This window comes from Lycium barbarum, chromosome 8 (assembly GCF_019175385.1).
Source record: "Lycium barbarum isolate Lr01 chromosome 8, ASM1917538v2, whole genome shotgun sequence".
Classification (NCBI taxonomy): Eukaryota; Viridiplantae; Streptophyta; class Magnoliopsida; order Solanales; family Solanaceae; genus Lycium; species Lycium barbarum.
Genome location: NC_083344.1, coordinates 12,978,608 through 13,050,696, shown reverse-complemented (window position 1 = coordinate 13,050,696; position 72,089 = coordinate 12,978,608). Strand labels below are relative to the sequence as shown.

The window sequence follows — 72,089 nt, the reverse complement described above, 5'->3', positions numbered from 1 at the left end:
TCCGTTTTTACAGAGATGAACAAAAAATATTTTTGATTCTGATAGGTAAGATAGAGATCAAGATCAAAGACCACTATTATCCTAACCCCACGGTGGGCGCCAAAATGTTTACCCCAAATTTGGATAATCAATTAAATTTATGAGTGAGGTATAGGATATGTGGTTGAACTTTAATCTATTTTTGATTGAGAGAAAATGGTATAGGATTAACTGTAAATAATCTAAATAGAAATTGATGATATACACTAAACGTATTTGCCAATATATTGAATATCGTTTGATTGAACAAATCTAAAGATGAACACAATGAATCCGGACCAAAATCAGATATTGAGAGGGAGAGATTTATATATTTTTGCTATTACAAATGTTCTAGAACTCAAGAAGTCAACCCTTAAAAGTAGGATAATGGTCTCTATTTATAGTTTTTGCCTCATGGGCCTTTTGAATAAAGAAAAACCCTAAAAAGGATAAGGTTGGGTCGTACGGTCTGACACCCGTACGATTGTTAGTACAATATGGCAGAAAGGTATTGACGCATGGCAATTGTGTAACGGATCATCCGGACCAACGGCCACGATCAACCGGACCAACGGCCACGATCTACCGGGCCAACGGCCACGATCAGCTCGGCTATGGAGAAATCGGACCAAACAATGTCCTTCGCTTTCTTCGGATCAAGTACTCCTCCGGTCCTGAAAGGAAGTCTTCATGCTCGTGCTTGTCTCTTTTTTCCCTCGGTCTCCGGTCTCACTGGTCTAGCATATATCCGATTTTTACCGTATACAGTATTGACAATCTTTTTAAGCTAAGTACATTTTAACTTGTGATGAAAAGTTAATTACCATTTGTATCAGATTACGTATTACTAATGTTTATCATAGGGATTTACTTTAATTTTACACTGTGAGTGCGTAAAACTAAACTCAATAAATAAGCATTATTGTGCAGGTTTAATTATGACAGCCAAAAAGGGGTCAGCTAAAGGAATTACAGCAGGGTAAAGTTATGCTCTGAAGCCATACTTCCTAGTTTTTCCACCATGCACTCTTTAGGTTCAGTACAAGAGGTAACACATTACACTAACCCCTGCTTTTTTCCCTCCATTAGCCAAGAATTTACAGAGCTGTGGATCTTATTTTTAATGGCAAACTGAACCAACATTTTGTAAATATTTAAACCTGATGAACACAGATAGTAGTAATAAAAGTGTAACAGTGTGATCCCCGAAATTTGACATAAAATGAGGAAGTTCATCGATTCATCTTCCAAAACTACAACTACACTGCCATATATAATTGCCAAATTCACATTCCTATAACTAAAACTTGCTGAAACACTGATAAGATCTATACTTATCAAACAGTTTACTGTCGAGGTGGATCCTAATAGCTTCACCAGCAATTTTTTATCCCTCGGCTACCTATCAAACACGTATATGATAATTAGGTTAATATTAGCAGGAATAACAACTACAAATGTCAAAATTAATTGCATGCAATCCAAATATCAAACAAAGCAGCGAAAATTAAAGCAAATATCAAACCAATTGAACTGAAAAATAACAAAAACTAGACCAAAACTAAAAGAAAGAAAGAAAAAATAGAAGCGTTAGAACAGGAATTGGGGAAAATAGCTACGATCCCAAACATGCATGACCTTAGTGGCGGTTCAAACCGCGGTAATTTAAGCCTGAACCCCGATACTAGAATACTTAATATGGCGTATCAAAAGCCGCCGTATTATGTTTCATATTGTGGGGGGTCTTTAAAACCGCTGCGATAAGATCGCCGCAATAACTCCGTTTTTTTGTAGTGGTCTCAGATGTATTGCAGCTTTGGTTGAGAGGTCACTGTGTAATATTTCTGTTTCCACATCAATCTTGATGATATTATCTACTACACTTATATCTTCAATTTCTAAAAAAACCTTCAAGGTGCTTTCTGTAGGGACAAATAGCGGATATCTCTCCTTTTGGTCTTTTCAAACATCAACTTTATTTCTCTTGTATGTCCTCCTACATAATGTGACTATTCATTCTAAACTTTACCATTTTTCTCCTAGCGCCCTCATTATCTGAACTCCTTACAAGAAAGCCCCAATCAGAAATCTAGCTTCAAGCAAACTAGGCATTTGGGAGATCTCTTCATAGAAATATTCAAAGCCACACAAACAATATACGCAAGGAGAAGAAATTTGAACTTAGAATGAGCAGAAGTATAGGTCAATTTGGTAGAATGGTTTAGGGGAAAAAAGATGGATACAGGAGAGGGATGAAGCAGATGACAATAGAATTTGAAGGATTAAAGTAATCCGGTCCTTATTTTTTGAACAGTTAAGCAGTGAATATATTGATAGAAAAAAAAAATCTAGCACTAAGATGGTGCTAGTACATTTACATAGTCAGAAGTCAGAACCATCCTTTACAAAAACGAAAAAGAAAGGGTTCTTTCTGTATAATTCCGATCCATGTAGTTAGTCAATGAAATATACCAAGCTATTTTCATTTATGACATCCTGAAGATTACACCAAAAAGCCAAAAGACATAAGCATCTAAACTTAATCTTCCGTATAGAATCTGCTTTTCCCTCAAAACATCTTGCGTTTCTCTCCTTCCATGTACTAATTTCCAAATCTTTCTCGCATGTTTCCTTAAAACATACGGGACTATTTCAGTCATTTTCTAATCTTAACCACTATGAATTTTCTTTGTAGAGTGGAAAAGCCGAACAGAATTGAGTCAACAAGCCAAACATACAATCTTTAAAATCCAACTATAAAGCATCTCTTTTGAAAATCGTCAATAGAAGAAAAAACGCTGTGCACTTCAAGCGAGAAGAGTGTACCATGTGCCAGGATTAATCATATGATGTGAAAAAGGAACAGTAAAGTGAGAGTAAGCTAGAAGTCACAAATTTTAGTTTGTTAGATATCAAACCTAAGAAAGAAAAACTGTCACAAATCACTTAAATCTGCAAAATAATGAGATATTCTGTTTCATGATTTCATCTAGTCCTCTCTTCTCTTTGCCTTACAATATTAAAAGAATATGCATATTTTGCTTTAGAGGAGAAAGAGAACTGCAGACAGCAGAAAGAAGCTTGTGGTTGGAGCATCAAAATTGAATAAGCTAGAAGTTAACATTTCATTTAGGAACATAAAATGGAAAAAAGAAATTGACTCCTAAAGCCAGCGTCTTCTAAAATCAAGGTTCTAAGGTACATGCAACTAAGAAAAGGCTTACCCAATCAGGAACTAGAATACAGTTGCTGCCAATTGGACAATTCAATCATCTTTGACTTTCACCTGTGGCCAAATAAAAGGAAGTAAATATTTTAGGAAAGCTAATGATGACAATGAGCAAAATAACCTAGACAAAATGTAGGTAATACTTATTCATACATGACAAAATGAACTGAAAACTAGGTAAGCATGAGTGCCAAATAACTGAGGAAGAACTCTAACGATGAACTGGTTGATTGTACATGGAAAAAATGCCCTCCCCTCATTAATAAGAACGAATGTGAAGTTGAAAAGTGTGTTGATTTCTGTAATTCTAGCCCCAACATAATTAGATGGATTTATGCACGTGTTAACTATATTATTATTTTATATATAATAAAGAACAAACTTCACATTGATTGTGCAACAATGCAATTGCAAGTGGAAGGGGGAGAAACTTACATAATTTGTTGAATGTAAGCTTGGATCCACTCTATATGCGGGGAGTTGTGGGAAATGCGTTTGGCAATGAATGATTCAGTAGAACTCTTTCTCCTGGAACTTGGTGTCAGGTCAAACGTGCATGAACTTAAATGATCTATATGAACTTAGTCTGGTTTAGAACAAGTCTGACAAGTGTATATGATAGCCAAAAAAAACCTTAGACGTGAATTCCTCTTTCCTAGATAAACTAGATAACCAACAGCCTAGGGATCCTTAAGCACGAGTGGGTCGACAATGTTGGAGATATCAACTTGACACTGTCCAGTGATGGGTGGATCATCATCAGAATGAATATCATCCACATAATCGTGCTCTACTGAATAAGAGTACAGCCGCTCTATTTGTGCTCCAAATCACGACGGACTAAAATAGATCGGGGTGGTCCATTAGAGTACTGGAACACCTGAAATCAATACAAGTGATCTTCTACAATCACACAATGTTCCGACCAGCTGGCTTTGAATAAATTACGTGAGCGATAAGGCAAACTTTGCATGTCATGCGCAGACGTGTGCCACTCCTTATGATCCACACCGTAACCATAAATATCTGCTGTGCCATCGCTATCAGTTTTCACGTACAACATCTTGTTGGAGTAGTCAATAATCTTAGCATGGTGACAGGCGAGCAAGTTTTCATAAACAAGAGAGTTCGGTTCAGAGAGAGAAACCCATCCTTGAGAAAGATGATTGATATCAAATATCTCAAAGTGTGATAGTGGTATATATGGGGTACCACTAGAAAGCACATAAAGCTTCTCATCAAGGAAAAACACAAACGGAGCATGCTTTTGATATTTCAACTTTGGGAAGTCTTGTATCCATCGCCTAGAGGGAATATCATAAACTTGGACATCACAAGGGTAAGATAGCTCCTCAGTCTCCTCATCAATTATGAGGTGACCAACAAAGTAGAGTTTACAATCACCAGCAATATATCCCAATTGCCTATAAAGAAACTGCATCCGTTTGTGGGACACAACATAGTACATTATGCAGTGGTCACTGTCAAAAGCATACACCGTTACCTCATCAGGATTTTCCCTAAAAAAGATTACAGTGAATGATCAATTGTTGTAATCAGAGGGCAATTTTGCAGTCTCATTATCAGTCTCCATTCTTGTTTATCTACCTCCTAAAACAACAATTTTCATATCATCATTCACCATAGAATCAAAAAAAGAAAGATCGAATGGCTGTGAAGGAAGAACGAAATTACATATTAAGACCCGTTTGGCCATGAGAATTTTTCACTTCTTTCGGGAATTTTTGTTTCACTGTATTTGAAAATCAGTGTTTGGCATGCAAACTCTAAATACAACTTGAAATTGTATTTGGAAAACACCAAAATCCTATTTTCACTTTTTTCACTTTCACTTCATTCAAACAACCAAATATTCTTTGCAAAAACTATAGCCAAACACAACTCTATCTTCAACTCCAACTTCAAAAATTCCAATTAAAGTGAAAATATTTGGTTTTCATGGCCAAAGGCCTACTTAATCTGGAACAGGAAAAAAAGGGGGAAATTACTTGATGTCTATTTTTGAAAATATTTAGACCATGTAGCCCATATTTTGTGTATAAACACCGGATTTAGCCCATATTTATGTGTATAAATGTCTTTTATACACACTATTACACACTTTATACATGATTGATACATTATGTATAATGTTACTCCTTCTGTCCCAATTTATGTGACACAATTTGAATTTCGAGAGTCAAACTTATTAATTTCGACATATCATCTTTCGGTCTTAAAATAAAATGTATATATTTGAAAACTACGTAAAAATTACTATAAGTCACAGTGATTGAAAATTCAAAACTTTAAGAGGCATATGAAAAAATTATGATCAAAGAAAAACTAGTTTGAATCTCGATTTCTGATAGGTGCCACACAATTTGAGACGGGGGAGTATATAATATTGTATATTAGACTACATGGCCTAAATATTTTCAGAAGCGGTATATTTTTTAAAATATCCCTTTCAAATTCATCTTCAATATCCATTCCAGAATTACAATTATAGTCAGCATCAGAAATAGCCAACAAAAAAAAAAAATTATAAAAAACAATAGGGGAAAGAGATGCTCACTTAAATTAACAGAGAACAGAACAGGAGTTGTAGACTTGGTACTTGGTCGTTCTATGTGAGGCACTGAGGGGACATTTGGTACACGGTATTAGCTGGGATATCCCAGAACTAACTGTGGGATTAATTTTGTACTATGTTTGGTAGAAGTTATACATTTATCCTGCAATAAATTTATACCTTGTACCAAACAAAGTATAAACTGCATCCCAAACTTAAAAGATGGGATATCCATTAATCCTGGAATTATTTTATCTGATCTCCTAGATGGGATAAATTAGTTCCAGGATTATAATTCTGGAATAATTTTGTCTACGTACCAAACGACCACCGAGGGTTTTAACTTTTGGCTCAAATATTGAACAATAATGTGTTCCAAAAAACAATTTTTAAAAAAAAAAAAAAAAAAGGAACTCACCTATATAGGGCCAAATTTTGCACTCTTCTCCTACATATAATGGGATTTGAATTCGAGTTTAACTAATATCCACGACGGTGTTGACGTATTTTTGTTTAAACTTACTCACTTCAAGCGTTTACATTAAATCAATACAACTTACCATGATTAAGTATTTTAATGAAGTAAAAATAACTAATCATGATTAGCAAATATTCTATATTAAAAAACACATGCATGTATTGACTTGATGTAAACCCCTAATTTTAGTTTTTGTCTCTTTTCTTATTTTTAATTGCATAAACACTCCCTCCCTAATTTTTAGCTTTTGTCTCTTTTCTTATTTTTAATTTCATAAACACTCCCTCCCTAACTCCCCTTCTGTATGCTATTCTAAGGTGTCGTTTGGCCATAAAAATTATTCATTTTTTTTACTTTTAGGCGTTTGGCCATAAATATTTCGAATACAACTTGAAGTTGTATTCCGAAATATCAAAAACTCAAAAAACTTATTTTTTAAAAAAAAATCACTTTTTTCACTTTTTTACAACTACATTTCACCAAAAACTATAATTTCAAAAACTATGGTCAAACACAACTCCAACTCCAACTTCAAAAATTTCCAATGAATTTGTTTTTGGTATCTATGGCCAAACGCCTACTAAACCTTCGGTGTTGCTTCTCCTCTTCCCAAACTTCAAATCATCAACTAACATATAAGTTTGAAATATAAATTGCTCGTTAGGCATTATTATACATCTGTTCTATAAGTTTGACATGTGTCAATCCGTTGAAATTAAAGTCAAATTTGTGTCAAAGTATAATAGAAGGGATATATTTGGACTGAAAGTATAATAAAAGGAATATATTTGGACTGAAAGTATAATGACAGAAGTATATTTAGACGTAAAGTATAACGATGGACATATTTGAAACTTTTCTAATAATTATTAGGAGTATATTTCACCCTTTTCCGTATACTAAATAAGAATACTAGTTATAAATAAGAATATAGTGCGATAATAAAGTGATATAAATCTTTGAATCATGAGTTGGTGGATAATTACTTGGTCTTCAGGAGTTACAGAAGAAAATATAGCTACTTTCTCAGCTTTATAGCCACTCAAATAAAATTCATGCAAAGTAATATTATTATTTTTAAAATTAATATGCACTTTTTTCAATACTTATCCAAAACAACACAGTAAAATGTGGGTTATTTTATACTTTTATTTGAAAATAATAGTGCAATAAATAATATACGAGAAGCAATGTAATGGGTCAAAGTAGTGCGAATTGAAATTAGGGAAATTTATGTGGTGTAGAGAACATATAAGAGATATTTAATTTAATAACTACACTTTACTTTAATTGCATTTGGTAGCTAAATGTTGTATTGCAATTACACAAGGTAACTAATACACCAACATACAGTTCCTTTCCTTGCTTCAAAATTCAAAACCCATCTTCCCCAATTCCTCCATTCCTCCTCAACTGTCGCAGGCGCTTCCGCCTCTTCCTCCTCAACTGTTGCAGGCGCTTCCGCCTCTGCGCCACCACAGCCGCAGGCGCTTTCGCCACTTCAAATCTGAGTGTATGTCTCAGATCTGAGGGTATTTCTCAGATTTGAGGGTATCCTACGGTGATCTGTTTGCCATATATCAAAAGTTTGGGAGTTGTCGGCTTGAGATTTATCATTGTTGTTGCTTAAGATGTATTTGTATTTGTATTTGTGTTGAATCTATATATAGAAAGAAATGGTTTCTGGTTGGATTCTTACCGAACAACAGAGATGACGGCAAGTAGGGGCAGACACGACGACATAGGTGTAGAAGATTGTCGTCGTTGCCAGCGGTGGAAAAATCTCTTGCGGTGTATTTTAGATCTGAGTGTATTTTGTTTCTTGTATTTCAGATCTGAGCGTACTTTATTTCTTATATCTCAGATCTAAGTGTATCTTATTTCTTGTATATCAGATCTGAATGTATTCGTTATTTTTTTAGTGTAAAATTCAATGTTTCTTTATGTATTTTTCGTCTATATTTCGAAGGAGATTTTTTTTTTTGTATACAAATAAATACAGTGAATTTGAATACAGCTGAACACGTTCAATTCAATAAAAAAAGAAATCTTTTTTTCATTTTTTTTCTTACGACACGATACTCAAATCTAGATTTGAGTATCTCCCTATATCTTTTTTTGCACTTATATTGTTTGAGTACAACTGAATTTAAATACAACAAGTTAAACACAGTGTAAAAGTAGCTACGAATGAGTACATCCGAATTGAATACACCGAAATATAGCCGAATTTGAATACATGTTACTGCATCTACGAAAAGCAATTAGCAAAAGTGTAGCTATGCGGAAAAAAAATGAAACTATGCCTAAAAAAACCAAAGTATAGTCATTTGTGAAAATTGCCCAAATTAGGGAAAAGGACACGCAGTGGCCATTAAAAATTTGTTCGGCCCACTTTTGGGCTTAATACCCCGAGTTAGTCGTCCAGCCCAAAGTATTGTCAAGCGCTAGCCCAACAGTCCACTCACTACCAAAAAATCAGACTTTTTGTGGTGACTTTAGTCTAGATCGAAAAGTCGTCACTAAAAGGTTCATTACAAAAGAATAGGACTATTTGTGGCGACTAATAAGTCGGCACTAAAGATCGACGAAAAAATTCTTATTGAGCTTTCAAAAAATATCTCAAAACATGTATAATATGTGTATAATTAGTAAGTATACGTTAATTGAGTCTTCAAGAAATATCTCAAAACATGTCTAATGTGCGTATAATACGTGGTATAATTAGTCAGTATACACTAATTATATTTATTAAACAACAATTATACACCAATGATACATTTTTTAATTATACGTTGAATATACATTTATTATATACAAATTATACAATAATGATATATTTTCTATACATATACTTTAGGGATACATATTTTATACGATAATGATACAATTTCTATATGTGTCATACATTTTTTCTATGCATATACAATAGTGATACATATCTATACAACAATGATATTGTTTCTATACGTATGATATATTTTCTATACATAGACAATAGTGATACATATACAACAATGATACATTTTATATACATGTGCTGGAATTAGTTGAAAAGAAACTGTAATTATTTTGAAAAGGCTAAAAAATGACATTTAATATTCTTGGGTCATCGGGTGTCAATAATTTTACCCGAATGGTCATTTATGTCCTTTTCCCTTGAAATTAAAAAGTGCGGCGATTTGATTCTTTTTGTTTTATGTTAATTAGCAAAGTATGACTCCCTTTATGTATTATGTTTTATTACATTTGACTGAATATTATATGATCAGTGTCAAAAGTCAAATTTAGAGATCGAGTGATCGACACTCGACAATCAGAATTCATTGAGTGAATCAATATATTACATCTAAAATATACACTTGCGAGGATTCAGGCATCCCCGTACCACCGCCAAAGGATTATAGACGGTATATATCATCATGCAACTATTATACTCAAAAGCAGTAAATATATATTTGTGCATAAGGCATGATCTTAACATAAACATAAATTCCCGAATATCTAAGGACGACAGTGTATATGCTACCCAAAATAATAATCAACTAATTTAATCACGAGCCGCTATAATAACAAACGAATACATCGACACATATCTGGCGCAAAATAATTAGAGATTAACTTGGTCACCAACGCAATATGTGAGAGGCTCACCAAAGCATCTGTAGAGGGATGTAAATCTCTAACTGATAGTCTCTGAAACATAATGAGAACATGTGGTAGAGGTCCGTATACATCACTCTCAGTAAGTATCATGAGAGTCCGGAACTAAAATAGCTCAAAAAAAAAAAACATTTTGAACCAAAATGTCCCAATAAAAAAAAAAGTTACTAAAGTACCTATAGCACAGTATTTTACTGCGCTATAGTACTAACGGAGACGGACCCGTTATGTCCTATAACGCAGTAAAATAATGCGCTATACGGAATACGAAGCACCGTATAACGCGTGATTTTACTGCGTTATAGGATTTTGCCTCTCTCCTATAACGCAGTAAAATCATGCGTTATAATCTACCACTATAACCCGATCGGGTTCCACCACTGCCCCCTCCAGTGGCAATTTTTTTTCAAAAACGCCATTGGAGGGCAGGTTTTCATGGTCCCCACCCATTAAAAACGTCGTTTTCTAGTAAATTTCATCCGGAAAGTTTAGATTCTCGGTATATTCAAGTCAAGGAGCAAGAGTCTAAGTTTGAATTTTGAGAAAAAGCGGCGTACAACTCGATTAAAATATCTACAAAAAATCTTCGATTAAGGTTTTCTACTATGAACTTTTGTTATTATTTTGTTATATACATTATATTGCATGCATGTTTAACATTTAATCATCATTAATAAAAAATAAAAAATAAATCATTTTTTTTTTTGGGTTTGATCGGCCGGGGGCAGTGGCTTAGGCCACTGTTCCGTTTTTTTTTTTTTTTTTTTGGTTTAATTCATTATTTGTTAAATGTTTATGAATTGTTAATTGTTAAATGTTTATGCATTGTTAATTCGTTATATGTTTATGAGTTGTTAATTTGGTTAATTATTTATGAATTGTTAACATTGTTAATTTGTTATATGTTTATGAGTTGAATTTGGTTAATTATTTATGAATTGTTAATGAATTATTATTTTGTTAATTGAGTATTTATTAAATATTCTTTATGAATTGAAAGAAGTTGATTGGTAATGAATTATTATATTGTTAACATTTTGTTTGGATGATTGTTATGTATTGTTTTGACATTTATCGTATTATGTTGTATTATATAGGACCAAATCAGTGGTTACATAAAATAGAATCTCTCGTCGTTACATAACAATAAAATTAAAGTAGCAATCAAAGCAAACATTTTATTTATACTAATAACATAATATAATACAATAGGTAACAACCATCCAAACAAGTTGTAAACGATTATGAAATGTTAATCTATACAATTTTAAAAGCATGAATATATATGTTAAATAAAAAAAAATTATCTTAAAAAGAATAGTTAAAGTTCTTCTTTTCATAAATACATAAGCTAACGAAAAAAATATAAAGTTTATAGGAAAATATGTGGTCGACGAATATGAACTCTTATATCGTAGTTGTGTTAGCTATTTGGTCAACTAAAAATATATCACATATTCAAAATATAGTTCCAAACAAATATTACTGCTAAATTTCGATTAGTTAATATAATTTATCTTTCATTTCAAGAATAATGACTAATTTAGTTTGTACAGACCGGGCTCTTTCATAGATCCGAATGTTCCCCCTGGGGCTGATGATCACCCGGGGCCCGCTGTTCACCCGGGGCCCGTTGTTCACCCGGGGCCCGCTGATAGATCAGTATTGTCTTTGTAAGACAATCATAGGTCAGAGTTATTATGGGCCGGTAGTATAGGGATATCTACTAGGCTCCGTCCCCGTAGGCTGCAGAGAGCGTGGACTCTTTTACGCGAGCACCCCCCACATCCTCGCATGTTGGAGATATTATTTTGGGGCGGCATCTACCGTTGCGTGTCCGTTGGTCGGGTACAGCATGATTGGGCGCTCATCACGGCCATGGTTGAGCGGTGGAGGCCAGAGACACATACCTTCCATCTTCGCACTGGTGAGGCCACAATTACACTTAAGGATGTAGAGGTCCTCTTTGGATTGCGGGTTGATGGAGAGCCACTGTACACTCGGTACGAGCCTCCTCCTGGTCGGACGTGGGTGACAGAGTTGACTAGGCTCACCCACTTCGTGCTTGATGCCGCGGCCCAGATATCCGAACAGAGTCGGGTTCAGCTTAGTGCACTCTGCACTTATTTGGAGGGTCTGGATCCGGTTGGCGACGGCACCCCGCAGGACGATGTTGATCGTCATGCCCGTTTGTACCTGCTTATTATATTCGGGGGCATCTTGTTCCCGAATTCATCGGGTGCCTTTGTCAGTTTACGTTACTTGGTTGTTTTGGAGCATCTGGACCGCTTGGGAGACTACAGCTGGGGCGGTGCTGTTTTGGCGTATCTTTACAGATGCCTGTGCCGAGCATCTATTGGTGCTGTCAGAGATGTGTGTGGATTTTTTGCTCTTCTCCGGGTAATATTTAAGTTGCGTTCCTGTAATGTCAACAAACCTCTTGAAAGGAAGGGCGACTAAAAAATCGTATTTTCTACTATCGCTTACAGTTATGGGCGTGGGAGAGGATGCTGCCTTTTCAGCCCGTACCTAGACATCACCTCGAGATTGACATGCCTTATGCGAGGAGGTGGACAGCGGGTTTTGACCGGGATGTCGATACGCACCACAGTATTCTTCCATTCCGGGACCAGCTTGATCACATGACGGATGATGCGGTAAAACTATTTAAATTTACATTAATAATTTAATTAAACGTCTTTTCTACATGGTGATCACTGATTTGTATTTATATGTTATGCAACTATTTATATGGACGTCGTACGCTGCTATATTAGATGGTTTGCCCCCCTTCTGTAGGGCAGGTCAGGGGGTTTGGAGGTCGCGGTGTCCATTGATACACCTGGACATCGTAGAGGATCACATGCCCGAGTGTGTCTTACGACAGTTTGGGCATACACAGAGCATACCCCCTTATGTCCGTCATGAGCTCCGACACTACCAGCGGGACGATCGGGCTGCCATTGATGATAATTTTTTGGCTTTCATGGATGTCCAGCTCCACCGTTGGGAGAACAGGTTGGGCACTTTAGCGGTGGTCGGCCATTTGACTCCCGTTGAGCATTACATGCGCTGGTACCATCAGATCACACGCCGATTGATTGGCAACCCAGCTTTGCGTCCCCCTAGGGATGTAGGATATTCAGCACTCGCGGGGTGACGGAGACGATGGCGAGGGCGGTGGGGATGGTATGAGCCTTAGGCCTAGGGATAGTCTCCGTCATACTACATGTGGGACCCATCCTCAATAGTGTATATACATTAGTGTTGTACAATTTATCGTAAATATTATACATTTTTTGCATATTTATAAATATTATCATTAGTCTTTATTATTGATAATAAAAAAAAACATGACACATTCGAAATAAAGTTAAGCATTAATTTAAAAATAAGACGAAACCCTAAAAGATAAATAACTTAAAGCTAATGACTACAAGTTTTCAAACAAAAAAGGATTTTGAGCACTTTTCAACTATTAAAACGACAATTTAAAGTATCACGTATTCTTGATGTGTTGAGCCTATTTTATTAATTGTACAAATATAACTAGAGTTCTATATAAAATATTGAAGTTTCGGAGTCTTAAAGCATGATTAATATACAGCTAAACTACGTAAAAAAAGATAAAATTACGTAATAAGGGAAGAATGGAAAGGGGGACTTGTGATTTTATGGTCTCCTATAACGCAGTAAAATCATGCGTTATACGTTGGATCGTATTCCGTATAGCGCATTATTTTACTGCGTTATAGGAGTTAACGGGACCGTCTCTGTTAGTGCTATAGCGCATTATTTTACTGCGCTATAGGTACTTTAGTAACTTTTTTTTTTGTTGGGGCATTTTGGTTCAAAATGTTTTTTTTTTTTTTTGAGCCATTTTGGTTCCGGACCCATATCATGACTAGATATAGGACAAGTCTTGTCAAACATGAGATGCAATGCATAATATAGTAAAACATTCCTAAGCCAAATACAAGGCAAGATAAAAGAATTCACTTAAGCACGTCATAATATATGTAAAGTATATCCATGTCACAGTCAAATTGATTACTTTGCACGTAGTATTAAACATATGGTTCGACCTTTCTGATCTAATTATCACAAAGCTTTTGAGCATTTAAGTATTATCAATATTGGCTCGACCTTCCTCTTCAATCTCAATTCTTTTGGGCGTCAATGTCACTTTGAACCTATCATCCTTTTGGATCTCCACAAGGCTTTTGGAATTTGCATGACATGGTCCAACAACAACATACCTAGTATAATCTCAGGATCTGGGAATGATAAAATGTACGAAGGTCCAAAAAAAATATTTTAAAACATGTGTCTACATGTCAAATAATAATCACCGTCGTTAAGGAAATCAAATGGCATCATAAACTTTCTGAAAGCCACAAAAGGCATAAATAAAGTCATAAGGTATCAAACATTTGAAAGTCTTTATATATTTCAAAATGTACGACATACAACATTACACCGGAATAAAAGTTACAAGATTGTCAAAGATAACATCTAACACTGTAACATCAAGTTGATGGTCAACGTTCAAGTCGTTCGGCAAACATGCATGGTGAACCAATCACCCGCTCGTTTTCCAGAAGTACTTGATCACAAAATATTCACTAGGCTTAATGAATATGTAGCCTCCTAATAAACTTGTCATTTTTTTTTTCATTTTGGCACCTCAACTAAGTGTTGTTCCTATTGAACCTCTAAACTCGTCCTCAACCTCAAGTGTATCAAATCCTCTAAATCTGATTTTTATTGGAAGCAAAAATTAAATTGGGGCAATGAAGGTGGAGAATATTTTAGACATGTAGTAAGCTATTCTTTAGGTCATGGATGTGTCGGTTTCTACTAGTTCTGCTCTTCCACGGCCAGCTTAATTAAGAGTTTTTTTTCTCTTTCAATTGATGCTAATCTTAGCTAAAAATGGCATAGTTAAATTAGAATATATATTTGCATGTTGCTACATTGAAGATGGAATATTATGTAAGTTGGATTGTGTTTGATAGATACACTTGAGAACGAGTTCAGGGGTTCAATAGGAACAACACTTAGTTGAGGTGTCAAAATGAAAAAAATGGGCAAGTTTAGGGGGTCATATATGCATTAAGCCTATTCATTAAGACATTATATCACACATGTTGGAAGTATGTTTTTTGGGGTAAAATTATTCATATGGTGAAGTCTTAACTTGTCTTAGCCTTATGTATAAATTCCAATCATTTCTAGCTACTCAATGACATTCAAAGCTTCACACGCAATTTAATCTACACATGGATTCGAATTTCATCATTTCTTATCCAAAGAAATTCAATGCAACTCATATTAGTTTAACACATTGGCAACAAGCTAAGTATCCAAAACCTATCTCGTTTTTTAATCCTAATATACATTGAAAATATTAGGGTTCACGCACTCTATCAAACCAAAGGTTTTTCTAACTCATAAACATCTTAATAATACTTATTCTTTGGCAATATTCGAATGAGAAGTCATGAATTTATCTTTAAGAAAGTCCAAGAAATCCAGCTTCTGAGTTTGAGTTGAAATTCAATATAATTTTCACATATTTTGATGTTAGGAGTAGCATTTAATGAATAAAATCTATCCAAAATATGATTTAATACTTATCTTTAATGTGTAATTGTGGCTAGGTTGTGTATACACTCCTCCATGCTCTTAAACCTCGTTAAATTTTCTAACATTTTATCTCTTCCCAACTTATATTGCCTTATATAGACCTAGGGTCTGACAGCTTGGCTTGCTATGAGAGCATATCTCGAGTCCCCTTTATATGATATATATCCTTCTCACAACGTCAAGCCATCGACAAGAAGGGTTGGCTCGCCCAGGCCCCTCTTGTGATAGTGGGACTGAGCATATCGTAAGACAACTCGCCCTCCTAATATCATGTTGTGCTATAGCTCACAACATGAGCCCCTATTCTTGCCTTAAAGCTTTGGCTCGCGATAGACACAATATGGAAGAGACCTCATTGCCTCATTCCTCAATTGGCCTCCTTGCCTTGGTAACCTCTTTTGCAACGCATGATCAACCTGAGAGGCACCTCACAATTTGTGATCTCTTGTTCAACTTTGGTTTTTGATTTTTTAATAAATTTTGCCACATGAAATTACTTTCAATCATATCATGGATATGTAAATTTAATCCAGAACCCTATGCACCTCATCTTTTGTATGGGTTTGTCCAATTAGGACTACTTTAATCACGTCATTAGGATTATAATTAGTCTAAACAAATGTTATTTAGCAGGGGTGTACAAAGAAAACCGACATACCGCACCAAATCGATAATCCGAATCAAACCGAGAAAAAACCCGACTAGTGGTTTGGTTTGACTTGGTTTGGTTTTAAAAAGAAAAACCCGACCACTATTTTTTTGGTTTGGTTTTAACTAAAAAAAAAGTCAAACCCAATCAAACCAACTCGACATTTAAATTTCAAAAATATTTTATACATAAAAATATTTATTTAAAATGTAATTTATAAATATTTCTTAAATATTTTCATAGTTTTTTGTCTTTTAACATATTATTTCACTTGGAATTAGAATTTTGATCCAATAAGTTTTATTGCCATAGATAATAACTCAAATAAAACTCAACAAAAATCAAATCAATACTAATGCTAACAAAAGAAATTCAATTCTAACACTAGGAATGACAAACGTTGTATATCTATTCTTTAGTTTTATATTAGATTAGAAAGTGAAAATACATAACTTATTTTATTTTTTTCTTTAATATTTAGTCACATAATTAATACTTATTAGCCGTACATGACTTAGTACTTTTAGATTATGATCATTTTCTATATGTCTTATAATTTAAACGTACTTATTATAGCATGACTTAGTACTTTTAAATTATGATCATTTTATTTTATGCAATTTCATTACCTTTTTTGTTGAATATTTTGGTACAATGTCATCTCTCATCTCACATTTTGTGTTATTTTCTTAAAAAATATCTTAATTAGATAGTCGTATCTTACTAGGACTAAAAAAGTATTTGAAGTACAAGTTATATGTTTAGTATGAAGATTTCACCGGAAAAAACCCGTAAAATCCAAGCAACCTGAAAAAATCTGGAAAATCCGAGATTGAAAAACCTGACTTTTGTTGGGTTAATTTGGTTTGGTTTATAGATTTAAAAACCCGATACAATTAGTAGGTTGGTCTTTAAAAAACCCGAACCAACCCGATTCATGTACACCCCTAGTTATGAGGCTTTACAATTAGTTTGGTGAACAAAATAAAGTATTAAACTGAAAAAATGAATGATAAATTTGACTTCAGGAAAATTATGAGGGGTAAACAATAATATGGTACAGGTGTCAAACATTTTAGATATCTCAAAATTCCAAAAATATCATATAAATTAAAATAAAAGGAGTATTGAATTTGTCGAAAAAGGATTTAACATTAAAAAATCATTAAGATATTGATTAAAAATTTGAGGGGACTATCATTCAAAATATAAATTTGATATAAGATATTTTTGTCTATTTTATAAATCGGATTAACCCAAAAAAAAAAAAAGAGGGATTAAGGTCTAGTTTATTCGGTGAGCTCCCTTTCTGATATGATCCTACTTGGCACACCTCATTTCAAGACTTACATCTAAGGCCTAGATATGGAACTTCAAGCTCTACAAGCGGCATGGATGATAAGGATGGAGTTGAAGGCCTTTGGAGGCCCATACAAGCCCCACAATGAGGCATATGATGTGTAGGAGGTGGCTTGAGAGTTGATTGAAGAAGAAGCTACTAGAAAGGGGACCAAATGCACAAAGTGGCCAAACATGCAAATAGGGGCATTTCTGCAAATTGGCTACACTTGCTAACTTGGACAAGATCGGGAGTTGGTTATTTGTGCAAAGAAGGTCATGCTTGCAAGAAGGTCATGCATGCAAGGTTGATTAGAGGGCCATCTATGCAAGCAGGGGCATGTTTGGCCATTGAAGGCCAATTCTTGAATTGAAGACTACACTAAGAAGACTAGCCAAATAAGGCCCTTACTTCATTAAGGGTAACATTGTAATTGCCTATTAGTCTTCTTTACTTATCTTGTATATATAGCTTGTCTTTCATTTCATTACTTAGATTATGTTGAATGATGAATTCAGAAACTCCTTTGGTGATAGATTGTTTAGCTTAGTAGCTTTAGGGTTAGTTAGTATAATGGTGGATTCCATTGTTGGTCTTTGAACCTTTAATTCCATTGATTTCATGAAGAGTTGTTCATTTGTGGATTCAATTGAATCACTCTTTCCTTGATTTCAAATAGTACAGGTTCTTTTAGGATTGAATTAGATTGGGAGGTGTTGGATTTAATATATCCAAGGTTGCCCATAAATTCACCCTAATCGGGTCTTGCTTTTATCCTCTTTTCTCATCCCCTTTTCTTCGAAATTCCGTGTTTTTGGATTGAATTGGTTCTTCCCCAATTCGATTCGTATCACTTTCAAATATCATCCGTCTTCTCCCTTCCCCTTACTTAATGTTATACTCCCTTCGTCCCAACTCAAGTGCCTTAGTTTGATTGGACACAAAATTTAAGAAACAAAAAGAAATTTTTGAATCTCGTGATCTTAGATTAAAGATGTGCGTAATCCTTTAAATCTTATGATTTTAAATTTGTCATGTAGAATATTAAAATTGAAAAACTTACTAAATATAAAAAGAAACACTCTTTTGGAAAATAAAAAAAAGAAAAACAAAACGCTTAATTGGGACGAACAAGTAATATATTTTCTTTAAAAGAAGAAAAAAGAAAAAGAAAATTAAGAGTATGATAGCTCAGTACACATCAGAGTATGGGATCCAAACCCGGATTCGTTTGCATGAAACAAACCATAATTGATAATGAACAATACGTCCGTAATATTTGGTAGCATAATCTGATTATAGATTAGAAAGTAATTAATTGTAAAAGAGAAGCTATATAATATGAATCAGCATTTTGTTGAAAAACCCTCTATGTGATATCAGTTTCATCTTTCAATCTCGCCGCCGTGGTAATTTTTTTCCTCAATTTTTTTGATTAATTTTTTCAATTCTAATTGTTAGTTTTTGTGAATTTTGACAATTTTATGATCTGTTTGTTATTTGAAACTTGTTAAAGAATTCCGTTTAAATTATTTTTTAGGGTTTTGATTATTTCTGATAGTAATTTGAGAATTGAATTGATTGTTTAGGTATCATCTGCGTTGTGTTTAACATCAGGAGGTGTGTCAAAATGGATTTGATAACTAGCTGCAAGGTAATTACTACTAGTTTTTATTGAATGTCATTGATATTTTTGTTCTTTCTCTTATAGTTGACATTTATATTAGTTGTACTAGTTATACGACAACGACATACCCAGTTTAATCCCACAAGTGAGGTCTGGGGAATGTTAGGATGTACCCCTACCTTTGTAGTGTAGAGAGGCTGTTTCCGATAGACCCTCGGCTCAAAAGGAGTGTAATCTGGATAGAAAGGAAAATAACGGCAAGTGAAATAACAAGATAAACAAAACAAACTAGGTAACAACAACAACATCCCAAAAGTGAGGTCTGGGTAGGTTAGGATGCGATGTATTCAGACCTTACCCCTACCTTTTGTGGGGGTAGAGAGGCTGTTTCCGTTAGGTCCTAGGCTCAAAACGAGTGTAATCAAAGCAGGGTAGAAAGAAAAATAGGATACCATAATAGCAAGATAAACAAAAAGCAAATTAGGTAACAACAACAAATCCAGTGTTATCCAAGTGTAGGGAGGGTAGGATATACGCAGACCTTATCCCTACCTTTGTGGGGTAGATAGGCTGTTTTCGATAGACCCTCGGCTCAAAATGAGTGTAATCAAAGCAGGGTAAAAAGGAAATAGCGATAGCATGATAGCAAGATAAACAAAGCAAACTAGGTAACAACAACAACAAACCCAGTGTAATCCCATAAATGGGGTTTGGGGAGGGTACCTTGAAATGATAAAGAGGTTGTTTCCAATAGACCCTCAGCTCAAAATGAGTGCAATCAAAGCAGGGTAGAAAAGAAAATAACGATAAGATAATAGCAAGATAAACAAAAAGCAAACTAGGTAACAACAACGACAAAAAACCCAGTGTAATCCCATAAGTGGGGTTTGGGGAGGGTACCTTGAAAAGATAGAGAGGTTGTTCCCGATAGACCCTCGGCTCAAAATGAGTGTAATCAAAGCAGGGTAGAAAGGAAAATAACGATAGCATAATAGCAAGATAAACAAAAAGCAAACTAGGTAACAACAACAACAACAACAACAAACCTAGTGTAATCCCATAAGTGGGGTTTGGGGAGGGTACCTTGAGAAGATAGAGAGACTGTTTTCGATAGACCCTTGGCTCAAAGAACGATAAAACGAGGCAGTAGCAACAATCAGAAACAACAAGTTAATAAGATAACCGAGGCTACATGAACAACATGTAGTAATAGAAATCTAAAAATAATAAAGAACATGAATAATACTAAAAAGCAGACTAGGTAACCGCTTTTGTTAATCAACGTAGAAAATATGCATGCTTGTTGGATAAGTGTGAGATTTAGAGAATTTTTAATTTCTAACTTTCTGGCAGATACTTATTTATATTTAACCGCCTTTCATTTGTCGTATGTCATTGAATTTGTTGCTTTCTTCTACAGTTGTTACTTAAAGAAGTTGTACTAGTATATATCTGTGGGATAAGTGTGAGTTAGAGAGTAATTTTCCTTAAAAAGGTGAAATTTTTAATGCAGGAACGAGATAGACCAGTAGATTCATATTAACCTTTGTGTAGTTTGGGTCACACTTATGGTAGTTGACGAGGGCAAAAACACCATATTAAAAATAAAGCCCGTGCTATTCAGATATAGTATTAGTTAGGGCTCGAACCCCCCACCCTCACCCTCCCTCTTCCCCAGAGAACCAAACCTTTGAAAGTATGCCCTGAAACAAATCAATTGAACCCATTTTCAAATAAGGAAGATAAAAAAGAAAAGTATTCCGCCTAGGAATAGGAAAGGAATGGATCTTTGCATGTTCATTTCGTCGTGCGCTGAATAATAAGAAAGAGATTATTCCCCTGGAGGACGTGTACAAGGTCTTTGCTGATTCCTAGCAACAAGGTGCATCTCTTAGTAAAGGGGCGTGAAAAGTGGAGACTTTGGGACTGAGTAAGCTGTCAATCGATTTATTCTTGGTAGTTGAAAGCAATTAAAATCAAATAACTTGTTCAAACGTCATAAGACAAATATTTTAAGTGATCTAAAGTTTTGAACTAAGATTAAAGAGATCTACCAAAAGAACAAACTCGGAAGCTCGACTTACGATTTAGATTCTCTCTTTGATTAATAATTCTTGAACATAAATAAGTATTGATTGGTTCTCGTGGATATAAATGCCTATTTCGGTCCCCTATATGCTAAGTTTTCTCTCGAATAACTTAAAGATACTAGAAACACATTAGGAGTTCAATTTATGTGTAAGTTTATAAATGATATATTTTAGATAAAAATGAAGCTTCTCTCAAATACTCCCAACTCAGAGAACACACTCCTACAACCAATTCGTTCTCTCAAATAATCGTATTATAGGAGAACCACTAGTGAAAATAATTCAAGCACACAGATTCCCTCTTAATTCCTCTCTTGAGTAAATTAAGATTCAATCCCAATGAATTCGCTGGAAAAAATACAAAATAGGTATTAAGTCAAGAAACTAAAATCTAAATTAATGCATCTTCAAGTTTCCATAAAGAAAAATTACTCTTTCGTATCATAAATCATAAAAAAGAAGAACTAGAAAATATTACAAACCAATTAGGAGAATGTAATCTCTCTCCCAAGTTTCTTGGCTCAAAACTTCAATAAACGGTCCGCAGTTAAGATCCCTAAGTTATGGGACGAATACATGTACCTGAGTATATGTCAAAAGGACCAAAATATCCTTAAAGTACAACCTGTAGGTCGGCCCGTCAGTAGAGTGCATGCAGATTTCTCTGCGCTGTATGTTTTGCATTGCAACACAATAGCACTTCTAGGTTGCAGCGCGAATCTGCACCGCGTTTGGCAATAGCTCCACACTCGCCCCGAACCTTGCATGTATCCAACCTCAAATTTTGACTTTCTTGGTATTTTTCTTCTTGTTTTGACTTGACTTAGATTAGTCCAATTATGCACCTTTAAATACCTATACCAAAATTACCAAAAGTTAATGTATTAACCATCCAAATCAAATAAATTTAATCAAAAGTCTGCTAAAATACATCCAAAATATTCCAAATGCATAGACACAGTTCCCTCAAGGCTCTTTGGTAATGAATGCTAATTTTGAGCTTTGCATCACTAGCTTATTTCCATATGTTATAGCAACTTGGGCTTTCTGGAGCAATGAAATTGTTAAGCATTTTAATACAGGTATACACTTGGGATCTTGGGGTTCTGATGCGTTAGTGTCTAATTAATCACCTACCATCAAACTGGTGAAAGTGAAACAAGAAGGAAAAAAATAGTAAGAAAAGATGCAGGCAAATGCATTCTCAAAAAAATAAAGATAAAAAGCATTCTAAAAAAGATGCAGGCAAATGTGAACTTAGTGAAAACCCATCCCCTGATGGTGAACTCAGTAAAGTTGGCCCATTGACCCTTCCTTATGGCGTACATTTCTCTGACATGCTTGTATTCGTGATCAAGATTAATGTCATATGACTGTTTTGTAAGTATATTGGTGCCAGAGTACTCAAAAGAGAGAAGCGCAAAAAAGCGACCAAATGGTTGAACTTTAAGTGCAAAGAGGAATTAAGATGTCCACTTTAACGAATAAATGTGCTAATGAAGAAAAAACAAAAATATGTATGTAACGCAAGGGAAAAGTAACTACATATACAAGCAATAAACATTCGATCGATGGAATTGAAATACCTATAATCGAAATATATGAAATGATGTCAATCAAATTTGCAAGCCATTTTAAGTATCTGATTTAAATGAAAAAAATATAGTTTCATGGTTTCTGAAGCTAGTTCTTTGTTTTTTTCCTTGTATAAACTTTTAGTTTTTTTCCTTAATCAATAAAAGCTCCTTCATAACATTTTTAAACAATTAATGTATCAATTCACCAGCTATATTTATTTTCTACTATTGCACTCTTTTAGACAGAGCCCGTAGCCCCATAGGTAACGAGGCGCACGACTTGGTGCTGTAGTGCCCACACTGAAGCTAGTGAAGCACACAATTTGGATTTAACTGAGTTTCGGGCTTAAGTGTGCCTCAAACGAGTCTTCAACAGTGCTGAAGGGTCCAACCTCTTCCCGTCTCTGAGGAGTGAGGACTATGGAGGCTTGGGATAGCTAATCTCACCTTCTCAAACAAGACATTCTCTTCATTGTAGTGTAATCAAAGTACTCTGTCATCAGTGTTTGTTATAGTCTAATAAAAAAGTACTGCATCATCAAGTAGGAAATTATTCTGGTCATTATCATGTAATGTACTTGTGTGGCACAACTCGGTGTTAGGGAACTGGATGCACCTGTCACTCTATTTTAAGTGACAATTAAATTTCTCTTATAGGATAAAGTGGCACATTTTCGGATAAAGGAGCTCAAAGATGTGCTTAGTCAGCTTGGTCTCTCAAAGCAAGGAAAGAAGCAGGTTTGAACATTTTGTTTATTTTTCATGGTTTTATACGTTGAACCTGACTTTAATTTTGTTCTCATATTTCCTGATGCGCCAAACAGTTTCCTGTATCTTACATTGTTACTTCTGTATTGGATGATGACCATATTGTTCTGTATGAGTCCTGAAACAATTCTTTTTTCCTCCTAAGTCATTTATATCATGATCATTTTAGGGTTTCTACACACTTTACTCAGTTGGTCCTTCTTATCAGTTGTTGCCAAGAGTGTGTCATAAGACTTTGGTGTTGTCTACTATTTCTTTTGAATAGGGATTTACTTTTGGAATCTTGTAATCAGTTTAAATATGAGTGCGAGCGTTTCTTTAATCTGTTTGGCTATTTTACTTTAATGATTCGTAGTATGTGTCTGACAGTCTTATTTGGCATGATGTAGGACCTTGTTGATCGCATATTAGCTATTCTTTCAGATGAACGAGGTGAGCAGCCACGTAGCTTGCTTGGAGAAATTTCAGGGGAACTGTTAGACCTATTTTACTTGTAGTTATTGTTTTTGTGTAGTTTTGTTATCTATGTTTATTCTTAAAATAACTATCTGTTCTTCATACCATTCCTACTAGTGGTATGCACACATTTTTTGGGCGACCTTGTTAAACTTTGTCTTTGTAGTGAATCCATATGATGTCACGAAATTCACATAAGTATGTCTGGAACTCCCCTTCCTCCAAAGGCCAAATCTTCCTGTTTCTTATGTGCTCTTTTTTTTTGTTTGACCTTGTCAAACTTTCTCTTTGTAGTTCATCCATGTACATCAAGAAATTTACTTTAGTACGTGTGGAACTCCCCTCCTCCCAAGGCCAAATCACCCTTTCCTATGCTTTTCGGGCAGTTATATATGATTTGCTCTCAGTGGATGACTGATGCTCATAAACAGTGCTCTTATTACCTTGCAACCTACATGATATCGCTGTTCCTACTGCTGCTCATGTTAAGAGGAAGTTGACATGGGTAGGATGGAGTTCTTATGGAATGGACAGAAGGAGAAGACATTCCATTTTACCAGTTTCAAAAAAAAAAAAAAAGGAAGAAGAAGAAGAAGAAATTCAGTGGAAATCAGTGAGAAAGAGTGAGGAGGGAGGATTAAGGATTAGAAAGATGAAATTTCGATATAAAATTTATTATTCAAGTGACCGTGGAGAGATAGCTAGGAAGTAGTTGTATTGCAGGAAAAAGTTGACCGTGCTAAATATGGTATGAAAGATTCGTAGTGAGCAGCAGCCATATCTCATGGGGTTGGTTTTTGGAAACAAATAAGAAAATACTGGGAGTTGTTTGGAAGAATATATTTCAATGTGACGATGGTTGAACACGTCTGAGTGGGTGAGCGTTTTATATATCTGCATGTTGCATGGTAGGGCATGCTACTCTAAAAAAAAAGACTGAGATACTACATTGATTGTGCTTATCACACTTCTTGCCTGGCTGGGTCCCTTTTTGTGTGCATAGAATCCGGGTTGAGAGTTCCTCTTATTTTGTTGAGTTATGTTCAACTCCACTTAGTATACTCGAATATCCTGCTTTTAATATAGGATTTATTTCCTTTCCTGTTCTAAGTGTAGCCTATTTAACACCTAATAGTACTAATTTTGTTGCTTCTTGGTTGCCTTGGTTACCCTTTGAGTGCACAATTAGAGTTAGGAGTTCCTCTTCCTCGCCTGTAACTTCTATATGAAATACTTGCTATTCTGCTCTTAGTTGTGGGATGTCTCTATCGGAAACATCCTCTCTACCTTCCAAGGTAGGGGTAAGGTCTTCATACACTCTACCCTCCCCAGACACCACTTTGTAGGATTACACTGGGTGTGTTGTTCTTGTTGTAGTTGTGGGATGTATTGACTTTCATGCTTGCGCTGAAAACAATGTTTCTAATTGTACTGTTCTTGATAGCTAATGCTAACATACTTATGTGAGTTTGAACAGTTTCAGGAGTGTCGGCAAAGACAAATAGCTCTCGAAAGGAAGAGGTTGCAAAACTTGTCGATGGAATTTACCGGTATAAAACAGCCCTGATCTTGAGTACACTTAAGTAACAGCGGAGGAGTCTCTTTTATAGGGATTTACGAGAAATAATCTTGTATTACGTCTTCGTTTCAGACTTTCATTTGCTTCAGTTGGACGTGATTCCGTTTAATTCATTTTGCCTTTGTAACTTAGATGAAGCAGACGTGATAATTTTTTACCTTGTAGATGTTACTCAGGCAGGAATTCTTTGTTTTTTGCCGTAGTGATGTTTGTTGCTTCTTCCAGAAAAATGCAAGTGTCTGGGGCAACTGATCTGGCATCTAAGTCACAAATTGTCTCAGATAGCAGCAATGTAAAGTTAAAAGAGGAAATTAAAGATCCTTACCAGATGAAGATTCGATGTCCCTGTGAATGCTCGCTACAAGTTGAAACGATGATTCAGGTTTTACTTCTGTGCTGATTCCCTTCGTCAGCCTTAATTATGAAAATATACTTGCACATGCAATGTAGAAAATATACTTCTGGGTATGTTGTTGTACCTGCACATGCAGAATATCCTGTGGATTGCCCTGATTGAGGAAAGGCTCCTCTAATGTTCAGATTCTCTTTCAAAGAAAATGTGTAGTAAATGTTGTCTGCCAAGCATCTTCAGTTTGTACAAGGTTTTCTTCCTCTAGTTTAGGCCTCTACCAATATTGAGATGTTTTCATTGTTGACCTTTGTTATATTCTGTGAGCATCATTGTGGTTTTAATATGGGGATATATTCATCATCTTCATCGCTGCATGGCTGTGATTTGACTAGAAATTATGTGTTTGTTATTCTGTTTCTGTTGCAGTGAGGGATATATGCGTTCCTTGTATGTGATGATGTATCAATAAATGGTGTTAGCCCTAGTATTTGAAACTTCTGTTTCTTTTTTTTTTTACGAATACGTCTGAAATGGAATTTTGCATGCAGTGCGAAGATACAAGATGCCATACATGGCAACATGCAAGCTGTGTCATCATTCCAGAAAAGCCCACGGAGAGGGGTTTTCCTCCAATTTTCCCTGAAACATTTTACTGTGAATTGTGCAGATTGAGTCGTGCAGACCCGTAAGTTGTCACTTATTCTTCTGTTTACCTTGCTTCATATGATTTTCTTAACCTCAGGATGTTATAATGCAAATATTCTATTTTCTTCTCAGTTGAACCCCATAGTCCGTCATGTATATTCAATAATACTGACTTCCTTTATTCCTTTTTGGGGTTTGATGGTTGCATTTTTGGGGAGAGGGGGTAAGAGAATTTGGCTTAAAGAGCTTGTGGATTTTTCTATTTGACAGAATGAGTTATTGGCACTTCATAGTTATATCCTTGTTGTAGGTCTGATATCTTTAAGCATAGGAATAAGATATTCAGGCTTTTTTAGAAGGGAGCTGTTCAGCTAATTTGGTTTCGTTAATTCATTGCTGTTACTGGATGTCATTAAGCTGTTTACACAAGAAGTGGGTGCTCACCTGGGATTGCCAGTGTGGGAGAAAAATGTTAAAGGAGAGGCTGGCGTTTGATGGACTCCTCAGAGCTGACGCTTCATTTTTTATGCATATAGATACTTAGGTGTTTCCTCGTTTCTTACATAGTAGTAAATGCTTTGGCCTTCACTAATGGAATAATCTATATGCAGGTTCTGTGTGACGATGGGAAACCCTTTATATCCTGCTAAGTTGTCCATCGCTAGTGTTCCTGTAGATAGGTGAGTTACTTGTATCCTATTAGTCTTGTGACGTGTTATGTCTAGAAATAGTTCTGCTGCTGTTGTTCCTTGTTGTTGGATTTAAGTTACATTGTTTATGTTGTTAAATTCCTTAAAAGCAAGTTTTTTTTAAAGCCAAAAGCGCAAAAACAGGTGACAAGGTCATGAAGCAAAAAGCAAGAAGTGACGCACATAGTTTTGGACAATTTAAAGTATGATATGTATATGAATTTAGTTCTATAATAATAAACTTTACAATAATGTCAATATTTATCTAACTTATCAAAGTTGAGATTCAAAGAATTTTACCGCTCCTTGTTGTGATCACTTTCCACGTCATTGTTTGAAACACAAACCTGTGTGAAGTGCATGACTTTTCCCATGAAGTGATGACCCCTCACTTCACATTGCTTGGTTGCTTTAATCGAAGAAGCTATGATTTTTAATAACTCTGCCTTGAACTATGTCAACTAAGTCAGAGCAGACAGTTTTTAATGCCTGTTTTGGTGGTTATTAAGAATGGAGATTTTTGTTTCTTTTCCCTCAGATAGATGGGATAGGATGGGGTTTGGTTCTAGCAAAACAGGGTGCCATTCCATTTCTGCCTCCCATTGTTTGATGCGAAAGAGATGCACAAAGATGGAAATAATAGGACAAGATCTAATCTTTATCTCATTTAATGATGGATTTGGTATTTGAGTGATTAATGCATTTTGAAATGGGTTCATGACATGAGTTTAATGTTGTATCTTGTGTGTGTGTGCAAAGTTAGTATATCATTAAATGACAGATCTTCTTTTTGCATTTGTGTCTACATCATGTTAGGTTTGAAGTACCAATTAAGCATGAAAATATCTGAAAATGTAAGATTGGCATCACATAGAAATAGGTTACTAATTTGAATCACATTCAGTTCCATCCAAGTTCTATTGAGCATTTAAAGTAGGGATAATACTTAAATACCCCCTCAACCTGTCCCGAATTATCAACTACATACCTAAACTTTGCAGGGGTCTTATTATCCCCTTAGACTTCTTTGAAGTAGAATAAATACTCGCTTTCTATGGAGAACCAGATTTCGTGTTAGAGTGTTGAAATAGGCGTGTCTCACACATGTATTTTACCAGCTTAATTTTTCCCACTTTTTTCTCTTCCATCAGACCTTCACTGTCAGAATGCCCATCTGCAAATACACAGGCCACCATCTTCATCCTTCCACTCTCGACACACCACTGCATCTCAACCACCGATTTTTCATATCTAAAGTCCCATTTTATTCTTCTTCCTATACACACCCATTGATAACCATGCACAATAAAGCACCCAGCAAAACACACATTGCTATATCCATCACAAATACCTTCACCGCACCTCAGCAACCCACCTCTCATTTCACTTCAAAGACCCACCTTCATATGTCTACACAGGCGCAAAAGCCATTCAGAGGAGGATTCTTGCCATTTCTGAGCTGGAGCTCCCTCTGTAGAGTTTTCTGACCAATTGATTTTCCATTTGACCAAGTTCTCAGGATCATTTTACATCCGATTTAAGGGCGTTATTTGAGAATAAAAAGAGAAGAAAAGGGCTCACCGGAGAAGATTTTTCCGGCCAAAGTTTTTGGTTCGATGGTTCTCTGTTACAGATCTGAGTTTAAGGGGTTTTATGAGGATTTTTTGAAAATGAAAAAAGAAAGGGACGGAGGAGATAAAAGAGCAGTTGCCAGAAAACATATTATAATAAGCTTTGTTTTCTTTTCTGGAAGCTTGTATCGCCGACAATGATTATTCCAGCAGAGAATGTGAAAGAAAAAAAGGTGAGCAAAAAATTTGATACTCTGTTGCCGGAAATTTCCTTTCCTTCACTTCTTTCCATCCTTTCTTTCTTAGCTACTTATTATGGAAAACAGATTATACTTCAGGTCAGGGGGGAAATCTTATGACATTACCATGCATAAGTCTCATTCAGAGTTTTGGTTCGATTGGGTGGAAAGCAGTAGATTATCCATTAGAAGACTGACCCTGAGTAAGGGAGCTCTTTTATGGACCTGCAGGAGGCTAAAGGAGGCTTCGGAAAACAGGGGGAAGAACTTCAAATCATGGAGGTGTAGAGATTTCTCTACCAATATCTACTGCTCTCAGAAGTTCAACAAATATGGGAGATTCCTTTCTGTCATTACAGTTAAAGGGCATAGCAGAATCGTCATTATCATTCCGGAGAATACATTTAATGAGGGATGGGGGCATTTAGCTACAAAAATAGAGGAATTTATTACAGCTACTACAGTGACAAAAGGAGCATTTATTACAAAGGGTGATGCTAATCCACCAGTCCTAAAGGGTGGAGGAAACTTTAAAGAAGCTTTACTCAAAAACAAATGGACAATAAATGAAGTTGAGGTCGAGGGGGCAAAGGAGCAGTTGACAGTGAAATCTCAGGTGGAGGACAATGATCTTCTCAGCAGGTGTCTCATTGGGCGTTTCGTTGGAGGTGATGAAATTCCTGTTTGTAATGAAGTGAGAAGATGGGCTCAGCATACCTGGAAAGGGACTCACAACATTCAAGTCTATGACGTGAATGGCTTTCAGTTCCTCTTCGAGTTTCAATCTAGAAAAGCTGCCGAACACATTTTTGCGGGTGAATGGAAGAGACAGGGGACCATCTTGAAGCTTGACTGGTGGTCCCCAACAAAAGGTGCTTTCCCAATCCAAACCAAGTTCGACTGGTTTTGGATTAGGGTACTTGGGTTGCCATTGCATCTATGGTCCAAAAACGTTATGAGGGAGATAGGTGATAGATGCGGAGGATGGCCGGAGAACGAAGAGGAAACAGAACTGAAAAACCATCTCAGATGGGCTCGCATTAGGGTCAGGGGACCGCCGGAGATGATTCCCCAATCAATTGATGTTGCTGACGGAGAGTTGATTTTTACTTTGCCGATATGGGTTGAGAAGCCGGTGATGTTTAGAAAGAAGAGCTTTGATGGTGACCTTACCTTGCAGACTTATGATCGAAAAAAGGAGGACAAGGTCACACTGGCACAAGGAAAGGACGAGACCTTTTTTCATGAGAATGGAAAAGAAATCACAGATCTTTGCTCAACAGATATCGATGGAACCAATATAGTGGATAAAGAGGAGGGGGTAAGGCACGTGGCCAGCAACAGTACTGATGGGGAATTTTTAATTAAAGTGGTGGGGTTGGCCTATTTAATTTCAAACCCTAATGAGGGCCCAAGCAATTTAAATGAATCTCTGGTTCTTATAAATGACCTTTCTGGGCCGGTGCAGTGCAAGCCCAATATCAAACTAATTCCTGAGCCTTTCATTAACTATATCAAAGTAGCCCAAGACTCTTCCATTATTCCATCTGAGTTTTCTTCGATACTTGGGGACGTGGAGACTTTCATGAAGATGACTAAGGAGCCAGTGGAAGGGGTAGATTTGGAGGTCAATGGCATGCATGAGGAAGGCCCAATTCAGAAACATCTCTCATTGACAACCAGGGATGAATCAGAGCCTCTGAATTTTAATGAGGAAGGAGATGAAGATGAGGAAAATTTTGATGAACATATGATGTTTCTCGCTGAACCTTATCCCTTGCAAATTGATGAGTCTAGCCACATAGAGGAAGTCAAAAAGAGGGCCACGCTATGGGTACATCTTAATGTTATTAGGGTTAGCAAGAAATTCGGAGCATACTTCAATGGATGTGAAAAGGAAGCTTTTCTTCTATATATGAAGATAGATCAAAAGAGAGAAAAGGGGGATCAAAGCACTGAGAATTCAAGCAGCTCTGGCAACACAGCAACAATTTCGAAAGAACTGAGGAACTTGATTTTTGACATGAAATTCCAAGATGGAGAACCTAGAACTAGAGGGAGGAGCCTGCAATTAACCAACCAATGAAAGCTAAGATTGTGGCAGGGAATGTTAGGGGGCTGAATGAAATAAATAAGAGGGGGTGATAAAAAATTTGATTCAACATTGGGGGCCAGATATCTATGTATTGGTTGAAACTAAATTAGAAGGGGAGGTTAGCTCTATTTTGCAACAGATATAGGGAAATCGATGGGTTGGTGAAGCTCATCTGGAGGCTATTGGGAGAAGTGGGGGAATTCTTATACTATGGGATAAGAGGGACTGGAGTGTTGAAGTGTTGGATGTGGGAAATCAGGTCCTAACCTGTAGGTTCTCTGGCATTAATCAGAATCTTTCATGGACACTTAGTGCAGTTTATGCAAGTTGCAACAGAATTGAAAGAAGGGAGTTATGGTGGGAGTTGGCAGCATTCAGAGGCCTATGTGATGGGCTTTGGGTTGTATGTGGTGACTTTAATGTCACTAGATACCCTGCAGAATGATCAGATTCTAGAATCTCAGGTGCAATGGCTGAGTTTTCTTCTTGTATCAATGACCTGGAATTAATAGACCCTCCTTTATTTGGAGGGTGTTTTACATGGAGAAGGGGGGATAATCACAAGAGTTCTTCTAGAATTGACAGATTTTTTTTTTGTACAGAATGGGAGGATAATTTTCTTCAAATCAAGCAATCCTTACTACCAAGAATGGGATCTAATCACAACCCAATTTTGCTGACTTATGGCAACTGGCAATTCAAAAACACTTATTTCAAGTTTGAAAATTGGTGGTTAGAGGTGGAAGGGTGCAAAGATAAAGTGAAAAAGCTGGTGGAGATCTTTTGCAACAACTGGCAGACCTTTTTTCGTTTTAGCTACTAAGCTAAAACTTCTCAAAGGAAAACTGAAAGAGTGGAGTAAGGTGAATGCAGGAAACTGGAAACTTAGAAAGGGGGATAAATCAGCTGAGCAACTTTGATTCTATCCAAGAGCAGAGACCATTGACAGATGATGAACACATTAAAAAAACTCACTTGGCAATGGAATTTGAAGAAGTTGCAAAGAGAGAAGAGATAGCATGGAGGCAGAAATCTAGAGTCCAGTGGCTGAAGAATGGAGATAAAAACACAAATTTTTTCCATAGAACTGCTACTGCACACAAGAGGCACAACACAATAGATTTTCTGGAAGTTAATGGTAACAACATAACTGATGCAGCAGAGATTAAGGAAGCAATCCTTAATTTTTATCAGCAACTGTATAAGTCTAACTGTATAAGGAGACTGAGGAATGGAGGCCTGATTTTCAAATACAAGGAGCTCCAAGTATAACTAATGAGGATCAGGAATGGTTGGAGAGACAATTTGACGAAGAAGAGATACTAGAGTGTGTCAGGCTTTGTGCTTCTGACAAGGCACCTGGCCCGGATGGCTTTCCTATGAGTTTCTTCCAAGTGTTCTGGGAGGTGATGAAGGAAGACATTGTAAATACCTTACAATATTTTCATTTTCAACAGGTTTTGTGAAAGGAGTTTTAATGCCACCTTTGTGGCACTCATTCCAAAGAAGGTAGGGGCATCTGAGCTGAGAGATTTCAGACCTATAAGCTTGATAACAGGAGTGTACAAGATCATAGCAAAGATTTTGGCAGAAAGATTGAAAATAGTGGTGAGCAGCTTGATCAATAAGCATCAAATGACTTTCATCAAAGGAAGACAGATTATGGATGCTGCCTTTATGGCTAGTGAATGTGTGGCTTCTAGATTGAGGGGAGGAGCACCTGGCATCATGTGTAAATTGGATGTGGAAAAGGCATATGATCATGTGAACTGGAATTTTCTACTGAACATACTCAGACAGATGGGTTTTGGGGAAAACTAGGTGAAATGGATCAGCTTTTGTATCAAGACTGTTAGATTTTCAGTTCTTGTAAATGGAGAACCTATGGGTTTTTTCCATTCCGAAAGGCGGCTTAGACAGGGGGACCCGTTATCCCCATTCCTGTTCATTCTAGTCATGGAAGGATTCAACAGTATGATGAGAATTGCACTTGAGAACAGATGGGTGACAGGTTTCAAATTGAGGAACAGGGAGGAGGAGAATCTAGAAATTTGTCACTTACTCTATGCTGATGACACAATCATCTTTTGTGAGCCTGAGGTTGACCAGATCAAGTATATCGGATTGATGCTAATAGTCTTTGAAGCTTCCTCTGGTTTAAGTGTTAACTGGAGAAAGAGCAATTTATTCTTTATAAATAGTCCCTCGTATACAAACTTTGGCGGACATTCTGAGGTGTAAGGTGGAGACCCTTCAAACTGTGTATCTTGGAATGCCTTTGGGCTACAAGCATAAAGCAATGGGGGTATGGGATGGCATCATAGAGAAGACAGAGAAGAAATTAGCAAAATGGAAAGCTCAGTATCTTTCTTTAGGGGGCAGGCTCACTCTAATAAATTCGGTCATAGATTCTTTGCCCACTTATGTGATGTCTTTGTTTCCTATCCCTACCAAGGTGATCAAGAGGCTAAACAAACTGAGAAGAGAGTTCTTGTGGCACGGTAACAAAGAAGGAAAAGGCTATAATTTGGTTAAATGGAAAGTAGTCGAAAAAAGCAAGAAACAGGGGGGGGGGGATAGGCATTAGGAACTTAAGGCTACACAACAATTGTCTTATGATGAAGTGGTTATGGAGGTTTAATGAGGAAGAACATTCACTATGGAGAGAGGTTGTTCAAAGTAAATATGAACAACACAATCATTGGTGTACAGATGAAGTCAACAACACTTATGGTGTGGGAGTTTGGAAAGCTATCAGAGCTTTGTGGAACATGCTGAAAGAAGATACATGTCCTAGAGTGGGCAATGGCTCTAAGATACTGTTCTGGAATGATGTTTGGATAAATGGAACTTCACTTAAAGGATGCTTTCCTTGATCTGTTCTCCATATGTTCAAATCCAAATGCTACAATTGGTGATTGCTGGACACCTCAAGGTTGGAACCTGCTTTTCAGGAGACATCTAAATGATTGGGAGGTAAAGAGTGGCAGAACTTTTGAAGGATATTGGTTTGTTCACTGTTCAGCTCGAACGAAGTGAGAGGGCGACTTGGTACAACCAATATACCTGATGTTATTGGATGGAGACACAACTCTGATGGAGCCTTTTATGTTAAGAGGTTGTACAAGAAAAGAAACATGGTTGCTAGTGAAGGGAGACCAGGTTTATGGAAGAATGTTTGGGAAAGTATAGCACCTACAAAGGTGAGATGCTTCACTTGGTTGGTTGTAAGAAGGGCATGCCTAACTCAAGAGGTGCTTCAGAGAAAATGCCGAACTGTTGTGCCCAGATGTTTTCTATGTATGCAGATAAGAGAAACAAACAACCATCTCTTTCTTCATTGTAGATTTACAGCACAATTATGGTCAATGTTCTTAAGTCTCGCAGAAGTTAAATGGACAATGCCTAAACATACTGCTGATTTATTGACCTGTTGGATCAGAAGAGGGGGAAGCAAGAGCCAGAAAAAATGGTGGAGGGTAATCCCCGCATGCATTTGGTGGACAGTATGGAAAGAAAGAAATGGGAGATGTTAAAGAAATGGGAGATGTTTTGAAGATACATCAAATTATATTCAGAAAGTGAAGGAGAATTAAACCCTCAGGGGTTGGCCTGGTGGTAATTGGCTTGAGCCTTGGGGTGCTCCCTTTCAAGGTCTCAAGTTTGAAACTCACTGGGTGCAAACAATTTCTGAGGGCCATCGGACTGGGGTAAACCTTGAATTACCCGTGGTGCACTTGCGGGAAACTCCTTGCCGAGGGCCTGTGACACCCCCGGGATTAGTCGGGGCTCAAAGAGACCCGGACACCCGGTGCTTAATAAAAAAAGTGAAGGAGAATTGTATTGTATCTTTCTATTTTTGGTGTAAAGAACAATGTATAGAGAATGTAGATGACCTTGTAGATTTACTAGGAGCACTGTAAGTTTATCTTTATCTTTAAAATCTTTGTCTTTACTGTCCGTTTTTGGAGGTCGCCAGCATACCCTTAATGCTGAGGAATACAACAGTACCAGTTTCTCAAAAAAAAAAAAAAGGTGAGCAAAACTAAAAGGAAAAGAAAAATTAAAAATACAACTAAGAAGTTAAGAATATCAACATCATTAAAAAAAGTTAAGAATATTAAATCTTAATTTGGTGTTGATAAATAACACAAATTAAGATGGATAGAAAAGAAAAAAGTGGGAAAATATATTTGATAAAAGGAATACTGTAAATAACATAATTTTAACCTAAGTTTACTTATTTGTACTATTTTGCCATGGCTCTTTTATTTTCATCAATTCTTGTCTTGACTTTTTTGCTCTGCTTTCTCTTGAGTCGAGGGTCTTTCGGAAACAACCTCCTCACCTCCCAATGTAGGGTTAAGGTCTGCGTACGCTCTACCCTCCCAGACCCCAGTTGTGGGGTATCTTGTTGTTGTTGTTGTTTAACCTAAGTTTGCTATTCACACACCTAAATGGAGTGAATACACTGTAATTTTAGCAAAAGATGGTGTAATTATTCCACATCAGAACCGTCTAGGGGGGTCATAGGACTGCCACAAACTTTAGGTGTGTAGTTGAAACTTGGGACAAGTTAAAGGGTTTATATGTATTATCCCTTTAAAGTATAATGACTTTCTTTGCTGCGTCCCCCTCACTGTGCTGGTTTGTGATATGTCTTTGTCTATTTTGTTAAGTTGTAATCTAGAACATAGGAAGATTCATTTGTTGGATGGTGCTCCTATCACAAGATATGCTGTTTTTTGGGAGTATGGGGATCAGTGCATCTAATTTTTGGCGTGAATTTGGATTGATTTCTTAGCTTTTTCGAAATAAGATTTACATTTTTTGTGAACCGCAAAAAATACAATAATTCACAACTTATTAAGTTATATGGTTAAAGCATCTAAAGTATATTTGACAATCACAGTCAAAGATAAATTTTTTGATTGCTCAAATAATAATAATGACGTTCTTTTGGGGTGAAGGAGTATTCCTTTAAAAATGATTGTAGACATATTGACTCATTAGGAGGGTTTAGTATGTGCTTTTTAGGCATGGTTTTAATGGCTCTTCTTTGTCCTCTACATGCTATAATTTGATTTTGCCTTTTTTAAACTGCTTGTTCTATTGTGACGTTATATTCTGGTGATGCCTATGGAATCCTTTTGTGAATCACTTTTTACCCTCTTTTGTTTTTGGAGGTAATTGCGATTTGCGAATCACTTTTTACATTTTAAAAATTTTCAGCTCAACCCCAATGCAAAGGATTGAAAAAACATTTCAGCTCACTAGAGCTGACAGGGAGTTATTGGCAAAGCAGGAGTGCGATATTCAGGTTGTTGGTTGATTAATGACTTGACCTTAAGTAGTTATTGTGTATTCATGGTGTTTGTTTTGTAAAATTTCAGGCTTGGTGCATGCTTCTGAACGACAAGGTACAATTTAGGATGCAGTGGCCTCAGTATGCTGATTTGCAGGTCAATGGTATGCTCTATTCTGTCTTGCTTCATTTGTATAATCTTGACCCGCGTGGAATTAAGTGCTGAAATTATATCTTTCTCCAGTAATTCGTTCTGGATCTGGCAATACATTAGGTGTTAGATATGTTTCTTTTCTCCAATGCAAAGGCCCGGTCAGCCTTGATATAGAATATGCAGTTGTAGAACTCACAGGCACAAGCAAACTTGGAACAGTGTTTTTGACTTTTATTTTGTACCCTTCTCAGGTTAAATATAATTTCTGTCTTTGTACTTGTTTGTTTTCTCCGAAAACAATTTCCATAAACATGTTAAAAAACTGATTCACACTTCTGATTTTTGTTAAAGATTTTCTTGCCAGTTCAGTAATTTTTATTATATTTGAACCAACAGGAGTTGCAGTACGTTGCTTAAATAGACCTGGCTCACAAATGTTGGGTGCAAATGGTCGAGATGATGGCCCAATAGTGAGTATTCATTTATGCACACCTTTTTATCTTCCTAGTATTTTTTTTTTTTTGGGGGTGGGGGAGAGGAGAGGGATTAGTTGTACATGTATGTGCTGGATTAGTTGTACATATATGTGCTGCTTGTGATTTCCTATGGCAAAACTGTCCGTGACTATACTTTAATGTAGGTGTATTTCATGTTTGCTACTTGCCATTTCTTGGTTTTTGTATTGACATACATACAGAACAACTTTTGTTTTGCTGGATGTTTCTCTCAAGTTTATGTTTTTGCTGTTTTGACAGATCACACTATGCTCCAGAGATGGAATTAACAAAATTTTGTTAACAGGATGTGATGCTCGTATCTTTTGCTTGGGAGTTAGACTTGTAAAGCGCCGTACTTTCCAACAGGTAGTTAAATTTCTCCAATTACAGATGTAACTTATTTGTTTCAAAAGCTATTGCATATTAAGTATTTCGGTGAAGCTTGTGATTTTATTTTGGAACAATTATGTGTATTATCACTAATCACTTCATCTCATCATATTGTCTCTTTTATAATATTGCACCTTAACTGCTTATGTGTTTCTAAGAATTTGTGCACTATATCTGCCCTAATGAGCAGTAACTGCTGTTATTTCTGAGATTCACAAAGACTAGTCAGAGGGCTTCTGTTTCTCAGACGTGTCTTGAAGTAGGCTCAGGCAACTGCATTGCTACTCGATTCTTGAGCAAAGTTCATCGGGGGGATGTTGAGTTTGGGTATATGTAGTTGTAGTTGGAAATTTTTTTGTTTTTGTTTTTTGTAAAAGCTATCTTCTATTATTACTTTTATCTAGCCTCGACTTGTAGTGATGGCTTTACGTCTAGGTTGACTAATAATAGACATGTACATGCGCCTGGCTCCTGTTGTATTGACCTTTTTATTGTGTCTGAATAAACTTTTGTTTTCTTTTTAGGTTTTCAATATGATCCCTAAAGAGACTGATGGTGAGGCATTTGATGATGCTCTTGCTCGCGTTCGTCGTTGCATTGGCGGTGGGAATGCCACTGAAAATGCTGACAGCGACAGTGACCTCGAAGTGGTTGCTGATTTTATTCCAGTCAATCTTCGATGCCCTGTAAGCAAATTCCGATGTTGTAAGCTTCTTTTTTCACTGCCCTTTTCAGGTGTTGTTATGTTTAATTGCATCTCTACTCCACTTTCCGTGTGGTGTTAGTCTTCTCTTCCATGTTTTCTTTCTCATTGCTAAAAGAAGAAAGTGATTGGTATTTAAAATTTGGCATTTTCCGAATGAGTTTCACTATTTTCACCTTGGTATCTACTAAGATGCTACGGTTACATCACACATAAATAGACAGTTAAGCTGCAAAGTTGGTTTGGTTAAAGTAGACAGTTAAGCTGCAAAGTTGTGCCGTTGCACAAAGTGGCAATAGCTTACTCCTAGAAGTCTCTTCATTTGCAATCAGAGCAATTGCATTGCACATTTTTTCAGCACACTTAGGTTTCCATTTGATTGTTGAAACGAGAAACAATTGGGTTATTTCTTCAAAGCATAGACTCTTCTATTTTTGAGGCATCAGCTTTTGAAGTCAGATGATGGACAGCGAATTAGCAGAGGATGTTAATGGATATTGTTGTTTCTCTAGCCCCCAAACCTTTGTCTTAGTGATTTGCGTAGGCACACAACGCGCATCACGAGTTCAACCCCGACACGGAGTAACCCCCCACCGGTTCCAAAAAAAAAAAAAAAGAAGAAGAAAAAGAGAGATATTGTTGATTTGCCTCTAAATTCCATCTCCTCCTGCTATTATGTTGAAAGAAGAGAGAGATTGTTAACTTTCCACAAACTTCCACCTCCTCCTGCTAGTGTGTGATAAGTTCCTTTTTAAAGGAGGATAGGATGTCTTAAATTTGAATAATTTGCTTCCATTGGATTTGATTTATTCTCCTTGATGGTTTCTTGCATTTTTAGCTTTGTAATGCAGCATGAATCACACTATGATTTTCTCTTGTGCATCTATGTACAGATGAGTGGTTCAAGAATGAAAGTTGCCGGAAGATTCAAACCTTGTGTACATATGGGCTGCTTTGATCTTGAAGTCTTTGTTGAAATGAATCAAAGGTCGAGGAAGGCAAGTAACTAGGCCCCAGGTTTAAGTGTCTTGTCAGTCTTAGATAATAATCTCTGGTGTGTCTGCTGTTATTTAGTAACAAATATTATTGATATGATGTAGTGGCAATGCCCTATCTGTCTCAAGAACTACTCTCTGGAGCATGTCATTATAGATCCATATTTCAACCGGATCACTTCTCAGGTATGGGTAGTTATTTCTTGCGATCGTACACTGTTTTAATCTTGTTTTCTATTACTCACTTCCCAGGTATGGCTGGTTTTGCTTGTGATCTTAACTATGTTAACCTCATAATTCCTTTTTGTGTTTCTTTTTTTGGCTTTTCTGGTGTAGCTGCGAGCTTATGGAGAAGAAGTGACAGAAATTGATGTGAAACCTGATGGTTCTTGGCGTGCAAAGGCGGAAGGTGATCGAAGGAGTCTTGGGGATCTTGGACAGTGGCACTTACCTGATGGAACTCTCATTGAATCTGATATAGAGTCAAAACCCAAGCCTGGAATTCTTGAGCATGTTAAACAGGAAGGAGGCTCTGAAAGCCCCAGTGCACTAAAAGTTGGGTTGAAGAAGAACAGAAATGGTTTGTGGGAAATCAGCAAACCTGAAGATATGCAGACATTTCCATACGGAGATAGAGTAAGAGAGAACTTTGAAAATCATATTGAAGATATCATTCCCATGAGCAGCAGTGCCACTGGGAGTGGCAAGGAAGGTGAAGATCCCAGTGTTAATCAGGATGGTGATGTTAACTTTGACTTCGCTAACAATGGGTTTGAGCCTGAAACCGTCTCTCCAAATTTTGTCCCAGCATATGGTTGTAATGACCATAATCCCCCAGCACCGGCTGGAGATGTTGAAGTTATTGTCTTAAGTGATTCTGATGAAGAAAATGAGCCACTTATCTCTTCTGCATCCATTTACAATAACAACCATACTGATGCACCTAATGTCTCTTTTCCGGGTAGGCCTAAAGGAATTTCAGATTGTTGCAAGGACTACCATGCACTTGTTAATGATGGGAATTCAAGCCTGGGGCTGTTCAACGCAAATGATGATGAACATGGGATGAATATGTGGTCTTTGCCTACTGTTAGCCAGGGGGCCCCGGGTTTATTTGGTTCAGATACTGATGTCTCAGGTTCTTTAGTAGTAGATTTTGATGGCTACTCGTTGGCTGCAGATACTGGCATTGGATCTTGTTCTCTTCTTCCTGAATCTTCTGTTGATCGTCCGAATGCTGAAATGAATGATGGTTTAGTTAATAATCCCCTATCATTTGGCAGTAAGGATCCCTTACCACTTCAGATATTTCTTCCTATTATAGAACCATTGGCTGCATCAGTTGAGGCGGATATGGGGCATCAGCCAGGTGTGTCAACTGACGTTCATACTGAAGATTGGACTTCGCTTAGGCTTGGCGCAGGTGGGGATTCTAAAGTTGCAAATGGGTCGAGCTCAGGGAAGCCGTCGCAAACCAAAGACTCTTCCTTGGACTCATTGGCTGACAATGGTATTTCTGTATTTATAGAAGAAATGTCAACATTCACATTATATATGCATTTACACTGTGGGCTAGTACTTTTGATTGCAACAAATATTATTAGGGATAAATATACCATATATTTTTTTTTACCATAATTATTTTCTGTGTGACTAGTCATGTTTGGATGCATAATATAGTTAAGTTTAGAACTCTAATATGAGCACATACACGCACCTAGAGTAGTTTTGTGGAACTCCTATGCTATTATTACCTTTTGAAGTAGTTCCTAATGTGCATGATAAATGTTTATATGTGAGATAAGAGATGTTGTCAGAAGTATTCTTCCTTCTTTGTTCTTCTGTTGAAGTTATCTGAACCTATTTAATGATGCTACTCTATACACAGCTTCATTGCTGCTTGGCATGAATGACGGAGTATCAAAGAAGAGCGGTAGAGAAAGATCAGATGGTCCGTTTAATTTTCCTCGCCAACGTCGTTCTGTAAGACCGAGATTGTACCTGACTATTGATTCAGACACTGAATAGGGAGCCGAACCCACATTGGAGGAATAGTAGTTACTTCTACTGCAAAAATGAGGATTCAACCACATGATACTTGTTTGTAGAATCTTCTCTGCTGGCTTGGTAATTTATCTTTTTGGCTTGGAGATGAACATGCATCTGCCAACAGGAAACTGACTTCAATTCCTGTGCTGGATATTTAGGAGTTCTGATTGGTGAGCTCTGAACCTTCCGATTTTTGTATTCTATTGTCTGGACTTGGAATCCCCGCTGCCATACCCTCCTTCGCATTATGAAGAGGGCGTGGCCATATACTTCTCTTCCTTTTTGTAGATGGTTCCTTGCAAGTGTAACTGTACATTTGAATAGCTTGGATAGGGCAAGCTAACTGTACATTTGGAAAGCTTAGCTAGGTTTAAAATACACCAGTTGGTAATTACCTCTGGATGTACAGTAGCCATAAAGGGGAGTCATTTATTCATTCAGAACCTCCTCTCTGCCTTATACGAGGAGGGGCCTATAGCCTGTAAATCTTATTACATTGAGTAATTTATAGACTATAGCATTTTCGGATTTGTGTTTCTCCTGTTGAGTACTCCTATAGTTAATCATTGAGATGATGGGAGATTGTGGTTAAATCTTAATCGAGATTAAATGCTGGTTCTCCCCATCTAAACCTTGATGGACAGAATTACCCAATACTCCCCTTTCTATATCTCACTATTACAGGGAAGAAACAACAAATGAAGTCTTTTTTTTGGGTTGTGTTTGTGTGTGTGTGTGTGGGGGGGGGGGGGGGGGGGGCAGATCAGTTAAAGAATCAACCATACAAAATGATCATTTTGGAATGGCTATTAGTGAAAATCGCTTTTTTTTTTTTTTTTTTTTTTTTTTTTAAGGACACAAGTATTTAGTTTGGGTATGGTCGCCGCTTCTGTCCGTCCCTAGTTTAAGACTTGCTACTTGTTTTTAAATCTTCCTTAAAGAGTTATCCAGATTATGAGTTTTAGCAAGTTTGAGGGTGGTAAAGAGAAACATATATTAAAAGCAGAATATGGGTACTAAAATGCACCATTGATACCCTTAGGGTTTTGGTTTAGTGGTAAGGACGAAATGCTTGATGTGTCAGTTAGGCACACGCCTGGCATAGGCGGGCCACATCTTAGTGTAGGAAGCGTACCCTTGGCTCTTTTTTTGTTGTGGCAAGTCACAAGGTATCATAAGATGTTCAATGATAATCCCATGATCGGGCACTACGGTGACATTTGTCATGGTTTACTTTCGTGAGTCGAAAGATGACCACAAGGAATCAAGAGATTTTTGCAGGTGCTGATTTGAATCTTTGGTGACGAATAGAACATTTTAATTAGACCCCAAATTAGAACGTGGTATTTAAGTTGGGAGGACGGTAGTAGGTAGAACGTGGTATTTAAGTTGGGAGGACGGTCGTAGGGGTTAAGTTCACAAATGGTCTCTATAAAGGGTGGTTTTGATTTTTTTTCACCGCTTAACAAACTTTTTTAAAAATAGCCTCCATATCAGAAAATTCGCTTGGCAAAGCTTTTGTTGCTCATTGGACATAAGTTGTGGACATAAATTTTTCATGTCTATAAGACAAAAGATAGAGGTAAAGCCCATCAGTCATATGTTTTGGCTTTTGCCTATAAAGGCTGTTCAGGGTATATCAAGACAGTGAACCTGCTCAATGAAGCTAGCACTTATGCCTGATGAAAAATAAAATTTATTTATGCACCAACTCTTGTTATGATCACTTCGTTAATTCGGACAAAAAAGAATTAACTAAAATTTTCAAGTATAATTAATCCGCCTTAGTTTGTTTTGAACGTCATCCCTCATCTAGCAAGGGAGGATAATAGCGAAAAAATTTGAACGTCATCTGTACATTAGGGTATATTTCAGTGACAATTTTTTTTTTTTTTTAAATTTGCTAAATTTTTCCTTCTTATCAAAATTACACTCCGTGTATAGTATTTTTTTTTAAATATCCCTGAAGTATGCTCAATTGTTTCCACCAAAGCATATCAGATAATTGGTCTACCAAAAGAAGTAGTAGAAGTTTTAAAAACTTAGCGTGCATTAAATGTCAATCAAGGTCATTTTCTGCTTTTCATAGGGACCAAAAATCCTGTCACGAAATAATGACTTTTTTTTACCAGTATAAGTTTTGGTGGATGGACAGACAATCCTTTTAACATCCCATATTACGAGAAAATCATTTTTTACATTTTTTGAAATAGCTACAAAGAGATTGATTTTAAGTTGAAAAACTAGAGGGAATTAATTATAATATTGACAAAAGAAAATACATAATTGTTAACATTTACTCCACTATGACTTCGCCCTAACATGAAGTACACAAATCATCCTATTCTTTGCATAAATGAAAATTTAAGGGAGCATAATTATAAATACATATTAATGCAAATGCTAGATTCTATTCCCCCTAAGTTTATACGAGGCTGTTGCTTTTGTTTTTTTCCCTAAAGGATTTTATTTATATATAAAGGTTCGTCCGTAGACATACATAAAGGAACTGATCGATATGAAACAACTTTCACTCATATAGGCCATAGCCTAGCAAAAAGATTAATAGAACAAACAATAAGAAGAAGAAAAATGAAGTCCTCATTTGCCCATAATTTTACTTATTTTGACTACATATTCATGTTCATTGATTCATTCTATACGGTTTATTGTACTCATCAATAATGAATCGGCAGGTCCTTTAGGAACTCACTATATAATTGAAGGTTTTGACGATGATTTTTTCACAATCTGACGATTTTCCAATGAACTTTGATAACCCTAAGCAACCCGCAAATGCTACTTGTCTCTTGAATACTGATAAATATTGATAAATTACGTGGTAAGTTTGTTTTCTTTAATAATACCAGAGATTCTCAGAGGTGTGGGCATAATAGATGTGAATGAATGCAAAAACTGATGGATTATATCTCAAAATACAAGACAACCGAGTTTTGCAGTTTCCCTGATCCTCTTTGAATTAATTCCCATGAAATTTGAGTTAGTACTGATCAATTGATTCTTGTAAAAAGGGAGGGAATAATTAGTGAAGTATTCATGTTATTACTAATATTCAAAGTTTCGTGGATGAAATTTTGATTAGTTTACATTAGAATTTTCTACCAATTATCAACTACTATTCAGCTCAGTAATGTTGGAATTTCGTTCATTACGTGTTGAGTGATTTGGATCACTACGAGAGTCGTCGGGATTTTGGGTATTGTAGGTGTATAAAGGTTGAGGAGGTTAAGGGGAAATTCTTAGGATGAGCAAAGAGAAAGCAACCGGGTCTGACGATATCCCGATGCACCTTTGGAAGAGCTCAAGCTGGAGTGGTTGAATGGGTTGTTTAATGTCGTTTTTAAGACGGAAAGAATGCCTGACGAATGGAGGTGGAGTACAATGATCCTATTGTACAAGAATAAGTGAGACATTCAAAACTGCAACAATTATTAGGGGGATCAAGCTCCTAAGCCACACTTAAAAGATTTGGAAGAGAGTGGTGGAGATGAGTGAGGAGGGGGTATCCATTTCCGATAACCAATTCGGATTCGTGCTGGGGCGTTCCACTATACAAGTCATATATCTTGTGAGGAGACTGATAGAGCAGTATAGGGAGAGGAAGAGGGACTTACATATTGTGTTCGTTGACTTAGAAAAGGCTTATGACAAAGTCCTAAGGAAGGTCCTATGGAGATGCTTGGAGGCTAGAGGTGTTCCCATGACATACACTAGAGAGATTAAGGGCATGTATGATGGAGTCAAGACCCGGATAAGGACAGTGGGAGGAGACTCAGAGCACTTCCCAGTTATGATGGGATTGCACCAGGGATTAGCCCTTAGTCCGTTCTAATTAATTTCCTTGGTGATGGACGGATTGATACGTCACATTCAAGTGAGGTACATTGGTGTATGTTATTTGTAGGAGACATAGTTCTAATTGATGAGTCTCGTGGTGGAGTTATCGCTAGGCTGGAGGTTCGAGGTAGACTGTAGAGTCTAAAGGGTTTAGGTTGAGTAGGAACAAAACCGAATACTTGAAGTGCAAGTTCAGTCATGTAACATATGAGGATCACACAGAAGGAGCTTGATACATAGGTCATCCCTAAGAGAGGAAGTTTTAAGTATCTAGGGTTTTTAATCCAAGGAAATATGGAGATCGACAATGATGTCGCACATCATATTGGTGTGGGTTAGATGAAATGAAGGCTCGTCTCAAGAGTCTTGTGTGATAAGAAGGCTCCACTAAAACTTAAAGGTAAGTTCTTGCAGTTAGGCTGACTTTGTTGTATGGGGCGGAGTGTTGGCTAGTTAAGAACTCTCATGTCCAGAGAATGAAAGTTGTGGAAGCGAGAATGCTACGGTGGATGTGTGGGCATACTAGGAGAGATAAGATTAGGAATAAAGATATCCAGGACAAGTTGGGAGCGACCTTTGTGGTGGCCAAGATGAGGGAAGCGAGACTGAGATGATTGGGGAATATAAAGAGGAGATGTGCAGATGCTCTGGCAAGCAGGTGTGAGAGATTGACAGTGGTGGGTTTAAGGAGGGGTAGTAGAGATAGGTCGAAGAGGTATTAAGGAGAGGTGATTAGAGAGAATATGTCACAACTTAGCTTACTGAGGACATGACCTTAGATAAAATGATATGAAGATCGTGGATTAGGGTAGAAGGTTAGAAGGTAGTTGAACATTGTCACGCTCTCCTGCGGGATCAGCCTGGTGGGTAGATAGTATTAGCATTAGTCTCGTAGTTTCTTGTTCTTAAATTTCTGCTACTACATGTTTTTTGTGTGCTTGAGATTATCTCTTTATTTGCTTTATTTTAGCTCGGCATAATACATAAACATGCCCTTAAACTTGGTCTCAACTGGCAAGTATGCCCTTCAACTTTGCGTGTGCACAAGTAGGCACCTTAACTTGTATAAAACTGAATAGGTACACACAAATGCTGATGTGGCACTGATGTGTCACATAAATTTTGAAAGGCCACGTTAGTGCCAAGTCAATGTCACGTCAGTATTTGTGTTTACATGTTTAGTTTCGTACAAGTTGAGGTGCCTACTTGTGCACACCCAAAGTTGGAGGACATACTTGCCAGTTGAGGCCAAGTTTAAGGGCATGTTTGTGTATTATGCCTTTTAGCTCTGAATGATGTGGTACACTTTCTCTAGTATTTGCAATGTCTTCTTTGTTATGCCTTTTGCCTTCTGTATTGTCTTTCAAACGGCCTTGTTATGGGTCACTTGATCCAAGTGTCTTTCGGAAACAACCTCTCTATCTCCACGAGGTAGGGGCAAGGTCTGCATGCACTCTACCCTTCCCAGATCCCACCTGTGAGATTACACTGGGTATGTTGTTGTTGTTGCTGTTTGTTAACATTGAAGAATTTAATTTTTCTTGCTATAAAATTTTGATGGTTACGATAGGTACAGATACAAAATAAATTTAAACCAGTTTAAGTATTATTTTAATTTTCGGTAGGCTCTCTAGTAACTCTTTTCTCCTTCTCATATTAGGGTTTTCTCAGTATCTAACTCTGACGTCTTCTAGTGGTCCTTAGGAACGACTCAAAGGGAAGGCTAGTAAAACTTTTGCTTTAGGTTTCAAATTTTTTTAATAATGGATCTATGATTTGTTTTTACTTAGAAAATTTTGAAGTTTGTTAAAAAAAAATAGGCATATTACATAACCAGACCCTCAAACTTGGCCTCAGCTGATAAGTATGCCCTTCAACTTTGAGTATGCACAAGTAGGCACCTCAACTTGTATAAAGTTGAATACGTAAACACAAATGCTGACTTGGCACTGATGTGGCACATACATTTTGGAGGTGTCACGTCCGGTGCCACGTCAACATTTGTGTTTTCGTGTTCGACTTTATACAAGTTGAGGTGCCTACTTGTGCACACCGAAAGTTGAAGGGCATACTTGCCAACTGAGGCCAAATTTGAGGATTTGTTTATGTATTATGCCAAGAAAATATAAAATCTTTTAATAGAAAAATAAAAAGAAAGTGCATTCTTTTAACAATAGAAATATTTTAAAACTTTGAATTAAACTAATTAAATCTTCAAATTGGTAAATAAAGTTTCTTACAACAAAATCCAAGATAATGTATTGTAAACAATGACTAGCATCTTATTAACTTGAATTAACACTCTTATAAAGAATTCTACACTATACATATAAGTACGGAAAAAAGAGAGTAACACTAACTTTTTGCATATATATGTTTATTTATATAAATCAATACTATTCTAAAAGTGGGAAGGTAAAAATGTCAAAGTTAATTTACCAAAATAATCATGAAAAGTTAGATGAAATTTATGCCTTGATTACTAAATTAGTGTTATTCTTTGTTTAGGAACATAGTTGTTTCTCTTTGTTCCTATTTTATACGTTGAATGAGAAGAACTTATACAGTAAGACGTGATCTGGGTTGCGGAGATAGTTATACAAATGGAGGATATATTTTGACATTTCCCGCACCGGACAGAAAAACTTAAGTAATTCAGTTAAACTATTATAGTCATCTCTGACAGTTTGCGAGTCATATAAACAAAATGTCATGTTAACTAGTTGCACGTCCTCGGGAGAAATCATAACATTAGTTGGTATGAGATTACAGTGAGACCCTCCCAAAGCATGAAGTTTAAGCAATTTCTCTAACAAACCACCCCAAAAAATTAGACAATAAGTTAAAAATATAGTGAGGGGCCGGGATTGCTTATATATAATGATGTACTCTTCTATTTGAATCAACGCAAAAAATTAATATTCGAGGGGAAATGACATAAAATATAGATATTTGTGTCAAATATCAATTGGATTTTCGAATATTTGAAAACTTACAGGAGAAATTTAAAAGTTCTAGAAAGATCACCTGAGTATGTTCACAAGAATCTGTACAATCCTGAGTCAACCAACATATCGAGGTCATACTAGAGTTTTGAGCCTCATTATTAGATTTTTCTTCATGCTCTGATCTAGGTGACTCATGTTTTATCCTTCACCAACATAATTTATTTTAAAAATTAATATGAGGTATTATGAACCTTTTGACCAAAACAATTTTTGTAATTATGACTCACAAAACAAAAACAAAAAGGAAAAAAAAAACAAGAAGTGGTGAAAAAGCAAATGATGACACATTTACGTACATTTGTAGATTCTTTATTGATACTTATATTTGTAGATTCTTTATAGCCTACGCAACAAACTAAATTTTTTGCTGTATACGTAAACAGACCCAAAGTTTTCCCAACACCCAAAATTTAATAATAAAGTTTTCTCCTAAACAATCCAAATTGTGGAAAAACGAAACCAACTAAATCATGTTCTCAAGCCCAAATTCCCTCATTGTTGATTTAATTAACTCAATCCCGATTCATATCCTTTCAATATCACCCCACGATTTATTTAAGTTATGTAATTTCGTGATTAATCAAAGAAAGACAGCAACCAATATGAAACCATACTAAGCAAAGATCAAAGCGTAACCATATTGAACACATATCATGAATCAATGCACAAAAGACCTCACAAATCACAACAAAACATGAACTTAACGATATTAAAACAGTAGATAAAGGAAAAAATGGACCACAATGTCGAAATTATCTTTGAGGGAAGAAATTTGGAGATTCACTGGAACTTGACACCAAAAATAAATTTCGCAGTGCCTAAATCGACTGGAAAACTCCAAAGAATGACTAAAAAAACTACTATGGTTCGTGTGGTATTAAAACAAAATCAAACTCATCGATTATCACTTGACCACAAATGAGGCCGTAAGGGGGTCGGGCCAATAGTTGATAAATAAAATTTTCTTACAACAATATCCTAGGTAATTTATTGTAAACAAATGACTAACATGTTATTTAACTTGAATTAACTCTCTTATAAAAAATTTACACTATAAATAATAAGTACGAAAAAAAAAGTGACACTAACTTTTTGCATATATGTGTTAGATGTCCAAACATGTTTCTCCTAAATTTTATGAGATCTTTCTCACCACGGACCGTCCCATTCAAGAAACTAGTTGCAACAATTCGAGTCTTCCAGCTTGCACCCGATGCTCGCTCTACACACTTAGGCCAGTTATTTTACTTAAAGTTAAACATTTTCCTTAAAATACAGAATTATATGAATAAGGGAGAACTTCCATGAAAGTAAAATTAAACCCTTCACATGGGCTCGATACGCACTTGTATAGAATGGAGAGGCTTACTTATCAAATATAGCATTATACTCCCGCTCGCCACAAACACGTCTCATCCAATTTCTTTTATATGAAATAACCTGGCACGTCTGCTCGGTATTCCAAGTGCAAACTGGATTGAAAATACAGATAGGAGATTACTGAAATGCATAAAAGATTCTTATTATTCAAAGTAAAATCCAAAGAGAAAGTACTGAAACATTTATAGGTTGAATGAGAAGAATTTATACAGTAAGATATGATTTGGGCTGCGGAGACAGTTATACAGATGGAGGACATCTATTGACATTTACCGCACCGAGTGGAATATCCTAAGTAATTCAGTAAAATATTATAGTCATTTCCGACAGTTTGCGCGTCATATAAACGAAACATCATGTTAACTAGTTGCACGTCCTCGGGAGAAATCATAACGTTAGTTGGTATGAGATTACAATGAGACCCTCCCAAAGAATGAAGTTTAAGCAATTTCTCCAACAAACCACTGCAAATAATTAGACTATAAGTTAAAAATATAGTGAGGGGCCGACATTGCTTATAAATAATGATTTACTCTTCTATATGAATCAACACAAAAAATCAATTATCGAGGGGAAATGACGCAAAATATAGATATTTGTGCCAAATATCAATTGGATTTTCGAATATTTGAAAACTTAAAGAGGAACTTTAAAAGTTCTAGAAAGATCACCTGAGTATGTTCAAAATAATCTGTACGATCCTGAGTCAACCAACTTATCGAGGTCATATTAGATTCTTGGGCCTCTTTTTTAGATCTTTCGTCAAACATATATATATATATGTGTGTGTGTGTGTGTGTGTAACACATATATGCAAAAGGTTAGTGGCAGTTTCTTTTTTTTTTCGTACTTATTATTTATTGTGTAATTTTTTAAGAAGAGAGTTAATTCAAGTTAAATATATAATAGTCATTTGTTTACAATACATTAGGGAAAATAGTTATAGTGCATCCTAATGTTTGACTGGATTATTTATAACACACTCAACTTTTATGGGTGACCTATTACCCCTATACCTATTTATAGTGTGTTATATTGGCCATTAAAATGTCACCCTTAGTTTTTTAAAGTCAGGTGCGCCCCACGGACTTGAGAAAAGACTAAAATGCCCTTACCATTATAATATTTACCCATTTCTTATTTTCTTCCCATTCTTTTGTCACATCCTAGCCTAGGTGAGGCGTGATTGGCACCCGACACCCGTACTACGGCCGAGCGAACCAAACTATATCTCGCATCATCTATGTATCGAATGACAAAATAAGGCCAAGGAGGCCAACTATGAACATAATATCATGCATATGTATATGTACAATGGGCCCACGAGGCCGACATAACAACTGACAAGACATGACTAAGCTGTATATAGGAAACTGTCTGCAAAGCCTCTAAGAACATAACAAAAGTATATAAATCAGGACAGGGCCCCCGACATACCCAACATAAAAATACATATACGATCCCTGACTCGGCAATGCTACAGGAAGAACTAGAGCTCACCAATCAAAACTGGTACCTAAAGGCAGCCTATTGTTGAGGGTCCTCGTCTCGTCTGTATATACCTGCGGGCATGAACGCAGCGTCGACAAACAAAAAGACATCAGTATGAATAATGTACCGAGTATGTAAGACAAAAATATAACATAATAAACAATACTGTAAAGATGAAGAATAAGAATCAACCTGACACTTCTGACTTACCAATGAGAATCTAGCATATATGTCTCTCTATACTCTCGTATTCTTAACTACATTTATGTACAATACTGTGTCTCTGACTTACTTATCATCCTGGTGCTATTTGCCCAACTGATCAGTGGTAACTGCCCGACCGGCCGTAGCACGGTGGTAACTGCTCATCCGATTATCGCTCGATGGTAGAGCACATTTGCTCAACTGATCAGTGGTAACTGTCCAACCGGCCTTAGCTCGATGGTAATAACTGCCCAACCAGCCATAGCATGGTGGTAAATACATATCTACCCGATCGGCAGTAGCCCGGTGGTATAACTGCCCAACCAGCCATAGCATGGTAGTAAATAGTGATACATAATCTACCCAACTGGCCGTAGACGAGTGGTGAATATAATCAACATAATAACCAGACCTCTATGGGTGATTTCTATGCACTTCTTATGATCATAACTTATCCGTAATACCTACATGGTCACATAAGACTTATAAACACATTTCTGGGCCATTAAGACGTCTTCCCGATTAACTAAACCCTAACCAAATCCCGAGATACATCATAAGCCTCTCTTCTAGCATTAAATACTTCATCAGGGATCTTCTACTAGCATACTATTCATGTCTTACAAAACATTCCTTGGGAACATATTCCCAAATTCATTGGAGTGATGTATGGCCGTTTCACCTCCGATTATAGTTATGGATCTTTCATCGTCAGTATATCTCACCTTGAAGGAATCAATGACTATAAGATGAGATTAACAACAATAAACAAGATTAATTATGTCATAGGAACATCAAGATACATAAGCTCCTAATATTTCTAAGAGTGAAGACGTTATGGGCATCATTTGTGAAAGTATGTGTCGATAAGATCATGCCATAAGAAAGAAAGGGATAGCCTTACATACCTCATCGTCTCCTTAATCAATCAACGTCTATCCTCCCGAGCCTGCAATCTACATTCAAGATGATTCACACTAAGGTTAGGTTGTTGAAACGCTTATAGGATCAAACTAAGCTATTAGGTCAGCTAACAAAATTTGGGCAGCATTTCCCCTGTATCACCTACTTCCATCAAACTCCAAAACAACTCGCAAACATCAACAACAACATCAAAAATATCATACCCAAGAAATTAAATTCAAATTAGGCTCAAATCCATCCAAAACTTCTTTTCAAATTCAATCCATAGCCATCAACTACAACACAACACTTTATGACTTTTCTCCATGACTCCTTTCACTTATAAGACTTGTTTAACCTTCAAATCAACTCAATATAAGAAATAAGATGAAGAACATACCTTATACTTGAAGAAAGTTAGCCACACCAACTTAATCCAAAGCTTATTCACCACAACTTCATCTAGAAGCAAGAACCAACACTTTCTATGAACTAGTTTAGTGTAAATCTTGTTGAATTCTTGATCTAAGGGACTATAAGTGTTTAAGAGATGTATATGGAGGTTTCTATATGTCAAGAGAAGTGTAAATGATGATAAAAATGGGGAGAATTGGGGTATTTATACCCTTGAAAGTCGGTTCCACTGCCTCACCGCGAAGACCTTTGGCTCGGGAACGTGAAGGTTTGGAAGCCTATAGCAGTCTGTCTTGAAACGGCCATAACTTCCTCCTCCGATATTTTCTCGACAAACGGTTTGTTGCGTTGAAATCTAGACTCAATGGACTTCAATTTACATAGTTATGCCTTCCATAACTCCTCATATTCTAAGAGATACACCTCCCTCAATTGGATAAAAAATTCTTGTCCAAAATTCTGCCAAGTTTTTCCAAAATTTTGACAAACTTAATTTCTTCGATTCGCTTGATCCCGAAACCTTTAGACACTTACTTAGAACTTGTTAGAAGTATTCCTTAAGCTTATAAGGGTTCCTTAACCTCTCCGGGCTTACGTTAGTTTACTTACAACACAATGACGCAAAAAAATTTGAGGTGTAACATCTTTAACACTTAGACGAAAAACACTCCAAACAAAACGAACACTTTTCCGGTGAGGTCTCCATTTTTTTCGATTGAAGGTCGATGGAGTTTTTATTGGGTTCATTTAAAACTTATTGAAAAGCGTAATCTTTATGGATTTTCGGTAGTGGGTATTGTAGATCCAGACCCATCCTTTTATCAAAGTAGATCTGACCGAGATTCGGAAACAAAAATCGAAAAAATTTGACCTGATTCACGACCAATTATCCTTCAAAAGGTGCTTGATAAGGCTTCAGTGAATTAGTAGACCAAAAAGAGACAATTGCAGCTAGGAGTAGGCACAGTTTAGGCCAACCTGAAATCCGAACTTTTTAAATATTTAGTTTGGATATTTGGATTATGATTGGACTTCAGATTTTATTTTTAAAATTTATGAATTTCGGATTGAATATGGATTTAGTACTACGAATTTTTGGATATCCGAAAATTCAAAAAATTTATACCTTAGATCTAGCCCTATCTATATCATATGTGCCCAGTAGGGGTGGGCATGGTACGGTATGGTACGGTATTTGAAACTTCGGTTCGGTAACTTCGGTATTCGGTTTTTAAAAATACGATACCATTACCATACCAAACTAATTCGGTATGGTTCGGTATTTTTAAGTTCGGTTTCGGTATTTCACGGTACGGTATTTCGGTAACCATAATTTATTTAACTTCCACTTACGTATATATCATCACCAACCGGACACTCACAAACCCAAAATCCAACAAGATCTAACCGATCCTGAGGTAGAGTTCAAAAAGCAGTATGCTGTTTTCAACGTCAAGGTTCTAAGAAAAATTCTAAGAGGTCCACTGAAAGACAAAAAGATCCTATAGACGCGAATAGGTGGCACCCCTTAGGTTCACAGAGGCTTTCCTCCAGATGTTGTGATTCAGTTATGTTAGAAGGCCCTTTGTTTACTTGTTTTGCTTTATTATTACTAAACAAGCTTGGAGTTTTCTTGTGGTAGTTTTGAGTTCCAGATATGGTTTTCTTTTTTGTTAAATTTTGAACGACTGCTGTAAGATTATTGGCAGTCATCATGGTCACAGTAAACATAAATATGCAAGTGAGTATTACTTCAATTATAAATCAAAAAAAAAAAAAAAAACACATAAAAAAAAAACGTAACTTAACACATAAGTCAACAAAATTATACCTGCAGGAACATGATTAAGGCCAATTCCAGTACTATTTAATGCTTGTTGAACAGAAGAAGAGATCTTAGTAATATCACCATAAGCAGAAATGGAAACAGGTCCACAGTATAAATTGGCATTAAATGAGATGTGATGTAATTTTTTCTAAGAAATCTAGTCTATATATTTAGCAGTAGTAAATATAATATATATGGATTGTATAGATGTAGTATAAACTTCGGTACGGTATACGGTATCTCGGTATCCATTTTATAAATACCAAATACCGTACCGAATACCAAAAAAAATTTAAATTCATACCAAATACCATACCAAATACCGCAATACCAAAACCGCGGTATTAAAAATTTCGGTATCGGTATGGTATTCGGTATATACCGTACCATGCCCACCCCTAGTGCCCAGTACTAATAAGTCTAGTTTCTGAAGGTCCAATAGATTAGTACCTAAGGCCCTACTCATTAAAATATTAAGTCCAATATACAATTCTCTACTAAATCAAATATAATATAGGGTTTTCTTACTTCTCAAGTCTCAAAAGTCTCACGTTAGTGTCACCCACGACAGAGTTCTTTGTTATTTTTCCAGATGACTACTTAGATTTTATTTTGTTCATTTCCACTTTTCCAGAATGCTTTTATTTTGTATGGATTTACTATGTTGGACATGACTTCAATTTGTTAATCCTAATTTGAACTGTCAAGCTTTTTTTATTGAGCAATTAAGATTTAGATTTACCTCCGTGGAACTAACACATGAATTCATTCCTAATAAATTTGCTTTAAATCTCAAGAGTCAAATCCGAAAATCTGAAATACCCAAACCGAACTTAAAATATCCAATCCAATCCGAACTTATTTGGATTGGATTTGGATTGTAATTTCTTCAATTTGAAAACCGCATATCCAAACCGAAAATTTCATATCCAATCCGATGGCCCGAACGTCCACCCCTAATTGCAGTAGAATGCTTAAGAGATCAGTTTCGCGCCAAACAAAAGCAAGTTGCCTGAAACATTATTGGTCGGAAAAATTGGTGAAAGGAAGGATTAGAGATGATGTGTTAATTTAATTAAATATAATATTAAATTAAAGGAGAAAAAGATATCACTTTAGTTTAGTGATAATATTCAAATGTAATGAAATAAAGAGGCCAATTAGTAAATGACACGTGTATATGCTAATCAACTTTTAATTTATCTTTGGATTTATAAGAAAAAAATGAAAGAAAAGGGGAAATTTACTCAAGTTTGTAACTTACCCTTTGACTCCATCCCTTAATTTGAAGTTAGCGTTTCAAATTTTTAAGCTTCAATGGAGTCCCAATCGGGTAATGTGGTATTGAAATGGGTCAATCATGGATAAATTGAGGGGATTAAAAAAAATTGCCGTTGGGAGGGCCAAGTGGCAAAAAAAGGGGGTCAACCGAGTTTAATATGCACCTTACGCGCCCCTTGTGCGTGTCTTCACGCTCGTGTCCAGCTCACCACAAAAATGCTAATAAAACACACTATAAATAGGTATAGGGGGTAATAGATCATCCGTAAAGGTTGAGTGTGTTATAAATAATCCGGCCAAACGTTAGGATGAATTATTGCTATTTTCCCCAATACATACCTTGGATTTTTTTTTGTAAGAAACTCTATTTATCAACTATTTATCCGACCCCCTTATGGCCCCGTTTGTGGTCCAGTAATAGTTGATGAGTTTGATTTTGTTTTAATACCACCCGAAACCATAGTAGTTGTTTTAGTCATTCTTTGGAATATTCCGTCGATTTAGGCGTTGTGAAATTTATTTTTGTGTCAAGTTCCGGTAAGTCTCCAAATTTCATTATCAATTTGCTCAAAGATAATTTCGGCATTGATGTCCATTTTTTTCCTTATCTACTGTTTTAATATCATTGAGTTATACAATTCTAAAAGTGGAAAGGTAAAAACGTCAAAGTTAATTTACCAAAATAATGATGAAAAGTTAGATGACATTTATACCTTGAATACTAAATTAGTGTTATGCCTAAATTAAAAAAAAAAAAACCTTTTTTCCCTTTCATTTAATCGATTTAATCTTTTCTAGCTTCGATCTCTCTTAAAAGAATATAGTCTTAACAAACAATTAATAGATAGATAAAAAAGGGAGAAAAAACATAACTCAGTAAGCCTACTTATGTTTTCTGGAAGATGTCCAAACATGTTTCTCATAAATTTTATGAGATCTTTCGTTTCATGGACCGTCCCAAGCATGAAACTAGTTTCAGGAATTCGAGTCTTCCAGTTTGCACCCGATGCTCGCTAGACACATTTGGGCCAGTTATTTTACTTAAAATTGACCTTTTTTTTTTAAATATGGAATTATATGAATACGGGAGAAACTCAATGAAATAAAGATTAAACCATCCTGCATGGACTCGACGTGCACTTGTATGGTCTAGAGAGGCTTACTTATCAATTATAGCATGATACTCACGGTCACCACAAACACGAATCCTCTAATTTCTTTTATATGAAACAACCTAGCACGTCTGTTCGGTATCCAAAGTGCAAAGTGCATCGAAAATACAGATAGGAGATTCCTTGAGATGCATAAAAGATACGTAGTATTTGAAGTAGAACTCAAAGAGAATGTACTGAAACATTTATAGGTAGAATGAGAAGAACTTATACAGTAAGACATGATCCGAGCTGCAGAAAATAGTTATTTAGATGGAAGACATCTTTTGACATTTCTCGCACTGAATGGAAAAACTTAGGTAATTCAGCTAAACTATTATAGTCATCTCTAACAGTTTGCGCGTCATATAACGGAACGTCATGTTAACTAGTTGAACGTCCTCACAACAAATCATAACGTTAGTTGGTATGTGATTATAGTGAGACCCTCCCAAAGCATGAAGTTTAAGCAATTTCTCCAATAAACCAGTGCAAAAAATTAGACAATAAGTTAAAAATATAGTGAGGGATCGGGATTGCTATAAATAATGATGTACTCTTCTATTTGAATCCATGCAAAACATCAATATTCGAGGGGAAATGACCCAAAATATAGATAGTTGTGCCAAATATCAATTGGATTTTCGAATATTTGAAAACTTAAAGAGGAACTTTAAAAGTTCTAGAAAGATCACCTGAGTATGTTCAAAAGAATCTGTACGATCCTGAGTCAACCAATTTATCGAGGTCATACTAGATTCTTGGGCCTTTATTTTAGATCTTTCTTCAACCAGCAAAACATGAACTTAATGATATTAAAACAGTAGATAAGGGGGAAAAATGGACATCAATGCCGGAATTATCTTTGAGCGAATTGATAATGAAATTTGGAGACTCACCAGAACTTGACACCAAAAATAAATTTCCTAGCGCCCAAATCGACTGGAAACTCCAAAGAATGACTCAAACATATACAATGGTTCGGGTGGTGTTAAAACAAAATCAAACTCGTCAACTATTATTACTTGACCACAAACGGGGCCGTAAGGGGGTCTGATAAATAGTTGTTAAATAAAGTTTCTTACAACAAAATCCAAGGTAATGTATCGTAAACAAATGCTAACATATATTTAGCTTGAATTAACTCTCTTCTAAAAAACTTACACAATAAATAATAAGTCCGAAAAAAAAAGTGACACTAACTTTTTGCATATATATGTGTGTGTGTATCGTCAAAGTTAATTTCCCAAAATAAAAATGAAAAGTTTGATGACATTTATACCTTGAATACTAAATTAGTGTTATGCCTAAATTAAAAAAATACTTTTTTTCTTTCATTTAATCGATTTAATCCTTTCTAGCTTCGATCTCTCTTAAAAGAATATAGTCTTAATAAACAATTAATAGATTAAAAATGGAGAAAAAAACATAACATAATAAGCTTACTTACGTCTTCTGGAAGATGTCCAAACATGTTTCTCATAAATTTTATGAGATCTTTCTCATCACGGACCGTCCCACGCAAGAAACTAGTTGCAGGAATTACTTATCATATATAGCATGATCCTCCCACTAGCCACAAACACGTCTCCTCTAATTGCTTTTATATGAAATAACCTGGCATGTTTGCTCGGTATCCAAAGTGCAAACTGCATTTAAAAATACTGATAGGAGGTCCCTTGAAATACATAAAAGATACTTAGTATTTGAAGTAGAACTCAAAGAGAATGTACTGAAATATTTATAGGTTGAATGAGAAAAACTTATACACTAAGACATGGTCTGGGCTGCGAAAGTAGTTATACAGATGGAAGACATCTTTTGACATTTCTTGCACTGAACGGAAAAACTTAGGTAATTCAGCTAAACTAGTATAGTCATCTCTAGCAGTTTGCGCGTCATATAAACGAAATGTCATGTTATCTAGTTGCACGTCCTCGGGAGAAATCATAACATTAGTTGGTATGATATTATAGTGAGACCCTCCCAAAGCATGAAGTTTAAGTAATTTCTCCAACAAACCACTGCAAATAATTAGACAATAAGTTAATAATATAGTGAGGCCCGGGATTGCTTATACAGAATGATGTATTCTTCTATTTGAATCCACACAAAAAATCAATATTCGAGGGGAAATGACACAAAATATAGATATTTCTTCCAAATATCAATTGGATTTTCGAATATTTGAAAACTTAAAGAGGAACTTTAAAAGTTCTAGAAAGATCACCTGAGTATGTTCAAAAGAATTTGTACGATCCTGAGTCAACCAACTTATCGATGTCATACTAGAATCTTGGGCCTTTTTTTTAGACCTTTCTTCAACGAACAAAACATGAACTTAACGATATTAAAACAGTAGATGAAGGAAAAAATGGACATCAATGCCGAAATTATCTTTGAGCAAATTGATTATGAAATTCAGAGACTCACCAGAACTTGACACCAAAAATAAATTTCCCAGCACCTAAATCGACTGGAAATTCCAAAGAATGACTCAAACAGCTACTATGGTTTTGCGTGGTATTAAAACAAAATCAAACTCGTCAACTATTACTTGATCACAAACGGGGTCGTAAGGGGGTCGGATAAATAGTTGATAAATAAAGTTTCTTACAACAAAATCCAAGGTAATCTATTGTAAACAAATGACTAACATATATTTAACTTGAATTACTCTCTTCCAAAAAAATTACATAATAAATAATAAGTACCAAAAAATAGAAAGTTAAAAAAAATAGAGAGTGACACTAACTTTTTGCATATATGTGTTATATATACCAATACTACTCTAAAAGTGGAAAGGCAAAAACGTCAAAGTTAATTTACCAAAATAACAATGAAAAGTTAGATGACATTTATGTCACGATCCAATTTAGGATCGCACGGGCACCTACCTTTCCTTCCTCGGTAGGCGAACCCTCAATCAAACAACACTTCAATCAATAAAGACAATTTGAATAATCCAATAAATAAGTACAATTAACAGCGGAAATCAATTCATTTAATAACTCAAGATTGACAATGATTACAACAGTTAAATAATTACAGACTTATTCTGACTTCCCACGACCTGGTCTAGACTAGTACAAGACCGACTAATGATCCAGATTACAACAACATTCTAAGTCTCAACCTCCATCCCGGAATGAAGTGGGAGGAGGCCTTCAAGATAGGCACCGCACATTTCCGAATATGTCACAATCAACCACCTGAAACACTCTACACCCTTTCGCAAGAGCAGTATCAGTACAATCCACGCGTAATGAGTAGGTATCATAGGCTGACAATGGTTAGAAACACATATTAGTAAAAGAATTCACAAATAAGCATAATAAGTAACTAAATCAAGTGATACATTATCTACCACTCATTATAACATCAATATCTTCAAATCATTAACTATCCTCTAATAACCATAAGTCAATTCCACAACATTATCACAAGAATCATATATCATTATACCATTCGTTTTTAGTCTAAAAGTCAACTCATCATTATGATATCTTTATTCTACATCATTTAGAGGCCAAACATATAACTGATCCTACGAACGATCTACGAGATAAATCGACAAGTATAAGGTAACCATATTCGGAACCAAGAACACGTCATCGCCTAAGTAGAACATCTAAACCCAATTGTATCAAGTCTCCATAGAACCAATCCGAAACCGACATCACAAGTACAACACCAAAGCATCTTAAAATAACCTGTGAATGCAATGCAATTATGTATGGATGCAATGCAATGCCATGCAAATGTTGTGTACACATGTACTCTGGACGGAAATATCGACATCTCGGTAGCACAACCCAAGGTGACTCGCGAAGTCTAAGTGCCACTCGTCCCGGATCTTTTCCCACGGGGGGTTCTCTCCGGCACCACCCTAGGGGACCTGCAGAGTCCATGCACTCACTCAATCCACGATTCCGAAACTAACATCAGATATTCGACTCTCACATCACTCTTATTTTAAAATTGAGCCAAGCTCATCACAATGTTTCATCAAGTATCATCAGTGTCTCAACAGTATATCATAAAGAATGAGAGTGCGTGCGATGCATGTTTGAATAACAATAACCATGCTCAATATCACAAGTACCAACAAGAGTATGCCAACAATATATCAATGTCACAAATACCAACATGGGTATGCCAACAATATCATCAATAACTACACAAGTCATATGGAATCTATCCCCGTATCAACATTAAATTAAGGCACCCCAATAACACAATCCCCAATACCAATTAGCCACACGTGGCATCAAGCCAACACAATAGATCAATCAAGTCGCAATACAATGTTACCGCTCTCCCTTTATTAGCCTATTAGCTTAGTACAAGGAAATTTACCTTCTACTCATAAGACATTCGTTACTACTCAGTCTAGAACTCAATCATAATCGCTGGTACATTTTATTCGTCCATTTATCAACTAGATTCACTATTGATGGCATAGCACAATTAATCACTTATTACGCAAATTCTCATCGTGAGACATAGAAAAATAGGTACCACCCACTAATTCCAAGTCGCATAAAATACACCGATACCTAAGAAAACCAAATCAAGAATCCTAAAGAAGCTACAGGCCACAAGCACGAACATACAAATCGCACAGCACTACCATCCTATGATTCCATCCCAAATCTCCAATTCCTACACATGCATTCTCTGTCCCTTCTAATACATGAATATGGGAAACTAACCGGAGTCTACTAAAAGGAAAGTCGTAACCTACCTCAAGGCCGAGCTGGTGCCACGAGCATCCGTTGATTCTTCAATTCGATCATCACGTCGTAATCCGCACGAAGGAACTTTGGGACAAACATGAGGTCCAAGAATAGAGATCATCATTAGAACCCTTATTAGAGATTTTGGTTTAATAAGGAAGCTTTGGAAACTTAACCCACCTCTAGATTTCATTCATAACAACATTAGGTGATTTATCAATCTGCTTCCATGGATAAGGTCAACTATTTAAGCCATTGATAAGTTGGTATTTTACCAACTTATCTCTTCTTTAATCTTATATTTTTGCTATATTTGCTTGAGAAAATAGTGTATTTAATATCATTTACATTTATTTTACAGGTCTTATGTGATTTAGAAGTGATCAGAAGAAACCAAGTGAAAATTTAGTCAAAAAGAGGCCAAATGGGACAGTTTTGCAAAACTGTCCAAACTGGACAGTTTTGCAAAAACGGGACAGAACTGCAAAAAACGGGCAGAACTGCAAAAACTGAAAGTTGGGGCATATTTTGTCATTGTTTTGACTTGGAAAAATCTGGGCATAAAGAGAGGCTTAGGGCAACAAAACATGATCATCTTTGGCTCAACACAAGTCCTTGGAGGCTAGGGTTTCACACCAACACATTGGAGGAGAAGATTGGAAGCACTTTAATGAGATATTCTTAATCCTTTCTTCAATTTCTTGTTTGGTATTGAATATTTATGTGTGTAGTATTTCATTTCAATATTTGAACCTTGTTTATGGAAGTATATATTGTTTAAGTTTGGATTGAATCTCTTGTTTTGCTTATGTGTTGAATGATTTTATCCCTAATGAAGTGAGTTATTGTTTCTTTAATTAATCTCATGTTGAATGATTCTTAAGGGAGTAGCTAACCCTAAGACTTGCCCATTTATTTCGGTTTAAACTTGGAAGAGGCAAACTCGGGATTGGAAAAGATTAATTAACAAGAATTTGGGGCGTTAACCCTCATTTAATGGAAATCGACCTAGGAATAGGCGACAACACTTGTAGCCATATTCGGGTGTTCTTAATGCTCCTAATTGCTTTAGGGATATTCAATTAGGTAGTCTAGTTAGTCTTCGGAAGAAGCTAAATTAGAGTCATTATCCGAGGCTAAGTAATATAAAGTCACCATTATTTGTAAATCATGAAGTACATTGGATCGTTACTTGAGCGTAGTTTCCCTTGTATCCATGCTTGTGGCCATTGATCATTTTACTTGCTTTCTAGGTAAGTTACATTTTTGCATTAGTTATAATTTTCCCTCAAACATAACCAAAATATTATCTATCGTTTGGCTTTAGCGTAGTTGGTGAAAATTCCTACTTTTCCTAATCGCCTACATATTGTTCTTTGTGGGATTCAACCCCGACTCATAGTTGGGTAAAATATATTTGCATACGACCGTGCCCATTCTAATTAATAGGGTGGATTTGGACGTTATCAAAAATGGCGCCGTTGCCGGGGAACAATTTGGCGTATTTGGGTTAGTTTGGGATTTAATCTAACTTGCTTTGGTCCAAACTTTCTTTGCTTTATAAAAAAAAAAAAAAAAAAAAAAAAAAAAAAAAAAACTGTCCAGTTTTTGCAAAACTGTCCAGTTTCTGAAAAACTGTCCAGTTTTTGCACTTGCAGAAACTGTCCAGTTCTGAAAAACTGTCCAGTTTTTACTTTTGCAAAACTGTCCAGTTTCTGAAAAACTGTCCAGTTTTTGCTTCTGCAAAACTGTCCAGTTTCTGTTTCTACAAAACTGTCCAGTTTTTGCTTTTGCTAAAAACAAAATGGCATCATATAATGAAAATTGGTTGGATGGTAGTTGTTCATACTTTGATGACCCATGTCCATATTGTGGAGGACCTCACTTTTGGCAAGATTGTGTAAATGCTCCCGGGAGAGAGATGTGTGCACCGTCTCAATCCTATGATGGGAATATTTGTAATATATGTGATGGTCAAAATGGACATTGGAGTGATTGTCCTAATTATTTTCCTTCCCCTCCCCCAAGTTGTTCTAATGAAAATATTAGTTGTGCTTTTGAGTTTGATAGGAACAACGATATGGCAAACGAAGGGCAAAGTACCGGATATGAAGGTATCATGGAATTGCTCCAAGCATACTTTGATCGGGAAAGGGAGGAGGAGCGAGAACTCGTCGGGCAATCCATTTTAGAAATGAACAAATCACTTAAGGATGAAAATTTTTCAATTTCCATGAATGTGCCTATTCTTCAAAATGAAGTAGTTAAAGAAGAGATTTCAAATTTACAAGATGAGCCCGAAAATTCTTGTGACCCCAACAAGAGTTGTGAAATTGAAGAAGTGGTTCAACTTGAAGAAAATGAGCCAAGTCATAAAGAAGAAATCTCCAATACTCGAAAAGAGGAAATTGAGGAAATGTTGAGTGGCATTATGGGGAGAAATGAAAAATATGGAAAAATTGTGGCCAAATGGTGGGAAGTAGTTCAATATGGAGATGATGAAACTATCCAAAACATGGATTTCACCACGTTAGGATTTTTACAAGCTTTGGACGATTCTCACCATGAAGACAAACTTGACAAAGTGGATATTGTGAGCCAAGATTGGCTAATGAATCAAGCTCAAAAACTTGAAATCTATGGGGATCACCGTGAAGGCTTTTCACGGATGATGAAAGAATATCTAAAAATGCATGTTGAGCAAAGTCAAGAAGTGAAGTTACTTGAAATTGCTATCAAAAAATTGGAGGCCGAATTGAATGCAAAGATTGAGGCATGTGACGCTCAACATCAAAAGGCCATGGATAGTAGTTTTAAGTTGATTTCCAATGAAGAAGTGGTCACTATTGATTTTCAAGAGCTAATGATCAATTACCAACCAACAAATCCAAAAATAGTGAATGATGCCGAGATTGAAGAAATGATACTAGAGTTGCATAAAAAAGTTCATGAAATCGTTTTTGAAGACTCTAGTTCATTTATGGGTAAGGATGTCAAAATTCATGCAAATTTGAAATTTGAGTGCGTTGGACCACATTCGAAACATTTTTCAACATTGTGCTTGGTTGATGATATGGAAGTTGAACCAAACAAGCCAATGGAGAATTTTGGATATGAAGAAGAAAACGTTTTTATTTTGAAGTTTGCTATGCCAAGAAGACAAAATGGCATGCCTCACTTAAGGGCCAAGAAGTGCAAAATGCGACACCCGAGAGTTGGCCTCTTTGCTTTCCTACCACCGCCTCATGAGCATCACCGAAATCTTGATTCAAAGTTGGGGCGCAAATTCATATCTTCCAAATGGAGGGAAAAGTGGTAAAAGGTAACCGTCGTGCCGCGACGTTAACTTAAGCGCTTGGTGGGAGGCAACCCATCGTTTTAAAAAATTTAAATTATTTTTGAAATTTGATTTTTTAGAATAGTTTTGTTTATGGTTTTTGACTAATCTGCAAAGTTTCAGAATTTTTGGAGTTTTTTTGAGCAGGTCGAATTTTCGGACAGCCCCAAACCAGTAGCTGCTGAAAATTGCAGAAACTGTTCAGTTTTTGCTTCTGCAAAACTGTCTAGTTTTTGCAAAACTGTCCAGTTTTTGCTTGTGCAGTGAGGACACTGCAATGTTTTTAGTTGGGGGTGGCATGTGGTAGCACGCTATATTTTGGTTATGCTTGATTGTGTGCCCTTGTCGGGCTTATTTTGTGACTGTTGGTGTGGCTGTGGACAAACGTTACAAATGGAACTTGTTCAAATTCTTGAAAATTTCGTTCGTTTTGCATGTTGTGAATTAGTCACTTTTGTTAATTTATTTCCGTTCTTAGTTAGGTAGTTTAGGAGTAAAAATGGTGTTGGGATGTGATGTTTTACCCCTTGGCTAATTTTTGGCTTGCTTGGTACCAACTTATTTAAACCTTAACATATGAACTCTTGATTTTGGAAAAAGAAAAATGATTGAAGTAAGGTTTCTTATTGTGACTTTTAGATTTAATTTTTTGCTCTTACTTTCACTAATTAGTCTCTTTAGGCTATGAGTGACTTTTTGAGTTCATTTGTTTCAATTGGTTCTTGGATACATATTCTACTTGAGTTTTCATGTGCCATGTGTGATGAGGTTTATTTGTGAGTTCTTTTGCATTATTTGTGGTCTAGAACTTGCCCGGAATGAGTTTCAAGGCGAAATCCTAGACTACACTTGGTTTGAAAAATGATGTTAGGCCTTCCTTGAACCGCTTTTGTTGCCTTAAATTTCCTACCCTTGCATATTTTCCCTAGTCAACCCCTTTTGAGCCTTTAATCTTTTCTTTGGCAACCATATTACAAGCTTTAACATTCTGTTCTTCATTGATCCATCTTTTGGTACCCTACCTCCTTAAGTGCGTTGAAAGTGCAAACGTAGGCTAAAAGCCTAAGTTTGGGGGTGATAGTTGGAAAAAGTTGTGATGTGGGAGTTACTTTAAGGTGAAAGAAAAAAAATGAAGTAGTAAAAAAAAAAAATGGAAACTTCCTTGTTATTTTGAAAAAGAAAAAAAAAAGGAAGGAATAATGAAGAGTTGTGAATAAAGGGAAGACTAGTTGGTGAAATGAAAAATGAAGAAATGGGTGGAAAAATTTCAAAGGAAGTGTGCTTTGATTGTTGAAAATTGTAGTGCTTAGGGAGGTTTTTGAGTCACTATTTCCAAATTATGTTCCTACCTTAACCAAAAGCCTACATTACAACCCTTTAAGTCCTAATTGATTTTGAACCAAGTGTGTCTATATTAGTGGAGAAATACATGAAGGGCAAGCTTATGGTACTACTTGTGCAATTGAACATCTTTGTGAGAGAAGAGAGTTAATTCTTTCTATTTAATATCCCATTGTGTTTTGACTTACATTTTCTAAATGTGGGATTCTCTCTTGAGTGTAAGGGCACATGAGAATTTAAGTTGTGAAATTGTTCCATTTTCCAATTGAGAGGAATGAACAAAAGAAAGTTGTTTTGTGATAAGGAGTCAAATTTTGAAGCTTTAGTGTCATGACTTGATTGCTACTTTGATCAACTTGGTGTTTGAGCACTTGAAAAGAAAATGAAGTTTTTAAGAAGAAGTTGGTGATTCATATGTTTTGAATTAATTGTTGGTACCAATCAAAGTCATGTTTTTGTGCTTAAAGTAGACTTTTTAATTTGGTATGATGTTGGTGCACTATTGAGTCAATTCCTTAGAAAGAGATTTTATGTTTTGAATTGCTTGAGGACAAGCAATAGTTTAAGTTTGGGGGTTTGATAAGTTGGTATTTTACCAACTTATCTCTTCTTTAATCTTATATTTTTGCTATATTTGCTTGAGAAAATAGTGTATTTAATATCATTTACATCTATTTTACAGGTCTTATGTGATTTAGAAGTGATCAGAAGAAACCAAGTGAAAATTTAGTCAAAAAGAGGCCAAATGGGACAGTTTTGCAAAAACGGGACAGAACTGCAAAAAACGGGCAGAACTGCAAAAACTGAAAGTTGGGGCATATTTTGTCATTGTTTTGACTTGGAAAAATCTGGGCATAAAGAGAGGCTTAGGGCAACAAAACATGATCATCTTTGGCTCAACACAAGTCCTTGGAGGCTAGGGTTTCACACCAACACATTGGAGGAGAAGATTGGAAGCACTTTAGTGAGATATTCTTAATCCTTTCTTCAATTTCTTGTTTGGTATTGAATATTTATGTGTGTAGTATTTCATTTCAATATTTGAACCTTGTTTATGGAAGTATATATTGTTTAAGTTTGGATTGAATCTCTTGTTTTGCTTATGTGTTGAATGATTTTATCCCTAATGAAGTGAGTTATTGTTTCTTTAATTAATCTCATGTTGAATGATTCTTAAGGGAGTAGCTAACCCTAAGACTTGCCCATTTATTTCGGTTTAAACTTGGAAGAGGCAAACTCGGGATTGGAAAAGATTAATTAACAAGAATTTGGGGCGTTAACCCTCATCTAATGGAAATCGACCTAGGAATAGGCGACACCACTTGTAGCCATATTCGGGTGTTCTTAATGCTCCTAATTGCTTTAGGGATATTCAATTAGGTAGTCTAGTTAGTCTTCGGAAGAAGCTAAATTAGAGTCATTATCCGAGGCTAAGTAATATAAAGTCACCATTATTTGTAAATCATGAAGTACATTGGATCGTTACTTGAGCGTAGTTTCCCTTGTATCCATGCTTGTGGCCATTGATCATTTTACTTGCTTTCTAGGTTAGTTACATTTTTGCATTAGTTATAATTTTCCCTCAAACAAAACCAAAATATTATCTATCGTTTGGCTTTAGCGTAGTTGGTGAAAATTCCTACTTTTCCTAATCGCCTACATATTGTTCTCTGTGGGATTCGACCCCGACTCATAGTTGGGTAAAATATATTTGCATACGACCGTGCTCATTCTAATTAATAGGGTGGATTTGGACGTTATCAGCCATTAGCTAGGTAAAGTTACCATTTTTAAGCTTACCCTTGAGAAAGACTTATTTCCAAGATTTATGGAAAAACACATTTTTAAGAAGAAAGAAGGTAGGAATCTAGATTATTAGCCCATCTAGGTGAAGAGCATGGAAGATTACTTAATGGAATACATGTGAAAGATAATGCTAACCCAACATTCCTCCAACTCTAGGGATTTGCAATACCCATTACATGGTACTCTAGGTGAAGACTTTTTTAGGAGTAATTTACTAGGTGAAGGAAGAAATTAGAAGGTGTTAGAAGGATTACCATGACCAACAAATCTGATTTTAGGCTTCCCAAAAGACCTGGGGCGGCTGAAATTTAGGGTTGCGAGAAAATGAGACCAATTCCCGAAATAGGTTCGTGTTCCGCTTCCAAAGTCAGTCGTTTTAACTGTGCATCACTGCTTCAGCGGTTGACCTGCCGGCAGCGCTTCAGCGCTCGCATAGCCGCTGTAACGGTCTGATACCACCACAACACCAGCGCTTCAGCGGGGACATGGCCGCTGGAGCGTGGCCACTGTAACCCTCAACCCAGCGCTGGGGCGGTCTAACTGGGTCCCTGACTCGAATTTCGATGATTGATTCCTTCCTGCACAATGGGTCCCACTAGTACTCTAGATGTCCGTCGGGAATACTTAGCGCACGAAAAGGTCTAGGATGACACGATTGCGAATATTTCGGAATTTTTACAATAACGACAAAACGGATCGTTACAATTTATACCTTGAATACTAAATTAGTGGTATGCCTAAATTAAAAAAATATTTTTTTTGCTTTCATTTAATCGACTTAATCCTCTCTAGCTTCGATCTCACTTAAAAGAATATAGTCTTAACAAACAATCAATAGATAAAAAAGGGAGAAAAAAACATAACACAGTAAGCTTACTTACGTCTTATGGAAGATGTCCAAACATGTTTATCATAAATTTTATGAGATCTTTCTCATCACAGACCGTCACATGCAAGAAACTAGTTTCAGGAATTCGAGTCTTCCAGTTTGCACCCGATGCTTGCTCTGCACACTTGGGCCAATTATTTTACTTAAAATTGAACATTTTTTTTTAAATATGGAATTATATGAATAAGGGAGAAACTCCATTTTATAAAAATTAAACCATCCGCATGGGCTCGACGCACACTTGTACGATCTGGAGAGGCTTACTTATCAAATATAGCATAATACTCCCGCTCGCCACAAACACGTCTCCTCTAATTGCTTTTATATGAAATAACCTGGCACGTCTGTTCGGTATCCAAAGTGCAAACTGCATTGAAAATACAGATAGGAGATTCCTTGAAGTGCATAAAAGATACTTAGTATTTGAAGTAGAACTCAAAGAGAATGTACTGAAGTATTTATAGGTTAAATGAAAAGAACTTAAATAGTAAGACATGATCTGGGCTGCGGAGATAGTTATACAGATGGAAGACGTCTTTTGACATTTCTCACATTGAACGGATAAACTTAGGTAATTCAGCTAAACTATTATAGTCATTTATGACAGTTTGCGTGTCATATAAACGAAATGTCATGTTAACTAGTTGAACATCCTCACAAGAAATCATAACGTTAGTTGGTATGAGATTACAGTGAGACCCTCCCAAAGCATGAAGTTTAAGCAATTTCTCCAACAAATCAGTGCAAAAAATTAGACAATAAGTTAAAAATATAGGCAGGTCCAGGGGATGTTGACAATGCAGTAGGGAATACCATGAGCAACACTGGAAAACAAAATGACAACTTGGAGATTGAAAAGGGGTCAAAAAAAGGAAAATGATTTGCAAAAGAGAGAAGAATACTTGTCTTGAGGATATGGGACAGAGCTCTAACGAAAACACTGGGAATTAAGATAACTCTGAGATTCAACAAATCAAGGGTGTCACTGTGAGGATTTTGGAAGAGAAGATGAAAACAAAAAAATGTCTAAAAAGAATAGGAAATTCATGTTCTACCCACCACTGCACAAAGCAATATTAAGAAAGGTGGACCAAAGAACCCCAAGCAAGCCTTGACTATTGTGGAGGTATCAACAGTGAATGATAGTTTTGATCAAATGAGAAACTTGGGGGATAAACCCCATAGAATGTAAAACGCATAGGCTATGCCTAATTAAAAAAAAAAGGTTTTTTTTGCTTTAATTTAATTGATTTAGTACTTTTTAGTTTCGATCTTTCTTAATTTGTATATCATCTACCAATTTTCTATATAGTGTTGGTGGTTGTGTGTTATCTTGATTCTCATATCACACCAACTAATGACTATATGACAATTGAAATTAATTTAGTATTAGTACTACTAAACTTGAGGACTCTTTTTTGTTTCATCACTCAATGACAGAGAATCATTTTTCTCTCTTTTTGGATCAGCGAGCCAAGATTTCAACATTTCATATTCCCACACAACAAAAAAGTATATTGGATTTTTGAATATTTCAAACTTAAAGAGGAAATTTAAAAGTTCTAGAAAGATTACCTGAGTATTCTAAAAAGAATCTGTACGATCCTAAGTCAAACAACTTATCGAGGTCATACAAGGTTCGTGGGCTGCTTTTTTAAGATCTTTCTTCATGTTCTGATCAAGGTGACTCGTTTTTTGTCCTTCACCAACATAATTTTATTTGAAAAAATTAATATGAAGTATTATGAGACTTTTCACCAAAACAGTCTCTTTAATTATAACTCACAAAACAAAACCAAAAAGGAAAGAAAAAGGAAATATAAACAACAAGCAGGGAAAGATGACACATTACTTACATTTGCAGAATGTGTTCCCAAGCCCAAATTCTCCCTGATAATTATGCTCTCTCAAGGAATTTTGTCATGCTCCTTAGATTATTTACAAGGGGTATTTAAGACCAGAACTAGATCACTGACCGGTAGACTAGAATGGAACCACCAACCCAAGCCCTGAAAATGTCGAACCCAACTTAGATGCTCTAGCCAAACTCCATCAAAATGAAAACTCTGTTTTTTGGGGTTTTTGAAACTGGAGTGGATGGTCTTTTATTTGTTGGTGAAGAAATCACCGATTCGGTGACGAAAACTAGTGGACTGGTGCTCTCCTAATTCCGTATCTCAAAAGCTCTCTACGAAAAATGAATGCTCTCTCTCAAAATTCATCCCATAATTTTGCTCTGTGTTTTTATATCTTTCTCAATGCCTATGGTGCTCTAAAAACAAAAAAGAAAAGTGCACTGCCTCTTCCTTATGAATTCTCCCTGATAATTATGCTCTCTCAATGAATATATGAATTGTGGATCAGCCTCCCCTCCCCCCACCCCCAAACCCAAAAAAAAATTGTTAGGCGTGCACTGTGATATAGCTATGTGTGTACTTCGTAGTATGTTGTGTGTGTATTGTTGTAGTGTGCAAATGAATGATTGGTGACTGTGGTCCCAAAATTAGTTATGGAAGGGATAAGGTGACCAAATGACAATTTATGATTGGTCTTATATTTTGTTTTGAACTTTTTACTCTTTATATATATATATATATATATATATATATATATATATATATATATATATATAACACACAAATAAGAATATTAATATTTAAAATCTAAACTAAATGAAAACATCTTTTTTGGTAATTTTTTATTTCTTTCTAAAATGCATTTTAAAATATGACTCTATTTTGTAACTTTTCAATTTTCAAATAAAATCTACTAAAAATAATAAAGCAAAAATAACAAAACTAGAACTAAAAGAAACTTTTAAATACTAAAAGGTGGAAATCCCAGGGAGGGTCAAAAATCACGTGTCTACATCTGACTTTTTTTGACTGGGAACACGAAGAGTTCTTAGAAAAACAAGGAGAAAAAAAAGACGGGTTTTGACCCGAGAAGGGAAAAGAAAAAAATGCAATCGAGCCTTGGTTTTGGGCAGCCTACGTATCTGGGGTTATAAGAAATCAGATCACGTATAGTTCAACTGGAAAAGGGTGATGAAGTATGTTGAGTTGGAGAGTTGAG

The 72,089-nt window shown here is 36.1% G+C and overlaps 1 protein-coding gene and 1 long non-coding RNA gene across 3 annotated transcripts; one reads left to right on the top strand and one right to left on the bottom strand.

The window, feature by feature from the left end:
* Positions 1-18,768: 18,768 nt before the first annotated feature.
* Positions 18,769-41,922, top strand: LOC132605953 (E3 SUMO-protein ligase SIZ1-like). The gene is made up of 17 exons (XM_060319232.1): positions 18,769-19,012; positions 19,193-19,257; positions 23,555-23,635; positions 24,055-24,097; positions 25,599-25,671; positions 25,926-26,082; positions 26,601-26,737; positions 27,309-27,377; positions 36,524-36,611; positions 36,685-36,760; positions 37,147-37,220; positions 37,506-37,613; positions 38,162-38,323; positions 39,234-39,338; positions 39,441-39,521; positions 39,672-40,845; positions 41,224-41,922. Exons 2-17 carry the CDS (start codon positions 19,234-19,236, stop codon positions 41,361-41,363), a joined length of 2,592 nt encoding a protein of 863 aa, XP_060175215.1. The 5' UTR covers positions 18,769-19,012; positions 19,193-19,233; the 3' UTR covers positions 41,364-41,922.
* An 18,007-nt stretch (positions 41,923-59,929) lies between these two features.
* Positions 59,930-71,511, bottom strand: LOC132605952 (uncharacterized). Of its 2 annotated transcripts, XR_009569513.1 has the most exons (3): positions 70,871-71,445; positions 69,007-69,381; positions 59,930-60,185 (listed from the first exon to the last, which is right to left on the bottom strand). It is a non-coding gene; the product is annotated as an uncharacterized LOC132605952 (long non-coding RNA). The 2 variants fall into 2 exon arrangements; XR_009569512.1 differs by lacking the exon at positions 59,930-60,185 and having other exon boundaries at positions 68,986-69,381; positions 70,871-71,511.
* Between the last annotated feature and the right edge of the window lie 578 nt (positions 71,512-72,089).

Excerpts from the sequence above, each read along its gene's own strand:
- LOC132605953 (XM_060319232.1), top strand. The coding sequence starts at position 19,234 with ATGGATTTGATAACTAGCTGCAAG. Across the intron at positions 19,258-23,554 it reads ATTTGATAACTAGCTGCAAG|GATAAAGTGGCACATTTTCG; the intron begins GTAATTACTACT and ends TTTCTCTTATAG. Across the intron at positions 37,614-38,161 it reads AGCGCCGTACTTTCCAACAG|GTTTTCAATATGATCCCTAA; the intron begins GTAGTTAAATTT and ends TTTTCTTTTTAG.